The following is a 72,089-nucleotide window of genomic DNA, read 5'->3' as shown; positions in this document are numbered from 1 at the left end:
TGCAGATAAGACTTTTAACCAGAGGACAGAAAGAGAAAGAACTAGTCACAGAAAGGAGAAAGAGCCTTCCTGTCAGAGGAAATTACAGGAGCAAAGAGGCCCAGAAGCTGAAAGGAAACATGGGTGGCTCGAGTGGTGAGGGAGGGAAGGGATGGTGGAAGGGACCCTTCTGAAGAGGTAGGCAGGTACCGGATTCAAGAGACTTTAAGGTTTGTGATGAGATGATTGGGTTGCACTCTGAAAGCAATGGATAGCCTGGATGGATATTACATAAGAGAATAACGTGATTTGTTTGGAACTTTAAAAGATTTCTCAGGCTGCAGGTTGGCAATCGTAGTTGGAAAGGTAGAAGCTAAATTAGGACGCTATGCCTGTCGTCCAGGTGAGGGTTGATGGAGGCTTGGCCAATAGAATGGCAGAGGATTTGGGAAGCTCGGTTACAGGGAAGCATGTTGGAGCAAAGGGTTTCTATACCATTAGTGTCTCCATCAGCAAGAGTGTGGGTCTAAGACTAGTAAGAATGTTCAACTTGTATTGTTCCTGCTGCTTGAAAGAAACACCTAGAGAACTAGAGCCAGTCAGATTCTGAGTCTCCTTGAAGTTTATTATCCAAAGATGAGCCATATAGTTTGATGATTTGTCTTGATGGGAATATTATTGTAATCATCTCAGAGCCTAAAATATAGAGGGCTGGAGAGGCATGGTGACACATCGTGGTTCAGTCCTGTCTTACCTTGGGGTCCCCAAGAAAGCAGAGTCTGAGAAAGGGCTTATGGACCCCACAAACAGGAGCTAAATGAGAAGACCAGGCAAGGTCTTTACGGACTATGAAGCATTTGTATACACCCTCTCCCATTTGGCCTTCATAGAGACCTGTGAGGTTTTAATTTAATTCTTTAGCGAGACTTAACATTCCCATTTTGTAGATGAGCAAACTGAGCCTCAGAGTTACCATGGAAACATTGGCAGAGGTGGGAGTAGAATCCACATCTCATCTCCCAGCTAGTGCTCTTTTCTCTACATCTGCTACTTCCCCTAAATAACTGAAGAAAAAGCCAGTGCAACAGAGAAACAATTCTTATGAGTATGAATGTGACGTAAGGAAGAGGATGTCTGATTTTGCCAGGAGGTGAGCAATGGAGGAGGCCTCTTGAGGAAGCCATCTTGTTCGAATGAACCAGTGTTTGGTAAACAAGCCCTTAATCACACATTTCAGTATTGTCTACACTTAGAATAATGTGATCTTTCAACTTCCCATTTCCAGCCTGAGTAACCCCAGGATCTTGGGTCTCTGCATATAATAACATCAGTTTCTCTTTCCCTTTCTATTCCCCAGTTTTGTTATAGCTTTCATGGGGAAGAATGCAGACACCACACAATGGGCTGAAAATGCTAATTACAATTTATTATTCAAGAAAAACAGTATCAATACAGTGTGTAAAGAAGCTCCCCAAGGCAGCAGTTGCCCCTAATTCTGGGCCCTGTCCCTTATCAGGTAGTTGATTTGCCTTGTGTGCTTAAGTCTACAAGTAGAGCCAAGGTCGAAATGGTAGTGATCGCAGAACCATCACCTATGTTCCCATATCTCATGAGAAATCAACTTTGGATTTTCTTACTCTCCTTGGCCATGACTCACCTGGTAAGGTGACCTGGAGGCACGGTGAGGGATCACACCTGAAGACTACAGTGACATGGCCACCTGGTCTTCCCAGGCAAGAAAACAAAATTTGCCCCAAAGAGTAAAAATAGCTTTATTATAAAAAGCAGCCTAGATTCCATACTAGTTTACATAAAATGAAAGCAAATCACTAGAAAACTTCATCCCTGAACTGTCATTTATAGTTAGTCACGAGAGACCTCACTCTAGATCCTGACTCCTGTTTCTGAAACCAACCTCCTCTACGGTTATTGCACATTTAAACCAGACATTAGTTCTTAGGATACTCATTTAAACGCTCTGACTAGCAATATTAACCTTGCCCCACAGGAAGACAGCACTGTATATTGTGAAGAACATGGTTTCTAAGCGATTGTAAACTCTACTGCATGTGTGTGCCTCACACTGGATAAAGCTCTTACACCTTTGAGCCTCGATTTCCTTCTCCGTAGAATAGAAATACAAAAGAAGTAGGTGAAGAGGGTCAAGCACATAGTAGGTGTTCAATAAATTTCCACTTAATATTATTAATAATAGCAGTAGCATTAGAATCAAAAAGAAAACTTGCCTGTCCAGTGACCCACAAAATTTCCCCAAATAAACATTCTGGAATCCAGACTACTCTGTGTCAACCAGGAGTTTACTGAACAAACACTGTCCCCTGAGATCGAATATAAACCAGCTTCACTCTTCTCCCAGCAAACCTTCTAATTATCTCCACTGTTTACAGCATCCAGCCCCTCTGCTACCGAATTCTCCATTATTCTGACAGCCAACAAACTAGACCCAATAGAACCCAGCACAACTTTTGCCTAAGGCAGGAACTTTGTGAGACCACAAATCGTCTTGGTATTAAAAGTCGGTGCATAAGAACTGCCCTCAGCTTTTACTCTAAATTGCTAGTTTGAAGACATTCATTGCAGTATATTGTATTTCCACTATATTTTGCTTTAATAGACTTCATGGTGAAGTGTCCAAGAAGAGTTTTAAAGCCCGAGGTAGCACACAGCCGACTTTTTTTTCTTTTATGTATTTTTTCCATCTTTTGTTTGTCACCTTATATTGTTTTGTTGCCTCACATATATAAAATAACCTGGCAATCACAGAACAATCCCCAGCAGTTAGTTGGAGGCACATATTGACTTTACTATTAAAAGTTGAAACAATCAAGCTAAAGAATCTGTGGTGTATTTTTCTGCTACTTGCATGAGACTTTAATTTTAAAATGAATGGAAAATATCTCCTCTGAAAGTAATAGCACTTTCATCGACCTTGGTTTATTTCTATGCTTTTGCATTGCCTGCCTAGGACAACTCCGTAGTTAAAGGGAGCAGTGGAAGAAAATATTTGCCTAGCATTTTCATCTGAAAGTGCCAAGGTGATTTATGGCCATGATTCTTTGATTTCAGGTCAATTGATGGGCTGAGTGATGCCAACTCACCTTTCCTAGCCTTGATTTAGGGAGACTATATCATCCCTTTGTTCACCTTCATGATGCCATGGCAACAAGCCAGGTATCCTGTATCCATCACCCTATAGCACTAAGGATAGAGGTTAGTGAAGCCTATGTGCTCTGTCTTCATGGAGCATATGGTCTCATCTTCATGAACCATAGTCTCCTCTTTAAGTAGCAACAAGTCTCATGAGAGAGAAGTGGATTTAATAAATAACCATGCAAACTCATCTATAAATATAGATACCTTTCTCATCAGAGTTATGAAGGAAACATATTATCAAAGGATCAATAATGTGAGGGTCATAGAAGGTCATGCAAAAATTGACTGAGATGAGGAGATGGGGGGTTGAAGAAGAGTCATGAAGGAAACACATCAAGAGAGGAAATCACACATGAAAAGGCCCCAGGGCAGAAAGGATCTGTAACCATTGAGAAACCAAGGTAAGAACTGCACTGGGGAGCAGAGGACCTCACCCTCAGCAAAGGAAGTGGGAGGTGAGGCTGGAATGGTAGACAGGGCTAGAGCAAGGGGACCCTGGAAGTAATGATAGAGATGGGGGATTTTATTCCAAGGACAGTGGGAGGGCATTGAAAGGGTTTCAGCAGGGAAGTTACATGATCCACTTTTGGAAGAATTTGTCTTCCTCTGTCTTTTGTATGGAGAATGAATTGAAGGAAAGTTGGAGTAGAAGTTGAGAAAACCATCTTGAGAGAAATGGGCCCAGGTGAGAGAGAATAGTCACTAAATGAAGGGTTTGGAGAAAAGATACTTGGAAAAACAAAAGATTTCAAAGTGACTTCAGGACAGACTAGATATGATGCTGAAGAAGGAGAAGTTTCTAGAAAGATGCCAAGATGTCCGGCTGAGTGATTAGCAGGTGGAAGTGCAACTCTTGAGACAGGAAGCACTAGAAGGAGCAGATTTGAAAGAATATCAAGTGCTCAGTTTTAGACATTTTAAGAGTTTATTCCGAATGCGAGTAATCAGAATCCAACTCCAACTAAAGAGAGATCTACTGGGAGAGTACTGAGATCTCTCAAAGAATTCAAGGGAGGAAAAGGGGAACCAGGGCAGCCCCAAAGATTCAGGAAGCAGGAATTCATTGACCTTCTAAGCTCTGACATTGATATAACTCAGTTCAGCAACTCCTAGTCCCTGTGTCTCTCAGTTGCAAGTGCCAAATATGGGAAGAAAGGATCTAATTGATCCAGGTTAGGACAGGGGCCCATTCTTCTCCAGTCAACAAGGATCAAGCAATAGGACCATATATCACAAATATGGCCACTCCACTCACACCAGTCAGAATAGCCATCCTTAAAAAGTCTACAAATAACAAATGCTGGAGAGGGTGTGGAGAAAAGGGAACCCTCCTACACTGTTGGTGGGAATGTAAGATGGTGCAGCCTCTATGGAAAACAGTATAGATGTTTCTCAAAAAACTAAAAATAGAATTACCATATGATCCAGCGATCCCATTCCTGGGCATATATTTGGACAAAACTATAATTCAAAAAGATACATGCACCCCTATGTTCATTGCAGCACGATACACAATAGCCAAGACATGGAAACAACCTAAATGTCCATCAACAAGTGAATGGATAAAGATGTGGTACATATATACAATGGACTACCACTTAGCCATAAAAATGACTGAAATAATGCCATTTGCAGCAACATGGATGCAGCTAGAGATTATCATGCTAAGTGAAATAAGTCAAGAAGAGAAAGACAAATACCATATGATATCACTTATATGTGGAATCTAAAATATGACACAAATGAACCTATTTACAAAAGAGAGACTGACTCACAGAACCTGTTTATGAAACAAAGATAGACAAACAGACATAGAGAGCAGACTTGTTTTTGCCAAAGGGAGAATGGGGAAGGATGGACTGGGAATTTGGGGTTCGTAGATGCAAACTTTTACATACAGAATGGATAAACAACAAGGTCCTACTGTATAACACAGGGAACTATATTCAATATCCTTAGATAAACCATAATGGAAAATAATATAAAAAGAATGTATATATATTTATAACTGTCACTTAGCTATATAGCAGAAATTAACACAACATTGGAAATCAACTATACTTCAATTTTAAAAAATTAAAACAAAAAAACAAATATGGCCACTCCAGCTTCACCCATGTAGTTTGGCCACACTTCTCAGAAAAGGCTGTGAGTTGTAAAATGGGAAGACACTGTACATGTCTCTTCTGTGCATATGTGTATATACAAATCTATACCTATATCTGTATATATATTATATCTATACAATCTTATTTAACCTTTGCAAGAACTCTCTGAGGTGGATCCTTTCATAACCATATTATGGAGAAGGTCACTACACCCAGAGAAGTTAATCAGCCTCCAAGGGCACACACTTAGTAAATGGTAGAGCCGTGAGTTAAACCCACATTTGTCCACAGCGTCTTCAAATTCAGATGGATTCAGTCTACACTCACAGCTATGCAAGATGTACTTTCCCAGCCATGGCCTTCTTATGCAGGATGCTGAGCACCACAAAAGAGAAAAAAAGAGAGTTGGTTAAGTTTAACTATGTTCTCTAGTTGATTCATCAGACTTTTGGAGTCTGAAATGTATGCCTTTCCACTGATGGGTAACATGATCATTAGAAGGACAAAAGTGCATTTGCCGAGAGTTAAACATAAAGTTTGTAAAATAGCATGACTGCTTCTATTTCCAAGCCTGGCCCAATAAGTCATCCACACTGTTACTTTAGGAGACCAAAAGAAAGAGTGGATAATCCTTCTGAAGCTGTCATACAAATTGTTCACTGGTCTTTCCTTGCATCCGGTGATAGATGGATGAGATTCATCTTGACTGAAGTGGAAAGAATGGATATACCTCCATCAACATCCACGGGAAAAGAATGATTACACCTAATAAAATACTCTCCATCACACATCACACTCCTCTTTGTATTAAATGGAGTTGTGAATGGTAGTGGAAAATATATTAGTTATATCACAAAGAATTCCCAGACATGTGTAGTATGTTGACCAAACCTTTCTCTACTAAAATATAAACTTTACTAGAGCAGGAACTGTCTTGTTCATTGTAGTATTCAGGGTCAAGACCAGTGTCTGGCACTACCCAAATGTCTAGTACATGTTTATGGAAGGAGGGAACAACTAAAATTGTCCAAAGAGATGTCAATCTAGATGTCATTCTGTGAAATTCTTTTTTTCAGAGTTTTCTGAGTTTATGACACCACAGTAAAGGCAACCTCCACTTTTATAAAATCCAGTTGAAAAGCAGTAAATAGAAAGGCAATGAAGTTGAATATAGTAATAGACAATTTATCCAAAGAAAATATTACAATTGTTTGCCTCCAAAATTTTCTTAGTTCACTTTACCAGCTTTTATCCAACCCATCTACTATCCTAATAGCATTTATATATGGATGGGAGTTGGGAGAGGGTGGATAAATTCAAGCAAGAAAAAATAAACAAAAAACAGATGAATATAGCCGCTCCTAGAGCATTGACACGTAAATGTTGATGGTCTCAAATCTCTTTCTCTCTCCTGAGATGCTAACCTATATTTCCAGTCAACCTGGATGTTCCATGGGTACTTCAATCGAAAACAAAATTCATCATCTTGTGCCACACAATTTTGTATTCTAGTTTTTAATTAACCATATGCCCTCCTCTCCCCAAGGAACCTGAACTTGAAGCTCAGGTCATCATTGAGTGCCCCCTCCACCCCCATCTCTGATTAGAGGCTGAGTCTTCGAACACCTACTTCAGCCATCTCTCCACTCTTCACAACCCACTTGGTTGTCTTTGAAAAGCCCTCACTCTGGTCTAGAGCATCTCTTTTCTAGGTCCATTGCATTAGCCTCATATGGAATCCTCAGCCTTTGATCTCTATACTCTATCTACCTACTACATCTTCACCAAAGTGAAATTTCACAACACAAATTAGAGTGTTCCCTTCACTAAACTAATTTCATGGTGCCACAATGCTTTTAGGTACACACTATTTATCCTGGCCTTTAAATTCTTCTATAATCTCCTGTAACCTAGCACCAAACTAAATCTTTCCAGCCTGTCCTCTAACCTGCTTGCCCTCCATTTATTCATTTATGGGCCAACTAGAGAGCGTCACTTACTGAGTTAAGGGTGAAGACTCAGTCCCTGCCCTTGAGAAGAAGTTCAAAGTCTTGCGGAGAAACCCTTGAGTAAATTGTCATGGCACCATGTAGTAAGGATGAAAATGGAACATCCAGATCCTTTTCAAACCGATTGCTATTTCTCAAGTTTTTGCTATTAAGGTTTTGTTTTGACTGCACACCTCACTTCTCTGACTGCAAGTTCTCCTTATCTACCTACCACACCCAGAAGACTGTTCCTGGTCCTTCAATAGCCAATCTAGTCTCCGATAGCTGAATTGATTTGAGCAACTTTTCCTTCTTTTTCAGTCTGAAATCAGATATTTAGGCTTCTGGGGAAGTTCAACTACTGGTTACCTACCTCAGCAAGCAACCTGCAAATACGTAAGTTGATACTGCAGAAAAAATAAATTTCCTAGAAATTGTTTCACTTGGAGCACTCATTTAAAAAAAGGAAAATAAATTAAATGAAATAAAAATATTGATTCCCAGGTTTTATCCCAGACCTACTAAATCACAATTTCCTGGAGAAAGCCCTGATAAAGGTTATATTTAACAAGTTCACTAGGGGAAGTTTGAGAAATGTTATTTAAAGTCAGTGGTTCTCAAAGTGAGGCTCCCTGGCCAGCTAATGATGACCAGGTGATACTGATGCTTATCTACCAGGAACCACACTCAGAGAAACACTCTTTTAGGCCAAAATTCTCTTTGGCAGACACTCCCTGGCAGTGTCAATGAGACAGTACTGTCACAACAACTTCACGGAAGAGTCAGTACAGTGAATATGAAAGCAAGGCTGAGTGAGGCTACTTGATTTACAGACATGGACACAACTGCATCACAGTTGGTAAGACAGAGGTATTGACATAACTGCTACTCTTCCTGTACATCCATAAAACAGCATGTGTGAAGTACCCCTAACGGTGCAGGAAACAGGAAACCTTCCACAAATGCCTTATGACAGATCAAGAAGACGGCCGTCTATAAACCAGGAAGAGAGCTCTCACCAAAACCCAACCAAGTGACATGCTGATCGTGGACTTCCGGCCTCCAGAACTGAAGTGGACATGATTTCTGTCTCCATCACCCAAAGGACACATGATCTTGACCACCCTCCACTTTTTCCTGCAGAATTCACAGCCCACCACCTCTGAGGAATAAAACAGGGGAGGTGGAGCCGACCAGCATGCTACACTGAGTTGAAAGAGCTTTTTATATGCACTCCTACTCCAGGCTAGGTACAGACACTCCTCTGGAAGGGAAGATGGTGAACAAGGAACCAGCAAAGAACAGATTCCTCTCCTTCCTATCCCTGTCTCTGTCCCTATCATCACCTGGGAAAGTGTTAAAAAATGTACATTCTCAGGCTTCACTCGATTTGCTGAATCAGAAACTCCTGGAGGTGGAGGGGTTGAGGCCCAGCCACCCATGTTTAACTGGCCTTCCCAGAGATGCTGCCACATACTCAGGTATGAAATCCACTCCTCCAAATGAGCCCCTGGAGTAGAAAATTAAACATTAGCCTGATAAATTAAACGATATCTGTGTTGCCTAAAAGCATAAATACATCCTCATAAGGACCTCCTTTTTTGCCACAGTGTGGCCAAGGCTAAACTGATCAACAGAAACAGAAGTTTCAGAAAGGCCATATAGTCATTTGGGCCTAAAATCAGAATTTTCTATTACATTACATCTGGATATTTCAGAGTGTAGCTAAAAACAAATTTTGAAAGTAATTGATCCAGGGAATCTTTGCTACTACAGCCTGAAATACCCATATAATTGAAGGCTTTTGTTTGTTGTTTTTGTTTATTTTCTTTCAGTTTCTTGGTATTGTTTCCTTTTTCAGTTCATTGTATGTATTCGGTCACAAGATGAAAATCTCTTTATATCTTCAATGGTTCAAAATATACAATAAGTTTGACCCCAATTTATAAAATAGAAAAGAGATTCTGATGTAGCCCTGCCCATGGCCTTCTTCAATGACCCCGAGGCCCCTACAGGCATCTCTATGAAACCCCACGACTATGGAAAAAGCAAGTGACACTCCAGTCCTAGAGAGTATTGCCTTCTTAATTCTCATAGTCACAGACAACTGATGAGAGAAAACAGGAACTGAAGCACTGAAACACTCAGGACCAGCCAAACAGAGATTGTTTTAGTTTTGGCTCAGTTGAGGCCACTAGATGGTGTTTGAAAAGATCAACATATTTAATAGGTTCATAAAGATTTGGAACTTAACAAAAAAAGAAAGGGGTGGAGGGAGAAAGGAAGAAAGCAAAAAGGAAGAAAGTAAGCAACTCTGAACCACTCCACAGTCTCAGTGGTTTTACTTTTCATCTTGAGATGACTGGAAGCACTGACTTTTGTTGTCACTCTGGGCCCAGGGCGAGCCTTCTTTTCCCACGCTGACCTCTGCCATTTCTGGAGGTGGTTTACATAGCAGAGCACAGGGTTACAGCTCTTCTGCAAACTTCTTCACAGCAGAAAGGGCAAACAAGTTTTCACATCACTTCCTGTTTCCCAACAGATCTGTGGGTCTTCCCCCTCCCCCATGTTTTTGTTTTTCTGCTTATTCTCAAGGAGAAAAAAATAAACTGGATATAGTTCAAAAAGAAAAATAACTTAATTAGAAGCAGGTAATAATCAGAAACTTACATGGGGTGAAATATGTACTTTATCCTTTTTTTCTCTCTGCCATGTACTTGAGAAGTTTGCATATATTCTGTCCGTTTTTGTAAGTAGTGAGTGAAAAAGTCACATATGTATTGCCTTTTTTTTTTTTGTATTGCCTTTTATTCGTGTGTTTTAAGTTCATTTTTTTTTTTAGAAGTCATATGCCCTGGAGAGGTTTAACTCTGGGGTTATTGTGTGGAGAAGGGTATTTGGGATTAAGACTTTTCAGATGAGGCTAAGGCCTTTTGGCTGACCTCTGACATGGCCTTTAGCTGCAAGCACCTCCAGAGAAGGATATTAGGCTTATTCATCTTCATGGCCCCTGCACCCATCATCACAATGCTGGGTACAAAGTTGACACTCAGAAAGGTTAGTGAGTCAATGTGGGTTGGATGTCATAACCAGAAATGTTCATTTGCCATCTGTAAAGATAATAACAATAATACAGAAAATCGTGTCATTCGTAATTTCTTAAAGCCCTTCAAAATTAATTCCAGAAAGATTGTCAATGGCTCCTTGAAAGAATAAGAGGCAAGATGTAGAGTTTTAAACTCTGACCTTTTCAACACAAACTTTCTCCTCCTTTACATATGTATATATTCCCAACAAATGTAAAATGTTATGTTTCAGACAAGAAGGCATTATGCCAAAACAACCAGCCAATGATATAAAATGAAAACAGACTCCTGGAAACAACCAGGTGGCTGACTATATTATTTTAATTTGCCAACAAGTGACGAGAAAATTCTATGTAAGTCTAGAATATGCCCTCCCTCTCAGATAATAACCTAGAAATCAAAATGTCTCCTGATGCAGTCTCTGTAATCTTTAATATGGGCATGAATGCATTCTTAATATGGAACTATTTAGATCCTCAAAGTTGGAAGAATTTTATATGAAGAGGCTTTTTATCCTTAAGAACAAACAGGTAGGTAGAATCCCCTACCACCCCTGTCCTCAGAGATTAAAATCCAAGGCAACTATGAATTCCTTTCCATATCCCAACATCGCATTCGTTGACAATCTCTTTTCTCCCAGGACAGACGAGTGTGTTCAAAATTCCACTGAGATAGTTTGCCAATATTCACCCTTGGTGAAGCAGTTTGTGAATAATGCAAATCATTCACATGTAATTAACAAGAGTGTGATTGTTTCTTTACGCAACTGAGAGGGGAGATGGACCCTCACTTTAGGAAACATGACCTTAACTAAGCTGCTCATTTAAGTATTGTTGGAATGAATGATGGGCTCACAGCAGAAGATTTTTGCTCACACTTCCCTGGATACTGATTGGAATTCCATCTAAACTTCTTTAGAAGATAAAATTGGACCAGAACTGTATTGGAATCAGAGTTCTCAGATTAACTCCTGATATTTTGCCCTTGTCAACCAAGGAATATAAAAAGAGATCTTCTTAGATTCACTCCATCTGCAAGTAGAATCTGGAAGTGGGGGAAGGAGATATTTAGGGGGATGAGAGTCAAATTTGGGTTTAAAAGAACATGAAAAAATTTGATTTTATTTTTGTGAATCTGGGATTTCTGCAGCATGGATCGGACACCCTCTTACTGGCTGCATTAAACAGTCTGCAGAAGACAGAAGCTGCAGCAAAACCTGAGGCAAAACCTCCGATGGGATGTGGGAGAGTAAGAGTCAGAGAAAAGGGAAAGGCGAGCAGTAGAGGGTCAGAGAGACAGAAAGGAGGGTGGCCCTGGGAGAAGACATGAAAAATTAGAACAGGAGCTCAGAGCACTCAGGAGAGCCAGGGAAATGACAGCTGAAATTAGAACAGGAGCTGAGAGGAGCGGGCAGAAGGGGACGGCAGGAACCAAGAAATTTAAGGAGGGGAGAAAAAAACTGAGAGAAGTGGACAGAAAAAAGAAAGCTCAGCTGCACTAAGAGGACCCGGGACGCGTGTGTGTCCAGTAGACAAGCCCAGTACAGGTCAAAACAAATTATTTGTTATTCTGAAATGACTCTGAAAGGGGGAATGGAACATGCCCCAACAATCAATATTAAATTTTATGCCTGCTGCACCTTTCAAAAGCCTCAAGAAGACATTGATTCAAGTAAGTGTCACATTTTTAAATGACCTTTGATTATTCACTTTAACAGTTCTGGAGCAGAAGTTTGCACCCTGAGTTGGGGACCAGTGAACACGGAGGGGTGGTTTCTAAGTTGTGGTTGTGTGGCTGTGAAGATGGGGGAAAGGGATGCTCCAGTAGGAGGAAGTGCTCTTTCCCATCTAACTGAAGCACACATATAGAAGCTGGTGGCGGGGGTGTGTGTCTTATGTTTTTCATTATATAGATTATATAGCAGGCATTCTTAGAAAGTCAAGAGGCATTGTGCTTTCTGGCTGGATTGGCAAAGTGGTTTGGGGTACTTTATAAGTTGTATTTTGTGGCTAGTTTTACAAGAGGAAAATATCTGATTCCAATGGAATGTTTTGGGAAATCTGATGGTGGGTTTCCCAGATGAGGCGTTTGCAGAATTGGCCAATCAGTACTCTGGCATTGCAGAGTTTTTTACTGACGTAAACGTCTCTCTTGCAGTCAGACATTCATACCAGGTCAAATTGGTTATATCAGGCAAAGCTTTGTGTCTGTGACTGAATGAATAAGATTGCAAGCTGGGACACATGATATAGTCATGCTCTGTATTTCTCTATACCTAAATGCCAAAATTAGAGCATAGATTTTAGGCTTAGAATCTATTCTCCAATATATCGGAAATCTCCATGTACTGCTGATTGGTTTTTTTCAAGGTAGTCTACCACCCTGTCTGCTCCATGCTTGAATTAAATGCTACCTTCCCAGGAATCTGGTGCCAGCCATGGTTCTTCTTTGGTCTGATTCTGAGCCTTTGGTTCTGGTGACCCGTTTTTATCTTCTAACTCTGATCGATTTGCTGGCTTTAGCTTCTTGATATCCCCTGATTTGGGAATCACTCTCATCAGCTAATCCTGAGGAACCCAATCCCCATGTCCCATCCCACCCAGGGAGAGTACCCCAGTCAATATCCCACCATGTTATTGGTAATACATAATATCTGGAGTTGAGGGTAAAAGTCCAGGCTGGAGATATGATTTTGGAGTCATCAGTACTTAGGTGATATTTAAAACCAAAGTCAGGATGGAATCACTTAGGAAGTTAAAATTAGATAGAGATGAGAAGTCAAAAAACCGGTTCCTGGGACATTCTAATGTTTCAAAGCCAGAAGGATGAGGAGGTATCAGCAACAAGATAGACGTGGTGTCCAGTGATGTGGGGAGAGAGAACCAAGAGAAGGTGGTGTTCTGGAAGCCAAAAGAAGCAAGATTTTTTGAGAAGAGGGAATGATCTAATGTGTAGACTGAGAACTGAAATGACTCAGAAATTTAGCCACGTGGAAGGCATTGTTGACCTCGATAAGAGCTGTTTCAGTGAAGAGGTAAAGTGTGAGAAACTGATTTGACTGAATTCCAGAAAGAGGAGGACTAGATGAGTTGGAGGTAGCAAGTACAGGCAGAGAGATGGAGCAGGACCTGAAGAAAGATGTGGAGTCACAGGAGGGCGAGAAATTAGAGCATTCAAGTACAAACAAGGTGAAATGGGGTGGTAGGAAAGAGGAGGAAATTGCCAGAATGATGTTCTTGAGCAAGCAGGAAGGGATGGGACGATGCACACCGGAGATTGGCTTGACGGAGGAGTTTAGACCAATCATTCATAGGAACAAAGGAAAAATAGACTACAATCAATACAGACACAGAGTAAAATGTATGGAAGTTCTCCTCTGATTGCTCTATTTCTTTCTCATTAATTTAGTAAGTTCATAAGCAGAGATTGAGGATGGTGGAGGAGATGTTAACAGTTTAGGTAAAATGACATGAACCAAGATTGTGAAGAAGGGAAAAAAAGGGAAACTGTAGAAATTGCACTGGCTATTACTCCCTCCTGTTCACAGCTAGGATTCTCCAGTGGGCATCTCCTGGTACTCACACTGGCTTCATCAGGCCCCTCATCCTAGATCTTAGCATTTACAGCTGAGTCTTCTGTCACTTCATCATGATCTCTGCACACTTTTCCCATTGTTCTCAACATACCTACAGCAAACCATTTCACACCATGGACCACTCCAGACTTCTTAAAATGCTCCCATTATCTTTGTGACCATGTAACAACTGGGATGTCTTCCCACCACTCTTTTCCATATCCTTCACTAAGGTTTCATCTTCCTCCTCTCCACTCCAAGAGTCTGCCTGTCCTCTCCAACCTCCTTCAAGGAGAAACCCTGTTCATTCCCAGAGTTAGCCACACCCCTATAATCAATGCTCCCAAGCCAGTATCTCCAGTCAGACCTTTACTGCCTTCTCACACTCCACTTCAAACTACCTGGTAAACATTTCTGATAAACCACTCTGCCAAATTATGCTGTTGCTGGCTCAAACCAAGATATTTTGAGCCATATTTCTCACCTTCTTCCCCAAATCATTTTCTCATCCTGATTTGTCTGTTGTTATTAATAGCATCGTGAGTTCTTCAGATCTGTAGGTTGTAAATTAGACGTTATTTTGATCTTTCCTCTTCCTCTCATCTTCACATCCCATTAGCTCCCCAATGGGCAGAGCCATTGTCTTCACAGCCTACACCTCTCAAGGAGTCTCACACAGGGTCTTTCAATATAAGAGTTTCTTGGTTAATATGTTAAGTAGATACTCATGTAATATTTATATAACCTGACGGTTGCCTGTACTGTGCTGTCATACTTTCTCTTCTTTCACTGCTACCAGTGCATTATCTCCTGCACAGTTCTCTTTGAATCTACCAGTATTGGCACAGCACATTGGCTGACCTAAAAGAGAGGCCATCCCAATTTGTCACAGATCTGAAGAGGTGCAGGAAATAGAGTGACTAAATCTTATAGAACTTAGTGTCTATTCAGAAAACATCTTCATGGCTTTGCAAATAGGCAAAAATGTCAAGTCAGCTCTCCTCTGAAGCCATTTGGAGACATTTGCAACAATGAATGCATGATTAAGTTTATTGTTTAGTAAACAGTTTGCAGACATTAGCCAGAAAAGAGTTATGGTGGCAGTTTACAAATAATAGCAATTGAATTAGGCAGACTGCAATGCAAAAGCAGTGCAAATAACTCGCCAATTCCATAAAATGTTTTGCAAACAGATTCTGGGAGAAAATAGAATGAGAAAAGCAGAAAATCCAGAAAGGGATGTTTTCTGAGTCTGCTCTGCAGATAGTGAGAGAGGATGCCCTCATATTTTACCACGAGACTGAAGTGCTAGTGAAAGGTGTTTATTTCTGCTTTGCCTCAGAGACAGAACTTGGCACAGACTTCAGAGGAGGAAAAAGGGGCATGACTCAGTGATTTGGCAGTTAACAAATTCAATCGAACAAAAGTGGAAGAATAATTTTAAAATAGAGTTTATGTGTTTGGACTGAGGGGGATTGTGGTGAGGAATCCTGACTTGTGGAAATGAATTAGTCATGGCAAGTGCAATCCATGTCCAAGAGACACCTTTGCCCAAGGTCAAGCAGCCATTATATATCTGGAATATGCTTAACCAAAGATGTTTATTTTATCAAATATGTATAATATATATATTCATTTTATTAAATATGTATTAAATATTTTATTAAACACATTATATAACATATGTATTTAATTAACTGATATATATATATAGCACATGCACATATATAGTTATGTATATATAGTATACATATAATACAGCATATGTAAATATAGTATATGAATATGCATATGCATGTTACATATCATATGCATTTAATAATATGCATACATAATAAATACACTTAATAATATATAATGATAAATAAATACAATATTTAATGATATATATCATGTCAATATCAAGGTATCCTCTCCTATGCCAATGGGGCAAAAAGCATTATATTTGTTAGCCATGTTGTATTTGCCTCCACCAAGCTGTTTTATTCATTTCTTGCCACTGACTCATGAATTGAAGATACAAATGCAACTATAAACACATTGGAATGAACCTAGAAATCAAATGAACAAAAACTTACACAATGCTTAAACTATACAGTTACTCACTGGAACTGCTTAGATAAGTATTCTTCAGCCACTTTTGCTTTTATGTTTTTAAAAAACCACAGAACATTCATAAATAGTGTGAACATGATTTAGTGAGAGATTTTCTGGGTAAGAAGTACCCAGGGGGCTCTCGTGGTTAAAGGTTGGACTTTTGTTTCAAAATGCATCCTGGACATGTGGTTTTCCTCTGCTAACCACACCCTTTATCATATGCTATTGATTTTGTAACTATCCAACAAGATTCTCAGATCCATGCATTTTGGGAAGAATAGATATCTAAAATAAACTCATGAGTCCAATCCTACATACATAGTGATGGGACAATTGGTTGATGTAATGACTCCTATTCCATCTGAAAGAAACCAGGATCAATCACACATCAATAAGAATTTGAAGCGGTCAGAAGTATGGATTAAAAACATGCACTTCCAACACTTCTCCACAACATTTTGAAGTGTAACAACAGATGCACAATTTGTAGATTTACCACAAACATGTTTTAAGCCTACAGATCTGCATAGTAGCTGAGGCTGGGGAAATGGGGTCAAGTATATCATAACTGGACACTTCTTAGCACTGAAACTAGATGCAAAAATCCACCCATCATTTCCAAAGACAAATTATGTTTATGCAGTGCCTAGCCTCATTTTGCCCATTCAAAAGTTTTACTGTCTGCCAAAACGACTTAGGGTGAGACAGATCATGCCCACAAATGGAACTTTGGAGCTGAAGCATTTGCAGCATTTTAGTTGCAAAACAATTCTGTAGCTTAGAAGTTGGCATAATAGGAAGCTTCTGAGTTGGAAACTAAATTAAAGAGAACATTAGATGACAAGGGGTCCAGACGCCATCTTTCCCTTTTACTCTTTGCTTTTGTGTCCCTGAAAAGAGCCAGCATTTTCTCTTTGCAACAGAGGGGAGAGAAGGATGTCTAGTTTCAGCACTTGTTGATCCCATTAACATGGAAGATTGACAAGAGGCAGACAATTATATCTGACATGAATATGGATATGGAGGGGATTGTTGAAATGGAGACTCTTGCTAATGGAAGAAAGATGACCCCAACCTTTTGACAGATGTCAAGTAGATTGGAGTCCAGTGAAGTTACAACCATTTAATCTGCATCACAAGAGAAGACAAACTGTATGACTGATAACCTCTTTATTTTTTATTGTATAATTTTTTACTCTACAGTCTAGAAAGAGATAGCATTCTCAGCTTGCTAATGTGGGTCAGTATTATTCATCCAGAATTTCAATGGCACTGGGGCTTTTGTTAGTTGGTAGCCTGTTCTCTGGGTCAAGGAAGTAAAGAAATAAATGAAAAAGAAGTGACTAAAGAAATGATATAAATCAATACAAGAATCAAAACTATTCAATGAGATTTTGACCTCAGTTACAGGAATGCAATTTCTGACTCTTTCTGAGAGGCATTAGTGATTACTTAGTGCATTATATGAAAGTAAGGTAAGTATGAAAATTGTACTTGAATTCCTCTTGGTTCTAAAATATAATGGAAACAGAAATGGGTTTATTTTTTTCATTTCAAAATAATCTTTTACCCTTTTGAGATGGATGTGTGTATATGTGTATTTCTGAGTAAAAATTGTTTAAAAAACGAGTTTGGCCATGGGGTCTTCTGTAAGCACTCACGTGTGGAAAGTATGTCTTCTCTGTGAGCTTTGAAAGATCTCAACTCCCTCCTTGCCTTCCTTACTTTGGTTTGTTTCAAATTTTCTTGAATTACACCTTATTTATTCTCCTCCCCTTAACCATTCCATTGAACTTGTTTTGAGTGCTTTCGTTAAACCAGGATGCTCTAAGGTTTTACATATATTATCTCATTTAATCCTTACGATAATCCCTTGACATAAGTAATATCATTCACCTCAGTTTACGGATGTGGAAACTGAGGCACAACTGGGTTAAGTAAATTGCCTGAAGATACAGCTGATGAGTTGGGGAGGCTGGCTTCTATCTCCAGACAATCTGATTCTAAGGCCACTACACTAAAGCTATTTTGATGGATCTTATCTCCTTAACTAGATTTTAAACCTCATAATTTGTTATTTGCAGTTCACACAATGCCTACTCTCCTGACACTGTAGTTGGTCATAGACTATTTATTGAATAAGTGGGTGAATGAACAAATAAATGAATGCATGAACTCTACTTAGAAAGCTGGTGGAAAAAGTGACCTACAGAAGACTGAGCAGGAGAGTGACTGACAAAAAGGATAAAATGGTATTTAAGGATGATAAGAAAAGCAATAGAGTGTGGACTTTTCAATAGGGCTTAACAGTAGCCAAAACACTGGCATAACGATGTGGGCCAGCATGGATGCTATGGGAATGAAACATGGTGTCTGGATACTTGAATCATTTTAAAGGGAAAATTTGGTGACTGCATGTAGAGACATGTAAGGATATTATTACAATGAAAAAAATCTAATTTTCTTAATGGATAATATATGAGCATTTATTTAAAAGGACTAAATCACTCATTATCTTACTGTCTGACAGTAAACAAAATGAACATTTTAAAAAAATTTTCAACATTAATCATTGCGTGAAGGTCAATTTTAAAAATTAGACAAAAAAATTTGCCCTCAAAACTCCAGCCCCAAAATACTACACTATATTATCCACTTTGAACTGCCAAATGGCTGATCCATTTGATGGTATGAAAACTGATCACTGATGTAAATACCCCAGTAAATAATCCAGTAAATAACCCAATAAATAACTGAGTTGACTCATGTTGAGTCCAATTCCATCATCACAGGCATCAATTATGTGCTAAACTTTGAGGTTTCAAAAGTTGGGCACTCCCAAGCCTGATCTTCCAAACAATGAGGCATTCCAGTGAAACATCATCTAATTTGACTCTATTGATCAACAACTCTCTCAACTCATTCATTCTACACAGATAAACATTACTTATGCAGCTCTTTATATGTCCCTTCTGCCTAGTTTCATAAGAAACATCAACATTTTCACATGTTCATTAATGTTGCAAGCATCACCTATATTCTATAATGGTAACTTTCTAAAAAACATAAATTGATTGAAAAGTTGCTTTGCAGATGCCAATTAAGTAGAGCATTTGTTTCTCAGCATAGTAATTTCAAATGCAGCCCACTACAAATTCATATATAATCATCTGGAATTATAAAACCAACACAGAGAGAGGAGAGTTCGAGTTACTGCTTTACATCACATTTCCCCTGGAATTACTTCAAGAGATAAGCCTCCCCAGTTTCAGTAAAAAGAAATGTATTGATATTTGTTCACATTTACTTTTATATTTATTACGTCTCTCCTCTGTGCCAGGAACTGTGCTTGGGGATGACTTTTAAATAGTTTTTTTTTTTTTCCAGAAATGCATCTGGCCATACATATGGCCAATGCACATATGTGTGGTTCTTCTATCAGGATAATTTATGAGACAATTGCTGTTGTATGAGTCAATCAGCTGGACAAAGACTGTCATCAGGGAAGTATTTATTCAGTAGATATTTGCCATATCTTCAGTGTGTTTTCCCACCTGTCTCCACCAGCAGATTTTATCTTGTAGAATTTCAGGAGACATTTCTAGAACTTAAATTAGACTGTTTCTATAGTGTGAAAAGATACAACCTGAGTTGTGTTTTAGGTGTCAAGTTATTCCCAAATTTTATTAAATACCTAACATACACTCAAAACAGCCATTAGATATTAGGGGTCTGCAGTAGGAAAAGATTTTCCCCAGAAACTTAGACACTAAATTTGTAATTTACACTCACTTGTGATTCCAGTGTTTGTAAATAGAAGACAAAGTCTATCAAAGATTACTTGAAAGTATTTTTTGATTATTCAGAGAATCAAAAAGGAATTGTGAAAAGTTGAAAATTGCACAATTTCCTGGTTGACTCAGAATACCCAGGTTTGGACCATGGTCTTTGGAGATCCATGACCTAGTTGATCATATAACTTCTTTAAATCCCTGAAACTTCCATTGCAAAATGAAACTTTATCATGAAAAGCTGTTATGATAATGAGATAATGGATATGAAATGCTTTAGAATTTATTCTGAAGTGACAATAGTTATTAGTATTATACTATCTTAATGATAGTCTAATATAAAGAGATAAATTATGGGACTTCCCTGGTGGTCCAGTGGTTAAGACTCCACACTCCCACTGCAGGGGTTGCGGGTCCGATCCCTGGTCGGGGAACTAAGATCCCACAAGCCATGTGGTGCAGCCAAAAATAAATATATAAAAAATAAAAATGAAAATAAAATACTTAGGCTAAAGCAGGAAATAATTTAAAAAACATAAAGAGATAAATTGTAACTAATCTTAAACTGTCATCATCTTTACAAAATTCATAACCCAAATCATTTGCGCATGATAAGGACAATTGCAAAAATTCTTATAGATGGGTTGTATCCTGGAACCTCCTATATTTAAAGTAGAATCATATCCTTTATTCTCAATATACCAACATCTTGCTGATCCATTACTAAGGAATGATGAGTATGTGCTGAAGACAATATAACAGGGTCTGGTTTTGTCTTCTTTCCAAGGTCTGGGGTTAAGAGAATGCTTGATGAGGAAGGAACAGAGTGAAACTTACTAGCCCACCTAACACTAAACCATAGCCTCTCTAGCTAGCACCCTGCTTTCCCCCGAACTTGTCTGTTTCTGAGGAACATTCCAATTGCAGCAATTTGAAGCAACTTCCCCAAAGTTAACTGTCTGTGGTGCTTACCTGCGGGCAGGTAGATGCAGCTCCCAGGGCCCCTGAGGATAGGCTGCCTCGGATAGCCCAGAAATGTCTGAATTTTTGATGCAGCAGACACTTCCCTGGGAAAGCAAAACTCACTCCAGAGTCCCCACATACAAATTAGAGTCACCATTTAAACCATCATCACAGTATTTGAGGTTAGTAAAACATATTGCTTGAGCTATAAAACATTCTAAACTAGCATTCCAAATGTCTCGCCTCAAGCAAGCACTTAAATTAAAGTTTCAGACAGCTGGCACTGGAATCATAATAACAGTTTTGCACAACGGGATTGGCTAAACATGATTACTGTTTTGATAATTTATTGTCAACAGGCATTATTGTGCCCTGATCCCAATGCTTGGCTTCCTTTCTTCTCTATTATCAACAGGTGACAACGAGAGTTGGTTCAAGTTATAGAGAAGAAACATTCAGTGTCCTGGTCCTAAGTAAATCACACACACACACGCACACACACAGGAAGCACTGTATATTGTTATTAATTTCCATAATCCAATCATTTTTACTGTCTCCTTCCTATGAATTGCTTTGTTTGTAAAGGGGGAAAATATAAGGGTACTCTTCTTAGCACCCTTATTACAAGAGAAAAAAGAAAAAAAAAGAAAAGAGAAAAGGTTGGCTTCTTAAATACAATCTATATTCCTTTGGAATATCTACGGAATATCTAATTTCCCATGCCTCCCTTTGTGAAGTAGATAAAAGCAGCGAATGCCACAGACTTTCTTTTGTACTTTGAAGCATGTACACAACACTGGCAGCCTTGTGTCCATTTAGGCGGATGGGTGCTGGTTCACCCAAGAGACAGACAGTACTGACAACAGCTATTTGCCCTTTAGCCAATTCGAAAACACAATATTTTGCAGCCTTATTAACATATTTTCAAGTATAGGAGATTTTCTGTTCATTCCAGCTTGACTATTTTGAGCGATTTTATTTCTACCACAGGGAAATATGTGTGACTGACATTGTCATTTTATTTTACTCAAACTGGACCCATTCACAGATTCCCTAACAGGATTAGAAATATAATATTATATTTTTATCATTAAAATCAAGCCCAACAAATTGTCCAGGCAAATTTGGCGCTCAGTCTTTGTGAATTGTTGGAAGCAGCATGGTCATGTGCTTTACTGTTTTAATGAGAAAGCAGACATTACTTGTCTTTGGGGAGTGAGATGGTTCTATAATGCAACAGGTTTTGTTGGTTTGTGTCTTTCTGTTACACAAAACGCTAAAGAAATTGGAGAGAGTCAGAAACAGTATGCTTGGATCAGTCAAGAGGGAATGAAAAGGACACTTCTGAGCACATTTGCATTTTTAAAATTCTGAACATGACTTTTCCATTGACTTTAATTAAGGTTTCATTAACCCTGAGTTTGGAAAGCTTTTAATTGAGAGAGAATTTGCTTACTGTGCATTTTTTTTTTTTTTCGGCTGCAAAGAGAATCACTGTAACAAATGCCCCTTCCAACTTGATAGTAAAATTCAACTTTGTTCTACCTTTGCAGAAATTGGTTATAGATCCACTCTTAAGAAATGAGCCACACCACATTGATGATTTTTATCTCATCATAAAGTGGCACAAATTTGGCTCCAGTACAATTCATAAGTATATTGCCTGCTGACAAATTAATCCAATTAGCAAAGGTGAAGGTTTATAATTGGGGTTAACTAGAATATAACTGGTCATTGCTAATCAAATCCCCCCCTCACCTCCCCTAGAGTGTGGTCCCCAAAGTTATTCGAATAGTCCCATTTAGTCTTCTGATCAAACCAGAAGTCCGACTTCAAAAATCCCTTTTCAAGAAAATAGGATAGAGCCACCCTTCCAAAGCCATGACAACAATGGAAGTTAGTGGCATGGTATTTTCCTGCTGTTTGGGAGAGTGAATATCCACCGCCCCCCTTCTCTCCCCACTCCCCTACTACTGAGAGTATTTTTATATAGTTCAAGTCCCTATTGGTCTGCAGTTTGCAGTGCGGTTTAAAAAGTAATACATCTTTTCTTAGATGTACCCCAGTTTCTGCTTTTTAATAGACATGATAATGAGCTTCTGGGTCTTCATTTCCCAGTGTGCAGAGAGCTCGAATAAATCTTCGATTGTTCACAACCCAGGAGAAGTTTCCAGAGCACTGGTATCCATTGAGGTCTCTCTAAACAACGATTGTTTTAAGCGGTTTTTTTTTTTTTTTTTTTGATCTTGGACTTTTCTGGTGCCATTGAATTTTTTTTCCCAATATATTCTGTAGCATCTGCTTATAACGAGATGAGACAGAGCGAAATACGTTTCGCAGTGAATCTGAATGAATGAAAGTTCCCAACTGTTTTGGAGCAGCATAATATGCTATCTGTACTATTGGCTGTAGAAAAGATTTCCTGGTAGGTAAAAGGAAAAGAAAGCTTTATTCGAGATTTTCACAAAAATATGTCTGCTTGGGCAGTCTGGGTTTTGTTTCCTAGATTTCAAAATTTTGGAAGATGTTTTACTTTTGTGCAAGACCAAAGGATGCCAGTGTGAAAATATGTTTGACCCCATTGGGAACTATTTGCTGTTCTTGAAAACTAACTTATTTACATCTAGCATGATATAATTCCTTATTAACAAAGTGCTTTCCAAAAAAAAGCTAATTCAAAGGACTATCTAAAAACCTTAGACATATGCAATTATACATGTCTCTCAATTTTTCAGAAAATTAAAACATCCTCTGGGCAATTCCTGTTTTCAGTTTTTTTGACAAGTCTGAAAATAGAAATCGTGAGAATGCAAAGACCTAGCATTGCCAGGTATTTTTTATAAATTTAATGGAAAATATATATACTTCCTCTCTCCCTTTTTTTTATTTGGGGAGGTGGCACAATGGCATCAGGTATATATTTTTATATGACCTCAGATTATGCTTAAAGGAACTTATATGACATTAAGTAGAATTTTTTATTATAGTAGCTGAGGTGATTGATGATGCTTCTACTAATTCTAAAACAATCCAATGGACATTATCTTCATGTTACTAAAGATATAACCCCATCTATTTCCCTAGCCAGCTCTATCCGGTGGAGGTAGAAAAATAGTTTAGTTTAATTTTTTTATTTGTGTCCTTATAAAAATAAGAAGGAAAAAATGGTGACTTGAGCCCATCCCCAAAGCTTTAACCAGCTGACTATGATTGAATACTTTTTCTTATTACTGCTCACTGGGATCTTCTTATGAAATGCACATTTCATTTTTATCCAGGACCTGGGGATATGGGGCAACAGAAGAATATTATTTGAAATTCAGCACACCACAGTCTATAGAAAACTGCACAGCACAATTGTGGAAGAGTTATAATTTTAATTCTTTTTACAATGACAAGATTATTCTGAATTTAAATTATCTTTCTCTGTTAAACCAAACAGCACTGTGGCAGTTTTAATAGGACAAGGTGGCTTATTCTAATTGGTAGGATCTGTAGATTCCTATGCTGAACTTTAGAGCTAAGCATTTCCAAGTTAATAGGGTGATTGGAGGGGAGGTAAATTTGCAATCTGTTTGGGCTGAAATGGATACTTGGTGCCGCGAATCCTCAGGCGTCAAGCCATCGTTACCATTATTACTGCCTCCGTGATAGCTAGGTAGAAGCACCTGCTCTTTCTCTGGCTTTTCCAGGTAATCCCCAACAAGCAATTAATACCTGAAAAACAGTAACGACCAAAGATGTGGGCTTTTATAACATCAAAGGAGGATGCCTTTGACATCAGTCAGTGGAAGCACCGTGCTTGCAGAATCCCAAAGTTTTAAGAGCACGAATGCTTAGCTGAAATGAAACAAATCCGTTCTGTAACATCCTGGTACACAACAGAATCTGCTACAACTCTGTTTTTTGGTATGAGCTTCAACCGTGATAGTCTCTGTTTATAGAATCTGTGTCAACAGTAGGGTTTGATTATATGACTCATTCGAAGATTCCGGGCTGGCGATTTTGTTAGCAATATTTTTCTGGTTTTGCATAAAAAGAAAACAGAGGAAGTTGTTTTTCCACAGATGATATAATAGCGGTATTAAAAATATATAAATAAGTAAGCATCAAGCATATATATATTCAGGACTGAAAAAAAGCACAAAAATTCAGAACCGTAGTAGAATCAAAAGTACAAACTTACTTTGTGTACACTACTTAGCAGCTAATATTTCCAGTATGTAATATGTCTTCTTCCTGAAGGAAATTCGTGATGAAACAAATCGAACAACTTGGCAAATCTTTCAAAGTAGAAAACTGGGAATTTTGTTCATGTTTCTCACAACAGCAACAGAGATTTTTTTCACAATCGCTTTATACTGTCAGACCAAAAATAAATAAATACATTTAGATAAAGCCAAATTAATCAAATTAGAGCTCTCACCAAGGAGGATTGGAACATGCTCTCTGTTCTTTTTTTATAATTCATCTATAGGAAAGGGTCTGATATTTGAATTAGTGGCCAACATTTAACAATTGAGAGAGTTCAAAGAAAAAATACAGATTTTTAAGTTTTTCTTGAAAATTCAAATCTGGCAACGCAGGGCCTTCATTTCTACCTGTAAACAAAAGGCTTGGTTTGAGCGACTGCCTAGTTAAACCAAGCATACTCTCTCTCACCATTTTCTACAATCCTCACCCAGCCCACTCACCCACTTAAGTTACCAGAGTGATCATCTTGACCTTCCAGTTGACAGCCAATCTGTGGCTCAAAATAGGAACAGCCACACCCTCTGACTCTCTCACCTCTCTAGTCTTTGCTGGATCCTTCTCTCTCGGCCACGTCAACCACTCTACCATCTCCCATCTTTATTTGCTGCTTTCTACCTCTAGAGTTTTACCAGGTCATCCCCTACTCAGGAAAGGTCACCTTGCTCCAATGCAGTCTTTTCCTTTGCCTGAGACAAAAACTCCCTTCCATGTAGCACTTCCCATCACTCTCAGCTCTGTCCTGGCCCTGATTCTATTTCACATCGCCTTCACGTTTTGATACATGATCCATTCAACAAAAGCCTATGGTATCAAAAATTGAATTAATATTGACAAGTAAATGTATTTTCAATTACATAGTTCTCCTCATCAATTTCTTATAATGACATTGCAGGAGACATGCTACAGGCACTCATAACTCCCCCTTGAGCTAGAATTTGGCCCCTGCCATCAGATATATATACTAATTGGTTATGTTTCCCTTTCAGTGTTTCTACATTTCAGTCTTATTTCTATACCTAGTCTCGCTAAATAAGACAATTTCTGAAGTCAAGGACAAAGATCTTCCAGTTCTTGGTGCCCTTTAAGAACAAGGGATACAATACTATGAGCCAAGTACTAGAACCCCTATCTCTTGCCTCAGGATCCTCGTCACATTTTGCACCACTTGCAATGCACTTATCACATTTTATTTCATCTTAAATAGTAATAGTGTATTCTCTTTTCAAGGGCAGGCATTGTACCTTATTCAACTTTGTATTCTACTTAAAGGTACACCTTTAAGGAAAATACACCTTTCTATGTGTTTGAATTAATAAAAGTAACCAGTCTTCAAAGAATATTGACAAATTCAATGGACATGAGAATATAAATTTCTGGTGCTTGAGATTAACATTTAAAATCACCAATAATTCATCCAAGACTCACACTCACAGCGTGAAATGTCTGCAGATTCCCCAGGACAAGGAATCACAGAAAGGAGGAACCTTGATGGCCATGAGCAAATGGGCAGGCAGCTTATTCACAGGACAATACTTCTATTTCCTTCAAGATCATACCCCCTATCACCACATCCCTTAATTGCTGGAAATATTAAATTGTAATATGAAGGCAGATAAATGGAGACTAGTGCTTTACACCATTAGTCCTTCCTTTGATTTTAGACCTTAAATCTTCCCGATCAAATAGACACATCTGAAAGAGTTATTTTCTGATGGGACTAGAATGGAAATCAGTTTGTCACTGTACCTAGCCTAGAATAGTCCTTCAAGGAAAGGGGACAAAAGATGGTTACATTTTGATTTATGAGTTGGGAATGTGAATAAAGTGAGAAGAGTTCTGGAAGGGAGAATCTTGATGGGGTAACTGTTATATTAGGGCCAGAAAGGTATGGAGAGGTAATGTCTATTTTTATAAAGGGTTTTTATGTGATCTTGAGCATAATTGCATGTGATTGCTCCCCGAAATTGTGCCAAAGCTATTTGATTCAAGGTGCGTTGGGGTATCTCAAACACTCCCCACAATATTTATTGTATTTTTTCCTAGAATAAAAGAAAAATAATTGCAAAATCCTACGTCAATGTTTTTTTCTAGTGTATGTTTCATGTATGACTTGAAAATAAGAATGTAAATGAAAGGAACCTCACTGGTCATTTATGCAAAATTCTTGGGGGGGATGGCAAATCTTCAAGGATGGATAAATTATTCATCCAGAGGGAAAAGAAAGACAGAGAGGAAGAATGATTGGGAGGGAGGCAGAAAGGGAAGACAGAAGATGAAAAGTTTAAGATGTTGCTTTCAGCTTTCCCTGTTTCTAATTGTTAACACCAAATTCCACCCATTCCAACGCAAGCACTTTTCTCTCAGGCTCTCCTTCTACTATACCATCCTGTTTCTTGGTGTCTCTATACCCAATACACATGTATAACCCAGACACACACACAGACACACACGCCACAGAATTTAGTTTCCTTATTCTGTTTATTTCCAACAGCAGAAACATGAAGCAGTGACAAGATGGTCAGAATTTATATCAGACTACGAACTCTTGTATGAATAGCCTCAAAATCAGGTGGACCCAGTTGTTTACTGGAAGACACTGGTGTTTATGTCTATGACGTTAGTATCCACCTTCAAGATTTCACATTTTGTATTTCGAAACAGGATCCATTTGAATTTTGGGTGGCGGGGGGAAGGACAATCTCAAAAAACACTGCCACTTATTTGGGGGACCTTGAACATGTTTCTTAGACATCATTTTTCCCATTTTATTGACAAAGAAAAATGAGACTGCCTGGCAGGATTATTGCAAAGGTTGATAAAAGGTGAAATCACCAAATAGGGTGACAGACACATAGTGGAGACAATAAATGGCTGTTTCCTCCCTCTTCTCCAGCATTCCTTTACTTGAATATATATGTGTTCCAAGAGTCCCTTGCAGAAATAATAATAAACTTTGTATCTTTAACCAAGTCAATATGAGTTTTCACTTTTGTTACATCAGGCATATGAAAGTCTTGTAAAAGCAGAAGCACAATGAGAATGATGCATGGATTATCACAGCAACCTTCTTGAAGAGGGCTTCTGGACAGTAGAAGGAGCAGGTTCCATGGTTAGGCAACTCTATCATTCAGAAGAAAAAGGACAAAGGAAGTCTCCAGAAATTTTTCTTGGGTAGAGACACTCTCTTCATAGTGTCAATATTTCTTGGATTCTTCCTCCTAGATTCTTAAAAGATCATAGAAGAAATGAAAAACCATATAAGTATTCTTTTCCAAATATATTTCAATGTCCCTGTCAATATTCACTTGGGATCCACCATTGATTTGGAGATTGTCAGAGGACATGTGGTCCAGATTAATAGCCTAAATTAATTAATTAGCTTCATTGTCTCATTGCCTTCACTTCTCTTCCTCTGTCTTCCTTTCCCTCATCCCTCCCAATTGCTTTTCCTCTGTGGCTTTCCTTTCCCTTCTGGAGGAATAATTTAACCATCCTTGAAGATTTGTCATTCCCCCAAGAATTTTGCATATATGAGCTGTGAGGTTCTGCTAATTTACATTCCTATTTTGAAGTCATACATGAAATATACAGCTAGAGAAAAAAATTGATATGGGATTTTCCAATTATGTTCCTTTTATTCTGGGGAAAAATGTAAAAAAATGATGGGGAGTGTTTGAGATAACAACGAGAAACCCCTATGCACCCTGAATCAATTAGCCTTGACGCAATTTTTGGAGCGATCACATGGGTCGGTCAAGGAATTTACTGTTCCAAGTGGGAGAAGACTCACCACACACTAAGAAGGGGGGGAAGAGTCAGTGGGTCAACATTTATGATTTCTCCAGGATTACCATTTTGAGTTTTCCTCACATCTATTGATATTTCTACTGCAGTGAGAGAGAGAGACAAGAAATAATTTACCAGCTGAACCCATGAATTAATTACAGAGACTGAGTCTTCTGAAGTTCCAGAAAGGCATTAGCTTTGTTTATGTTTCAAGTAAGCCATCCTATATAGGTAAAGATCCTCTTTACCAGGCTCTAAGTTTTAATAAAAAGTAACTACATCAGTCTTGCAGTTTTAAAATAGAGAATAAAATAATGAGGATGGAGAGGTGATTTAATACATGGAAATTGAAAAATATAGCTAAAAGCCTTTCTTTCCTCCTTTTTCCCTGCATCCTTTCTCCATCAACTATTTATGTCTCCTCCCTCCTGCTCCTGATGGGAAGGCCGCTGAGCAGAAGACAATCACCATGAAAGCAGCTAATCATGGGGGTTTTGCCAGTTAATCAGTATCTCTGTGGCTGACCATTGTTTACAGACGGAAGGGGTCCCAAGATTCTTGATCTCAGATACTGGAGGGCTGCAAGTCAGGGCCTTCAGCTCTCCAGCAAGCCGCTGCAGCCTCGATTTAATTAACTGCCTATCCCTGCCCTGGTGTGACTTGCATGGCCAGGAAGGTGTTTCCCAAGGAAATCAGAATGGGGAGCAGAGCGGGAAAGAAGGGGGAAAAAAGGTGAGTTCAGGAGGGCAATGAGGCGGGGGTTAACAACGCTGCTTAAGATCAAGGGCTGGAGTGCTGAGATGCTGCCAGACTTGAAAACTTTAATTTACTGTCACTGTTAGCCCCCTTTGAGGTTTATGGTGGTATTTATATACACAGCATCAATCACATGAAACAAGGAGGGGATTTATAGTTTGTTTTAAAGACTGCAAATGCAATGTAATGCAAATAGCTTGCCTCATGGGCATTCACGTTTAATGGGAAAATTACAGATGCAAAAGATTGGTAGAACAAATTTTAAATTGACTTTATTACATCTAGTGCTTTTCAGAGAATACTATTAAAAAAAAAAAAGAAAGATATGGTAATGGAGTTCTACACTGTAGCCTGACAACTTAAATTCTACTTGACTTTTTTTTTTTTTCTTATATCTTCCTGCTTACATTACTCTTACAATAACTTTGGCTGAAAATTCCCCAGGACCATAAACTGATTAGAAATTTGATTTGTCTTTATTTCATTTCAGATTACTTTTTTTCTAGACCCAGCCAAATAACAGATCCATATCATGTACATTCATATGATATCATGGTGGCATATGCATTTGTAGCCTATGCCCTGACTCCTTTGTATATTAATATGTGAATGCCTTTAATCAAGATTTAAAGTTTTAGGATAGATTAGTTCTCTTGTCCTCATTTTCTTAAAACATATTTGTATGTGTGTCTGTGTGTGCACATGTATGCATGCACACATCTCAAGGGATAAATTGTTCTTTGACTTTGAACATTTTTGGTAAAGATCTTTTCCTGAGCTGTGAACACCAAAGGTTAGCACATTATGGTCATTAAGTTGTTTGCATGGGATGAACAGGTGGTCTCAGCTTGTATTTTGGCCAATGCCTGGTGCCCCCTGCACAGAGCTGACATCTAAATTGGTATTACCACTTGATCAGAGGAAAGACAAGGGTTAAACAGGCAGGAGCCGGAGCTTTGCTCGTACTATTGGCTGCAGAAGCTCCATCCTCACCTGTGCAAAAGCACAGTCTTCTTATCAGTTAATGAAAAACATTTCCATGGATAATCTGGCCATCACCAATTAGAAGCTGCATCTATACTATATTCTAAAAGGTTTTTTTTATGTTGATTTGTTCTTTATTCCTGCCGTCTTTCACAAAGGACTCGAGGTAGCTTCCAAAGATGCACATGATTGTAAATACAAGAATTTTGCAGATATATTCTATTTTTAACTCTGTAACTTTGTCTCATAAACATCTATTTTTATATATCTTGCTCATATATATTCTAGTATTCATAGAAACCCCTTTCAGTAAAAATACTGTTACGAAAGCACACATGACTTGCAGAATTTTCCTGTTTTTGTAACCATTTGTTTATATTCTAAATAATGAGCAACTAAGCTTAGAAAGGAATATACCTTTTCAAGAAACTTATGGTTTCTTGAAGGTGACAAGGAAGTTCCTCTAATGCTATGTTCATATTTGACCTCCAGATCCTTCTGTAATAAGACTAATAAGTTAAGGCTGGGTTTCATTGTGCTTAGCAGTGAAATTCGAAATAACAATGATAAATGTAAGAAATTGATCTCTCCTGTTTCAGGCAAATCAAGGCAGCTGTGGTGTCCCTCTTCCACAAAGTTCAGAGGAACTCATATCCTTTCTACTTTTTTGCTTTTTCATAGGTGACTTCCATTCTGAAAGTTACTTCCTGTTCAAGATGGTGGCTCCATTTTTATCCTTGATGTCTTTATTTTAACCAGAGGGTAGAGAAAGGCTCAGTCCCTGCATTAAAGACACTTCTCAGCGATTGAATACCCTTCTACTTTCACCTCATTCGCCAGAATTTTGTCACATAGCCACACTTAGCTTCATGGGAAGGAAAAACTGTACTCTTATTTTTTCCTGACAGCTGTAAGTTCAATTAAAATTCTGGGATTCTGTGCTAATGTAAAATTTGGAAGATGAATATTAAGCAAAAAGCAACAGTATATAACAGCAGTCTATACCAGAGTCCACAAGGTTACTTTTACCGATATTTTAACTCATACTGATCCTTCCTCTCAAGAGTTAGGTTATAATCTGTGTCTACTGATAAGATGACCAGAAGAGGCAATTTAGCTGTGTGAGGCTCCAATCATCAACTATATAGACTTAACTCCATTCACGAGACAAATATTTCTGTTTTTAGCATTAATGATATGCTGTGGTCTGAATTTTTTTTTTTTTTTGTATTTATTTTATTTTGGCTGCGTTGGGTCATTGTTGCTGCACTCGGGCTTTCTCTAGTTGCGGCGAGCAGGGGCTACTCTTTGTGGCAGTGCTCAGGCTTCTCACTGTGGTGGCTTCTCTTGTTGCGGAGCATGGGCTCTAGGCACGTGGGCTTTAGAAGTTGCAGCACGTGGGCTCAGTAGTTGTGGCGCACGGGCTTAGTTGCTCTGCGGCATGTGGGATCTTCCCAGACCAGGGCTCGAACCCGTGTCCCCCACATTGGCAGGCAGATTCCTAACCACGGTGCCACCAGGGAAGCCCCATATGGTCCGAATTCTTAAAATTGGACAGGTACAGGCATGATTTCAAGATTTGCCTCGTTAGCCTCTTAGTTTATATCTGAGTGCAGTTGCTCAAAGTTGCTTCAAAGCAAAACAACATGCATGAATTTTTCCTAATTCAGAAAACCGTTGTGGGGCGGGCATATTTGACCTGATATAACAACAACAAAACTGTCCGACTAGCTTCCAGTCTTCTACTCCTTCATGCAGAGTCATTGAGTATTTACGAAGACCCCAGCATTTGCAAGACATTGGGCTTAATCAATTAATTCATTTAATCCCCAGGGTGAGGGAGTAGGTAGTGGCAGGAAGGTACGATTCGCTGCCTCTATTCACAGATGAGACTCTGAGGTTCAGAGCAGTTAACGAAATGCTAGTTACTATCAAGACCAACATTACTGGATTGGAAAACCAGGCTGACTGAGAGCAAATGAGGGACACCTCAAAACGTGTATTTGAACAGAAATCAAAGAAAAAAAGCCATGAAATTTATATTAACAGCAGTAATGTAACTACCTTCAAATGATTAAGCAGCCTTTAAAATGCAAAGGCAAGTGACCAATTAAGACTTGAACCTTTGATCTGTGACTTTGCTAGTAGCCTTGAATTATTAAATTAAAAGCTAAGAGACACAAATAACTTCATTAAGTTGATGTCTCAATAGATAGCAATAGATCTATTAAAGATAAATTGTAAGAGGGTAAAACGCCTTCCTACAAAATTGCTTCCTGTTTTTGTTTTGCTTTCCTTCATAAAATTAAAGGAAATTCTTCAAAAAAGAGTGTACAATTTAGAGTGAAAGATGTAGTTTTCCCCCTTCAAATTTATTTTACCTATAGGAGGCATTAGACCTGCATAAAATTTTCCACAGTTTAGGGGACAAGTACGGGGAATGAAGAAAATACGCAAAATTTGTAAGATACACAAATATCTTACAGTTTTGCAATGTTTACAAAAGTCTATGATCACATGAACACATTTTTCAGGCTTCTCCCAGATCCTGGAAGGGGCCAGGCAGGTGAGGGCCCCGGATCATTCATTGGATGGCGAGGATGCCTCTCATCTTGTCTCCAGATAATGAGGCCACGCTCACTAGAGCATCACTATTGCATCAGCACCCTACTGCCAGCACCCTCCTGCCAGCACCCTGTTTTCCAATGAATACAAACTGATCCACCAGAGTCAGATTTCATTTTCTACAGTTTGACAGATACTTCTAAATGTTACAACTTTTCAAGAGAAACAAGAACAAAGTAGCCTGGACAGATGCTCAAGCATGAATTTGCATCAAGAGAGGGGATAGGAGAGAACCTCATTCTATTATTCTAAATACTGCTGGAGTATTCTAATTTTTTCAATAATCATGTCTCATTTGTTCTAATTTTAAAATAGTTATAGGGCAAGTCTTCATCCTAAGAAAAATGACTATGATGCATTTCTAAAATTTATTTTATTGAAGTATAGTTTATTTACAATGTTGTGTTAATTTCTGTTCTACAGCAAAGTAACTCAGTTATACATATATATATTCTTTTTCATATTCTTTTCCTTTATGGTTTATCACAGGATATTGAATATAGTTCTCTGTGCTATACAGTAGGACCTTGTTGTTTATCCATTCTATATCTAATAGTTTGCATCTGCTAATCCCAAACTCCCAATCCCTTCCTCCCCATATGATGCATTTTTTATAGACTAAATATCTACTGAGTTGCCCTCTTTTTCCTCATGTAATTAGCTGTGGAAGTAGTTTGGCTTCTAAAGCAGGCACTCTCAAAATATTGGCAGGATAGAGGGTGAGGCAGAGTGTAATTGCTAACTACCCTCTACTTTAAGCTTTCTGCCAACTATCAGAATCACCCAGGCCTTTGGGAAAATTTCTTTAGAAAAGCGAACTGCTACCACCCAAATGCCATCACGATTTCTTAGGGAGAGATTCTAAAAGTAACGCCACGGAGAATCATAAGCTTCACAGGGGAAGCTGTTAGGAATGCATGTTCTCGGGCCCACCCCATACCAACTGAATCAGAAACTCTAGGAGGGAAGACCAGTAATCTATGTGATGCTGATGTACACTCAAGTTTGAGAACTATTTCCTAAGAGAAAATCTAGGGTGAAAGCTGTAATTTGATACGTATAGTTCACCCCTATTATTCAACAATGGCTCTAATTCATGGCTTGTTTTCTATGATTAAGTTCTCCAGACTTTTCATTTTGAAAATTTTATGTAAAATTAGGGAGAACTACAGGTTTACAAAATATAGGTCTGTGGATATGTTTATGCTTCCTTTGCTTTTTTTATTTTTCATTTTTAAGCACAGAAAGGGAAACTGAAATTAATTCCCATATGTCACAATTCATTACAGAAGAAGCCTGGGAAGGATATACAGAAAGTCATTTAACTGATGACAGAAAGTAGGCCCATGACCATGGTACCCAGATGTTGGGGTTTCAGGAGAAGCAACATTTTTTTCTTTTTAACATCTTATTGGAGTATAACTGCTTTACGATGGTGTGTTAGTTTCTGCTTTATAACAAAGTGGATCAGCTATACATATACATATATCCCCATATCTCTTCCCTCTTGCGTCTCCCTCCCACCCTTCCTATCCCACCCCTCTAGGACAACATTTTTTTTGTTGTTAAGTATTTTCTTTTACTTCTTTTGTTTTTCTTTCTTTTTTTGTTTTTTGTTTCCGAGTAAGGACATTCCATTTTTATAATAGTCTATTCAATAGTATCAACATTATTTTCTAAAATATTTTAGTACCAAACAAAAGTATATATTTTCAGTAAAACAGAATGGTTCTTCCCAAGGTAATATTGTTGGCAAACTTACATGAACATTTTGACCACAGATTATAAAACTTTAGTTAGTGCAGGGTTTTTGCTTGAAAAGAGGACCTTGACAATTAAAAAGAATATGTCTCAAGACTTTCACAAATACCTATGTTTGCCTACTAGCATTCCTTGGTTGTTTGAGTTTCTGGCTCCCCATTGAAACATGAGGCCCTCCAAAGCCCTTCATTCAACAAATATTTGAGTGCCTACTGTGAGTCACACAATGTCCTCCATGCCGAAATGCTACCATGGCCCTGGTAGCCAAGGCAGCCCTGCCCCCAGGGAGCTTATGTTCTAGTGAAACAAATGGACAATTAAGCCAACACATTGTACACTTTCAGGTGGTGGTACCTGTGTGAGGAAGAACAAAGCAAAGGTGAAGAGAGAGTGTTATGGACTGAACTGTGTCCCCCTCAAATTCATATGTTGAAGTCCTAACCCCCCATAGCTCAGAACATGACTATATTTGGAAATAGGGTCGTTAAAGATGTGATTAAGTTAAAAATGAGTTCCTTAGGGTGGGCCCTCATCCAATCTGACTTGTGACCTTATGAAAGAGGAGACCAGGATGGAGACACACAGAAGAAAGACCTGTGAAAACACAAGGAGAAAACAACCATCTGCAAGCCAATGTGAGAGACCTCGGAAGAAACCAGTATGGCAGGCTCCTTGATCTTGGATTTCTAGCTTCCAGAAAGATGAGAACATGCATTGCCGTTGTTTAAGTCACTCATTCTGGGTACTATGTTATGGTAGCCCCAGCAAACTAATACAAAGGGTCTTAAAGTTGGTAAGAGTTGGTCTCTCACAGGAGCATTTGTGTACTGACATTCAGTGCAGGAGTGAAGCATGCATAAATTGGGGTCTTGTGCACTGCGGGCCAAAGGACCAGCACAAGTTTCTTACGTACATAGCCTTAAACCACAGGCTAGCCTCCTTTTCAATTACTCCTACAATTTCTTTATCCCTGGATGGCCATTTTTCATAAAGGAGTCAAGTCGAGAGGTAGACGCTTGTTTATCCACTAGACAACTCAACTACAGAAACGACTTGTTCCCATAGATTTTCCTAGTAATACTGGATTAAAACTTGTGTCTCAGTAAAAATTCTAATGGGTGCATGCCACCATCCTTCTGATTTGCTCAGAAATGATTGTAATCTTAAAAGTCACATCCAATTACACCAGTCTCTACTTTTATGGTAGAGTGGGTACATTAGTGCTCTATTTTATTTGACTGCAAAATGCTATTACTTATTTAAATTTTGTATAGAAAAACTATTTTGATTGCAGGTTATAAAGTACCTATTTATTATTTTTATGATTTTTAGTTTCATATATACTTGGCTTGTTAAAAACCCTGGTGTCTCACTATTAGGCTAGCATCTGACGCCAGTTTATTCTGGTTTCTTTTTTGGGGGGTTTAATTTATATTAATAATCATATCCTTTAGTGGTAGGAAGCTTCTTTAACAGACTGCTATTTATGTATGCTTCTTGCAATCTGGCATCAGAAGTTGTCAGTCTGCATTGCAGCACTATTTTGAAACTAATTCAAAGAGGCATTATTCCTCGCTTCTTCTCCACAGGCTGAAGGCCTGCTCTCATCTGGGAACTGCCCAGCAAGAGCTGCAGGCCAAATCTGGCTTGAATTTATCCAAAGAGTGGCCTTAGTGTTCACATTTCAACACTGAAAGGGCTATTGAATTCCACTACCACCCCCAACCAACCTCTTTCCTTCTTGAAGGTTGACTGTCTCCCACAAAGGAACTTGTAGGGGTTTTTTTATTAACTTGTTAAAATCTTTGTAAGGGACTGTGATTAGGCATTTTATCTTATGCATCTAGTGATACAGCATTGAATAGAGCTAAAGACACAAGCGACTGGTCCATTCCGGAAGAAAGAATGAAATAAACGATTTTGGTATAATTTTTGGATGGCCAGTCTAATTTTGAGACATAAATATGATCCAGCTTATTCATCCATAAGTTGACCCAATTTTGAGTCCAGTTTGGGATAGACCAAGATGTTTTTGACATTGCTCAGATGTATCAAGACCTGTTTCTTCTGCAGTTTTCTTGAGATATATCGACCCCCATGGACATCTCCCTTTCATTATGGACATGGAAATTATAGCTGTGATTGAGTATTTAGTATTCAATGCTCTCTAATTGCTTCTTACACATACATTCTGCCTTCACCAGTTGGCAGAGAGCTGTTTGAGTTCAGAGAAATATGTGATAAACTCCTTCTGGACGATCCTGGCCTCTAGGAGTTTGCTGCTTAGGCGTAAGGAAGTGGTTGGAAATTGCTAGTTGGTAAATTAATGAATCATTTTCTTTCCTGAGAGCTTTTGCAAACATGTCACTGTTATTTTTTTTTTTTTTTGCCTTGATGTCAGGTCCCACTATTATTATGTCCCATGGAGTCTGGTGTATACACTTTATTTTTTTAATAACATATAAAAACTTTGAGGAAAGATTGTCTATAAGACAGGCATTTAGAGCAATACTTCATTCTCCTAGCAACTTTAGGAAATGAGATGGTATTAGAAGATAAGCTCCATAAGGACAGGGATACACTTGCTTTTGAATTCTTAAGGCTGACCATAGTGCCTGGAAGACAGTAGATGCTTAAAAAAATATTTACTGAATAAATGCATATGGAGAGGATTTTTATAGGATTTCAAATAACAATACTTACAACTGTTTCTTATGTTTGCAGAATAATATCACATACTTCTTCCTGGCATGAACCTCCCGCCACCACCCCATTTCTTCATATTTAAAGCAAAATATTTTGTTGAAATGCTTTGAGCTAAAAGGTTGAATCTTTCAAAAGGCATATTAGGAAAGAGGCAGAGGGCAGACAATTGGCAAAACTGATTTTCATGAGAGAAAAATCAAGAATATTTAGGATTGGATACAGCACACAAAATGTGAAAGAGCCTGTAAAGGAAGAAACATTCAAGCAACAGGACTGCAGGGTGAGAGCCTGTAGGGTCTACAGGCCAGGGCTGGGCCAGAGCAGTGTAGGAGAGGGGACTTTAATGACAAACACATTTTATATTTTAAGTTGTTTTCTCTGCCATAGTGTGAAGTTATTTCTCACATCACCCTGATTACCTCAAACCCTCAATAAAGTCCATGCAGTCCTAAAAGCCTACTGCTAATGCTGCTTGTGAAAAGAGCAAGGAAAAGAGACTGGGGGCCAATGTGTACAAAAATGAAGCAATAGCCACTGTGGCTGAGATCTGGTGTTCTGCAGGCATAGAAAATAGGATCAAAAGAAACTACTCCCCTGGGAATTGACAGAAATCTCAAAAGGGCCAATTTATGAAATTTGTATGCATAATTCTATGAAACGGTGTTCAGATCAGTTTTCCTAAACTTTCCAACCAGAGGATTACCTTAGTTGATATTCAGGCTGCAAATGAATTAATGCTTTATTTTATAGTAAGAAATATAATTTCTAAATAATGAATATATTTAAAGTATACTTTTTCTTGTTATAGTAATCAAGTTCAAGGTAAAAAACTTATAAAACTAATATTAGCAAGTAGGAGAAAGTGAAAAATACCCATAATCCCTTCCTCTAAATACAACTACCATTCGTAGTTTGTTAGTTACTTTTCCAGGGCTTTTGCCCAAATCCTTAAATTCTGGCTGCCCTTGTGACTTAAATGCACTGAAAATGACAAGGTTGCAATTCCAAACCTGGTCTTCAAGAAGCCTTAGACACTTCCACTCTTTCTCTTAAAGCTTGTCTTTGCCAAGTAGGCAAGCTCAAGGCTTGTCACCATGAAGAGGAATGCTAGTTGTCCTAAACAAAGCTGTCCTACCAGCATGCAGCTTGTCAACTCACACACATGAGAGAGCCCAGCCTAAATAAGCAGAACTGTCTTCCCAGACCACAACCACCTATAGGTACATGAATAATTCCAGTCTTATCCAGAATAACTACCTAGCTGACCTTCAGACTCATGAGAAATACTAAATGTTAATTGTTTCAAGCCAATGAGTTTTTGAGGAATTTTGTCACACAGAAATAGCTAACTGCTACATCTCATTTTATAGAGAACAAAATAAACTTCACTAAAGATTAAATTACTTGCTCATGTAACATACCATATAAAGACAGAATCAGAAATTCAATCCAATGTCTTCCATGTCCCAACACAGTTAGTGATTTTTTTTCCTGATACTTTCTAAAATAGTTTTCATACATTCCTTTTTTTTAACTTAAGATACTGTATCTAATTTAAATTTCCCTTTATACTTCTTCTGATAGCTTCAATATAGGATATAATTTTTCTTTTATATTAAATGTATAAACTGCTTCTCTCTCAAATTTTTGCATTTTTTTCTCTTTGGTAAGTTCAGATATTTTATTAGATTCTAGATGTTCTCTGAATAGTTCTGTGTTAACTTGAATTCAAAATCTGTAAAATATTTATTCCCTACTTCAACTTATTTTCCTTTACATACACACAACACTGTTCCTTGAATTCTGTCTTGTTCAGGGATATCCCCAACCCATGACCAAAATATTGAAGCCATCTTTAACTTATTCCTCTCCATCATAAACCATTAACATAGCATGGATTTCTCCTTCAAGATGTCTCAGGTTATCTTTCTTTCCATTCAGGTCCATGGACACACCCCTAATACAAGTTGTTTCTACCTATACATGATGCTTGCAAATTCCATGCCATCATCCTTCTAGTGGGAGAGAGGGGAAAGCTAAAAGCTCTAACCTCCAGACTTTTATTCAGTTATGGATGTGGATTAGTTCTGTCACTTGGATGCACTTATATAGGATTTGGAAGGCAGAAGGGAAGACATTTGTCAGATCCCTGACTCCTTTTTGGCTGTTTCTATCTGAAAACGAGACTGTGGAAACTGAGGTTTGGTAGAGGCAGCGTTGTAGTTTCCATTCTCTACAAATTCCTGAGTTTTGAGAGACAGTTGAAGCTGAAGCACTGGCCTCAGAAATAGTAGATTTGCTGCCAGTTCCATTCTTTGGTATTCTGGGAGCTTCCCTGGTTTGCCAACCTAGGTCCCACTCCTTCAATGTTTCCAATGATTTTGTAAACACCTAATTTCTTGTATTAGATCCTAATTTCTTTAAAATATCTAGAGTCATTTCTAAGAATTTGAAAAATATAATGAAAACTGATCCTGCAATACAGATCTTTGTCCCCCCAAAATGGAGAATATAGATTTTATCCAAATGTCACTCCATCATTTATAGTTGTATTTCTCTGAAAACTGTTATACCAGGATCAATTAAGTATTGGTGGAAAATGAAAACCTTCACCCCTAATAAATCACAATCTTTAGAAAGGGCCTAGACATATGCATTTCAGGAAGCACCTCAGGGATTCTTATGCACCCTGAAATATGAGAATCACTGATTTATAATAATTATGCAAGTGTTAAACTTCAAAGAAAATCTCAGTAAATAGAAACTGTGTGTGTTCCATTTATTAACCCACACAATTAAGCTAGATATTAATAACAAAGCACTATATCATAAAAAAAAACACGTAATTGAGAAGCTTATGTATCCTACCCACTAAATTCTCTCAAAGAGGAAAGGAAAATAAAATTACAAACTTGTTAGGCAATAATATATATTACATCATTACATAGCATTGGGCAATGAATGTAGCCAAAGATGTGTTAAGAAGGAAATTTGCAGATGCAAACACTTAAGTTATTAAACAGAAAAAAAAAATAATAAAGTCAAATAAAGAAGTTAGAAAGAGAATAGCAAAACAGAAACCAAAAAAAGCAGGAGAAAAAGAAAATAAAACTAAAGCAATATAAATAAAATTGAATAAGGAAACAAAGTGGAACTGAAAAATAAATATAAGAATTGATATTTGAGGAAAATATGCTAAAAACTGTCAAATCTATTCACAAACAAAATAAATACAAAAGTTTTTTAATGAAAACAAAATAATACAGAAAACTTTTTGATATTTTGAAAACTTAAAAATTTTAGAAACTTTTATGAGGATGTATAAATCATCAAGATCAATTCTAAAAGGGTTTGTATATGTGTGCATGCAAACAGACAAAAGATAAAGGAAAAATGACAAAATTTTGATGATTATCCTCCAAGTAACATGCCTACATGATTTTATAGGTGTATTTCTATTTTATTTTTCCCATACTATAAGCTGTAAAAAGATAGAAAACTTCTCAATTCATTTTTAAAGGCAATAAATCCCTGTACCTTAAAAACTAACAAAGATAACACTAAAAGGAAAATTCCAAATGCATTTCAATAATTAATATTATTAAAAATATTATTATATAAAATCATTAAATCAAGTATATTATTACAGTAAAAGAAAAGATAATCAAGAATGATTTAGTCTATGAATATAAGGATGGTTTAACATAAAACAATATGCTGGTATTCATAACACCAATAGATCAAGGAAGAAAAAGTATGTGATTATTGCAATAGACTTGGAAAAGTCACTTGAAAAATTCAACACTTTTTTTTTAATACAAGTTATTTTTCTCATGTTTTGAAGCTTCTTTCCATTTTCAGTGTTCTATGTCAAAGATAGCAGAGTTCACATTTATTTACACAACATTTGAGGTGTGCCTTTTAAGTTCAAGTAAGAAATTAGAATGTCCCCATATCACTAGTATTAATCTATATCACTTAAAAGGTTTTCACCAGTATTACATGATTTTAAAAGGAGGCAATAGAATTATTTAAAGATAATGTGAAAAACTACCAAGAACCTGCAGAAAAGCAAATGATTCTTATACCTAATAAGAGATTTACATCAACAAAATAAATAAAGAGGATATACCAGTGTTCACAAATATCCCATTTTCCTCTACTTCTGAGTACCTCCCATCTCCCTTAAGGGTAGTCATGGTCATATGGCTACTTATTGGCCAATGCAATGTGAGCAGAAGTGACCCATGTCCATTTTAGGCTAAAGCATTTGCTCATTGATGCTTAATTCTTGTACTCCCCTTTCCCTGGCTAAGGCAAGTGCAATTGTGAAAGTATTTTTTGACATAAGGGTGGCCCAAGATAAATTCAATATGGTCATCGAGTCAGCATATGAAGGGTAACTTCTCTGGAGAATTGCCCAGACCCGCAGAGGGCTTTGCATGGTGAAGAAATAGATGTTTATTGTGTTGAACTAAGATTTGTGGGTGGTTACTGAAAGATAGTCTGTCCCAGATAATGCAGTAAATATTTAAAAATAACAACTTTCTTACATAATAGTTAGACAATACAGTGTAAATACAGTTAGACAATAAAAATTGGGGGAGAAAAAAGCTGTTACATTATAATAAATATTACAATAAATAGGCATTAACAAAAATATTCATGACTCTATTAAAAAACATAAAACTTTACTTAAAATATAAGAGTTTAATAAATGGAAAATCATACCATATGACAGGAAGAGAAAACCATATTATAAACCTGTCTAGCTTCTCTCAACTTCATTGGTAAATTTAACAAGTTAAATTAAAATTTCAAAGTGATGCTTTTTTCTAAATGTAGCAAAATCATTGCAGACTACACCTGAAAGAATAAACAGCGAAAAATAATTGAGAAACTTTTGAAAGTAATGATGACGATTTGTGCTATCAAATACTTGGAGAAAATAGTTGCTGTGTATATAAATATATAATAAAGAACATGTAACCAAAATTTATATTAGAAAAAACCTCTTATGACTTAATAATGAAGAGGCAACTCAATTGAAAAATGGACAGTGATTTGAACCAATACCTCACAAAAGCACATGGACAATAAACATGAAAAAATGTTCAATTGCAATAGTCATTTGGTAAATGCAAAATAAAACCACAATGATATACCACTATTCACATACTAGGATAGTTAAAACTTTAAAAGATGGACAATAGCAAGTGTTTGCAAGGATGCAGAACAACAAGAAGGGGTATATAAAATGGTAAAAGCACTTTGGAAAAAAGATGGCAATTTCTTGTAAGGTTAAACATACACTTACCATATGACTCTGCAATTTCACTCTTAGATATTTACCCACGAGGAATGACAACATATTGCACACAAAGACTTGTACAGGAATGTTCATGGCAACTCTATGCATGATAGCTAAAAATAACCCAAATGTCCATCAACAGGAGAATATCCAGATAAACAAATTGTGCTGTAACCATATGAGCAAATACCACCCAGCAATAAGAAGAAATGAACTACTGACAAATGCAACAATGTTCTGCTGAGTCAAAGATGGCAGAAACAAATGAACACATACTTTAGGATACCACTAACAGAAACTTCCAGGAAGGTACATAGGGAAATTTTGGGGGAAGATTGAAATGTTATGTATCTTGATCATTTACATTGATAGCAATACATTGATAGGACACAAAATAAATGCATTTTTACATGTAAATTATACCTATTTAAAGTATTTTTTAACGAAATCATCTACTGAGATGATCTCAGCTTTCTTGACCCTAATATTCTATTACATGGGTTCAATAATTTATGATAAACTAAGTTTTAAAAATGTTACCTGTCCCAGAAGGATCCCTCTAATGCCTCCAGTTTTAGAAGGAACAAAGTCTTGAGTCAAACGAACACATCTCCAATCGTGGAACATTTGAGAAAAGGAAAGCAGAATGATAACATCCTATCACACAGGGAAGCACTCACTGCCCCAGGAAAGGCAAAGAACAACTCCTGCTCTTCAGTTTACTCTGTGATTTCCAGACAGAACTTCCTATTGTTGAATTAAAGGGACAGGAGAACCATTCTCACTTTGTAGTGTTAGCAGAGAAACACATTCTGCTTTCTGTGTCCAAATGTTTTCAGGTTTAAATTAATACTTAAAAACATCTAACTGAAATAAAAGTCAATGTATATGACAGATAAAGAACAATCAGAATCAGATACCAAGAGAAAGAAAGGAGAAAGGAGGAAAGGGAGGGAGGGAGGGAGGGAGGGAGGGGAGTTGGGAGGGAGGGAAGGAGGAAGAAAGAAGAGAGGAAGGAAGGAAGGGAGGGAGGAAGAAGGAAGAGAGGATGAAGGAAAGACAGATGAGATGGACAAGAGCATCATTTGATAAGTCAGAAAAAGATAAGGCAGATGAAACAGGAGAGCCTTTGTCTAGAAAAATTCTGTTTGACTAGCTTAAGGCTACCCTTTGTTATCATCGTTTATCTGGGAACTTTTTTGATGATGTCAGTCAGAGACCAGGGAGAAAAACCAATTCTCCTTTGGAGATGCAAAATTGACAACAATTTTCTTTAAAGTTTAATATTTAAAAAGACAACATTAGAGAAGAGGAAGCCCAAAAACTGAAGCCAGATTATTTCAAACTTTTTTTAACCCTTTCCCACTGGCATTTTTATATCTTCACACAATTTGATAGGACACCATTTATAGGAAGATCTCTTTTAATAAAAAAAAAATTAAATGTTTTATATATTATTTATTAGCCAGAGTCAAGGCCAATGGTACCTACCAGTCATGCCTGGTCTCTGCTCTTGCTCTTTGGAACTACTGGGAACTCTTTTCCTAGACTTGAGAAATTTTCTACTAATACCACTAGAAAGCCCAAAGAGGCCATAAGGAACAAGTTAAAGGGGGGGCGGGATTTGAGGTGAATGCTCTTGATAGACAGGTCAGAATTAAGTTTCTTGTAATAGCTAAGTACCACTTCTGACTGCAAGGCTAGATTCCTGTGTCCATCACACCTCAGCTCAGGCTGAGGCCTGCAGCATCATACAGCAAATCCATGGCTATGTCTTGAGGCAATTAGAAGATCAAACACATGGGAGAGGTGAGGGGCTTTGGCTGGGACTGCAATTGAAACATAGGCCATAAAGTTCTGGAAATGAGGTTTCTCGGCTATCAAGCCAATGATTGCCACATGCCAAAACATAAACCAGATTGCATAATGAGTAGGTTTTTCATAATTTCCTCAAATTAGGTTTTTATTAATGCCTGTCAACAGCAAATGATAGGCATGTGTTGCATTAGCAGCTGCCATGGGCCATGCCAGCTCCGATATCACAGCTAATCTAAGGCTTACAGTAAGCCAAGGACCTATAGGCTCTATGTGCTCAAAAGCACATAAAAGCCTATGCACCTATAGGCTCAAATAGTTTGTAGTAAAGAAAAAAGTAGTTGAGTGAACATTTCATCATTAATGGCAAATAATTGTTGTTGAATGTGTTTTTAAATAAATTAAATTGATTTTCATCCCCAACTGAATGTCCTCACTTTTCTCCATTGTTTGCAGACAACCTGATTTAGTTCAGGGCCTCTGGCATCATTTTGGGATATGTCAAGTGTTCTGGTCTATTTAAGTTCCACCCTCCTTTAGCTTCTCACACATAATCATGAAAGACTCATTGCCTCCAAAGGGGATACTGATGATGTGGTTGATTTCAGAAAGGCAATGTCATGGTGAGCTTCCAGACAGAAGAGCTGGAATGCTACCATTCTTAAACAAGGTATCAGTCAGACAAAAAATGAGCTTAGCTGATTACTTTCACTGAAAACAGTAAAACAGAGACAAACAGTATTTTACCAAAAGCAAAAACATTTTTTATTAATATTATAAATATTAATATAAATAGTCCATGATTGGAAACATTTTCATTAAAGAAAATAGTTCCATGCAAAGGATTCACCTTAGTAAAACCTAGACTTCTGTACTGAGATGAACACTGTGAGGTGGCCAATTCTCCAGGAGAAGGAATCCTGCCCGCAGTTGTGGGATCAGAAGACCAGATAATGAAAGAAGAATTTGCTTGGATTTCAGAGTAAGGAAGGTGGATTTTTATGCAATGTACCCCAAAGGCAAACTCCTAAATACCTATTGTATCATGGTGGTAACAATTTTTAGCTAATTATTTGAAAGAATGATGTCTTTGGTTGGGTTATTATAACAAAATATGATGGATTGGGTGGCTTTAACAACAAAAGTATTTATTTCTCACAGTTCTGGAGGCTGACAAGTCCAAGATCAAGGTGACATCCCATTCAGTTTCTGGTGAGAGCTCTCCTCCTGCCTTGTGGGTGGCTGCCTTCTCACATGGTGGAGAGAGGAGACTCTGGTGTCTCTTCCTCTTCTTATAAGGGCACTAATTCCTTCATGGGACTCCATCCTCATGACCTAATCTAAACCTAATTAGCTCCCAAAGGCCCCACTTCCTAATACTATCACATTGGGGATTAGGGCTCCAACATATGAGTTTTGGAGGTACACAAAACATTCAGTCCATAACCAATGACTTAAATGGAAGAGAAGATGGAAATAGGAAAATAAAGCTGGAAAGTAAATGTAATAATGAGGAGGAGAAGTGAAAAAATCATGGATTAGAGTCAGGGTATGGAAATGGGTAAAAAAACATAAATCTATGTGACATTTTAAAAGAATTACGGAATGTAGTGATCAAAAACAAGGAATTATGAATTGAGATGGGTTACACATAACTGAGACAAACCTGAGAACTGAGGCAATTGTGCAGTTTTCTTACTGGTTTTGTTTTTCTTTTTGTAGCAATGGGAAAGACAGATAGGATTGCCTAGTTGAGGGTACATGAATGGGAAATTCCACTCTTGGTAGAATATTTTTAGCCAAGAACATAGATGAGAGGGTCAACTTTGTAACACACACATTAGGATGCATGGTGACTCAGGAATCCCTTCTACTACAAGGAAGGTCTCTTCCTCCACAGATGTATTTGTGATATACATGATACCATTCCACTGGCCACAGTCAAGTGAGTCATCTAAGGGTTCAGATTTGGGATCCAGAAATTCAAGTTAATCTCTGTTGAGTGCCTTGAACTGAGGAAGGGTAAACACAGAAGTTTGAAAAGACACTTAGAAACAGCGAAAGCTTGTCAGCAGAAAAAAAGGATACCCAGAGATATGAAAATGAAATATGGTCATCCCTAGGTATCCTTAGGGAACTGGTTTGAGGACCCCTAGGGATACCAAAAATCCACAGATGCTCAAGTCCCTTAGATAAATGGCATAGTACAGTCGGCCCTCTGTATTCGAGGTATTTCAATCTAAGTTTGGATGAATCCACAGATGCCGAACCGAGGGATGCAGAGGACCAACTGTAGATCCTCAGTGGTGAGAAGTTACATGTGCCAGAGAGAGAGAAACTGAGAAAAAGGCCACCTTGGGTCCTGTCCTCCTTCCTAGCCCTTGGGTCCATCCCTTTCCCCAAGATCTACCATCCCTCTCCACCTTTCTCCCCTTCTCTTATCTTCTTTTCTGTTGAGACAGCTTCAGTTTGTTCCTATTCATGACAAGGAGGGAATCTTGACTGGCACAAGGCTGTAGATTAGCCCTGGCTTGAGAATTCACCAGCTTATGCATCGTTGGTAAGGAGGTGAACACACATGAGAACAAATAAATATCCCAGGTTAGCAAAGGCGATAGAGAAAATGACATAAACCAAGAAGCAAGAGACCCAGCAGAAGCTGTGTTTTAGGAAGCCAAGAAAGTGGCAATTATAGCAAAGAGTCTAGGGCAGATTCCAATGGGAAAATTTTGCATTTACAATAAACTTGAGTTTTATCAAATATTTCTTTTGTCTTTTTGGTGCTGATGGAACACATATATAGGACTTGAAGTGTAGATACACTACCCAAGTAGTGCAGAATTCCAAATGCTGATGCAAGCCCTTCTTCTCTATCAGAACAGAATTCTAAAAAGACTTTGCTGGCTTAGCAGCCAGATTCCATCTTGTTCTCAGCCAGTGTCTTTATGTCCAATAATTATTCAGGGAATAATTTCTGGTAGGTCCTTATTTCCCCAGGTCCCCGATTGCCTTACAAACTGCTGGTCACGGTTACAACTTTACTAGCAACTCTTCAGGCAGATAAAGGTTGAAACTGGAAATCAATCGGTCAGATCCTTCAAAACTTTTGGCAAAAAAGTATGTTGAAATCATTGGCTAAAAAAGTATTTATTCACTCTTATCCCTGCTTTCCATTAATACAGAAAATCATGAATTGACTTTAATAAGTATGACAGCACCATTTAAAATATATAGAAAATTATATTTGTATCCATTAAATAACTTAAATTCAATGTCAAATTTAATTTTTCCACACTGAATGAAGTTGGCATATTTTCAACCATCAGCTGTTCATGTAAACACATTTTTACATCACTGGAAAGCAGAAAAAAAACTGCAAAGCTCTCCGAAGGCAGGATTGGGTTATCTTAATAGATCCACCATATTGATCATTTGAGGGCTCAATAAGTCGTTGCTAAATTGAAAGGGAAGTAATTACATCCCTCACTTCACAAAACTACTGCGACTCTAGATATTCTCACAAAATTTCAAGTATTTTAAACTGCTAACATTGCCAAAGGCAGCTGACTCAAGGTTAGATTGAAAGCCTTATAAGCAAAAGTCAACAAGTATCATCCAAATTAATTCCTCCCTATGTTTGAAAACTTTTGCAGGAAACCTTGCAAATTTGGCAATGTTAAGCAAGTGTGTATAACAATGGTTAGCTTTGGACCCATGACCACAGCTCTGTTAATTGATGAAAATAATCCAATTTGCTAACAGGTAAGCAAACTTAGGAAGAAGAAAGAGGAGAGATAGGTAATAAGTTTTTAAGTGCCTAGAATAAAATAGTTTCTTTTTAAATAGAGTTTCTTTTTTAAATGAATGAAGCATGTATGGCATTTGCATGTAATAACAAATTAGAATTGAAATGCAGGTAATTTAGAATGCTTAGGGGAATAAGTGAGTTGACAGAGTACAGGACTTCTTTTCTCTCTGTACTGGAAAATCAGAAGTTGAAAAGACTTTAAAAGTGCTGAAATAATCGTCTCAGCTTTGAGTAGTGGTAGGGAAATACATTTCCAGGAATCCTCAAACCTTTCAAAATGCCCTTGCATTTTTTTTTTTTCCAAAGGAAAGTTCAAGAGTGAGTTCATGATCTTAGCTTCCTTACTCTTCTATGGCATGTTCACTTCTCGGCCTCCAGGCCAGGACAGGAATGGCCGCAGGAAGCTTAATTAGATAACCAATATGACGGATTTTGATCTGTTGGAAAGTGGACTCCAGGTAACGTTTTAGTAATTATAAAGATGCCAAGATTTTGAAATTTCTCTCTCTCTTTTGCACACACATGCACACAAACACAAGAACAGAGGCAAGTTTCTTCCTATAGAATCTTCATTCTGTCCAATTTGCACAGGGACATGTTTTCTTGGATGGGGTATAAGTGTAGCACCATAGCCAGCTGCCAGAAACTACCTTTCCTAAGAAATCATGGGAAAATGTAATTCACTTGTGTGCTACTGCTAAAAAGAAGCTTCGTGAGAGAGAATTCAACCCCAGAATTTTCCTCTGGGGAACTTTGTACTGTAACTTGACTCCATTGAGCCCCAAGCAAAGACCAGACTATCCTTGGATGGAGTGCAGCTGGGTCCTAGAACAATAGTCACTGTTATCTACAAACAAGCATTTATTAAGTGAATTTTATATACAGGGCTTTCAGTCTGGAATAATATATGGGTTTTTTTTTTTGACACAGGACAATATGGATGAATAGCTAGTCACAACAAGCCTCGGATCAAGTTAAATTTTAAAAGTCTAACTCTTTCTTGTATCTGGCTCCAAGCTAGAAATGGTGCCTACTTTTTATCAACCACTCATTTCAACCTTGAAAGAGGGTGGCATTGCCTGGATGACAGGAAATTGAGGTTGAGATAAATTAACTAAACTAATGTCACTCAGTCAGCAAATAGCCAAATTGGGATTGGGGCTCCATCTGTGAGAAAAGCCGATGGTATTTTCACTACCTCATGCCACTTTCCAAACAAGACCTGGAATGCATCCATCTCTGAGAATCATAGGATTTTAGAGATAATAAAGATTTTAGGGATTATCTCATGATCCTCTTTGATGAATCAAATGCCCCTCAAATTCTTGTGTCCTGAAACAAATTCATGATCATCTTCCACAAATCTGGTCTTTTTCTAGGGTTCCCAGTCTATAAATAACATCACCATACATTGGGTCATTCCATCCAGAAACCAAGGGCCCATTCTTGAGGAAAGGATCTCTTTCAATTTTAAAACCAACTCATCACCAAGTGCTGTCAAAAGTGTCTCTTAAATATCTCTTCATTCCGTCTATCTAGTACAGGCACCATCATCTCTTGACTGGTCTACTACAATAGCTTGAACTGTTTCCACTCTTGGTCTTCTACTCCAAGTTCTCCACCAATCTTTTTCCAACTCATATCTGACCGTGCCCCATCCTCTCACCATACACCTACCTCTGCAACCTTATCTCACTGCCCTTGCTCCCTTGACCCCTTGCTGTTCATCCTCCAATCCCATGCACTTGCCTTGCTTCATCCCCTGCACATTCCGTTTGCTCTACATTAGTTCATCACATCTCACCTCAAGACTTGCTTCCTCCCTGAATGGCTCAAATCCCTTCCACACACTCAGACTGCCATTTATTTCTGGCTCTTGCAATTTTACTGCATCAGAGTCATTTGATGAATGCCTTTCTTTCTCAATTGACTCAAAGCTCTGTGAATGAAATGTGTCACCTCTCTTTGCTCACTTTTGAATCCTCAGAATCTACCAGAGTTCAAGCTATATGGTAGCTCCATTTTATAGATCATAAAATTGGGTCCCTTTGAGGGTTAGTAAATCTCTCAAGGCACACAGCTGGTTAGTGGCAGAACTGGAACTGAAACACACCATGTCCCCACTCCAGGTTCAGTGTCCTGCCCCCTTTGTGCCCCATCCCCTCCTGTCAACACACCCACTTCTGCTCTACCCTTATTCCTCTTCTTGTGTCCCATCACCTGATGACACATGTGTACACTAGCTGTATTTAGAAGGCACAGCACAACCATTTTTTCACAGGACAAAGATGGCGAAGACCGAAGGGATCTGTCCTCAAAGTCACAGTTACAATAAACAACTCCAGCTTCAAAAATGAATCCTCAATAACTCCTTCTATCCAGGCCTTTCTTCATCTTGTCAGGAGGAGGATTTTACCAACCTGTCACTATCCAATCAATTATTGGCTTCAGCAGGGAGGGAGATGATAAGTGTGTCCTTCTAGCACACAGTGGAAATTGAAATAAATCAAATTAGTTTGAAGGAGCACTTCAGTGCCATCGTGATATGCACTAGAGGCAGAGATGAAAGATGGAAAGATGGATGAACAATGACGGTTATTTTCAGTCTAGTTTTAGGTTGGAGGTAATTTTCTGAGATTTGTTTTATCTTTAAAATTCCATACACTGATGAGACCCAACTGCTTTACTCCTTGAATACTTCCAGGCACAAACACACACACACACACACACACACACACACACACACACACACACCTCCATAACAGGTAGATAAAAGGTTACAAAGGTTGCAAACAAATTGATCCTCGCTTCTTTATTTCTACTTCAGTTTTGGTGACTCTGTAAGGTAGGATCTTTCATTCAATGTAAAATATGTCACCAGAATGACCAAGATCAATTTGGGTGACTTGTGGTGAATGGCGGCTTGTGATGAATACTTGGAGTTGCACAAATACAATTTCTGTCCACAGGCTATCCCTCTCAATGAATTATCCAATGCTCCAACACCTAGACCTGCCTTATGGATCTCCCCTGCATGTATTAGGAAGATCATAAGCATTTGGCCTCTGTTTCTAATTAATATGGCACTTCCAAATATTTCAGAAGAAAGCTGTCGGGACATTATTAAAAAATAGCGACTGTGTTTCCAACAACTGAAGTGAAACTAGAGAGAGAATACGTCAGCATCTGTTTAATAATAGTTTGTATAATAAAATATTCATATCATCATATATTTTCCATCATAGAGGATGGATCATAATGTCATTTTAATATTTTTCCGACTAAAGTAAAATTTTAATTAAGGCGAAAGATATATCGCCTAAGGAAAGCTAAACTGTTTAAAATTATTAACTGCTTGAATACTTGTTGCTATACTACAAGCTGCCATAAAAGAAAAGAAATTAAGTACTCGAGGGATTAAGGCAATTTTGAAAGCTGCACCCACTCCTCCCTTCTCCTTTTAGCTACGCCTAACTGAGCCATAACTATTTTTCTCCACTCAGCCAGACTCCAGCTTTGTGGCTTTTTTAATAACCTGGCTTTCCAAGGCCCTGCTCCTGAGAGCCTTTTCATTTCGGCCGCACTACCTGCAAGCAAATTTCTTCCAGTTGTTCAACAGCCGAATGCCTCCCTTTCTGGGTTGCTGAAGCATTTCATTGCAGTGTCATTGACAGGGTGGTGTCCTGTTACAGTGGAATCAATAGCCCAGTGCTTTCCATCACATCCATTAGCTTGTCCATCAGGGCCCGGGGGAGGTAGTGTAAATCCCAGAATACCAGGGGCCAGGACTTTGCACACAGAGGAATGCAAGCAGCCCCCGTGGTTGTCCACCACCTGTTGCTCCACGACATGTGTGAAGTGAATTAACTTTTTTGCTGAAACATGCCCGAAAGGTCAACTGCCGTGGAAGCCTGAAGCTTTTGGAATATTTTAACTCATGACCCCTAAAAATCCCCCTCTCCTGATCTGGTCCTGGTTCTGGGACCCAAAAGGAATGGATTCTTTGAGAAGCTAAGTTGGACAAACAGGTTGGCCCTGGAGAGTGGGGAGCAGTCAGGAAGGTCATGGGCATGGGCGGGGGAGATGAGTTTCTTCTTTTATTTTTCAAAGTGAATGGTCTGCTTGCTTCTTGATTACACATTAATAGAAAGTTTCTATAGCTAATGTGAGCATGCTACGGGTTTCCGTGCGTGTGTGTGTGTATGTGTGTATTTTTTGCAGACTCCTAAGAGGACTGTGATAACCGAGGAGTCAAAAGGTTGTATTTTCCTTATCCAAAAGTTGGACACATGAGATAGTGAAATATATTTCAAGAAAGAAATACAAAATGATGATGCTTACCAGCTTGGTCCACACACCAAAAAGGAGTGTGAGTATTTAGAGCTAATAGGGGATTAGATAATTACTGTCTATCAGGACAGGATCACAAAGAGATGTTCCTTTTATGTAAAAAAAAAAAGCTTCCAATTCCACTCTGGAAAGCTGTGCAATCAACCACTTCAAGTGTCAGTGATGCCTTCCAGTCAACCTCAGGAAATCTTTTTACAGATATTTATTAACCAAAACCATGTCACCCCAGACCACAAAAGGAAATTCTGTGCTTTGTACATAAAGGCTCCACGGTCTGAGAAAGGTTTGCTTTCAGCACTTGGGAGTTTTCTCTCAAAACCTCCATAAACTCACCACAAACCACAATGTAAACCAGCACACTTCAGATATGACTGTTAACCTAATTCCACCAAATTAATTCACTGATTTTAAAAGGGATTTCTAACTAATGATGCAAACAAAAGCTCCAAAGCCATGAGAACACTCTGAATTCAAAGGTTGGCAGGGAAAATATTAATCATTTGAAAAAAAAAACACATGAGGAAAATACTGAATCCTACTGTGCCACATGTAATTTCTTTAGAGTTTAACTTAATTTGATTGGAGGAATACGTTCGTTTCAGAATAGAGAATGTATGTAGCACCCCAAGTCCATTTCCCTGAAGGGGAAAAAAATAGTGTGTATTCTATTTTAAATTGCTTGGTGGCAAGTCTTTCTTCTAGTCCATTTGTATACTTGCTAGAAGTTTAATTCTTATAGATTTTTTAAAATGCGAATATTTCATTTGTCCTCTCCCCACTAAGTTTGGACAGTTTGTTTCATTCCATGTGCATTTCCTGCCAACCAACAACATACCCACCACTGTAGCTGGCAGTGTGGTGTATAGGGATACAGATAAAACCCAAAGAAGATCAAGTACCTGGTCTGTGGACTCCAACCTTGTAAAGTCAGCAACACACCAAGCCATGTATAGTTTGGGAACGGAAACTCATTCCCAGTGGGTAATGAACACAGCAACACCACTAGGCAAAACTGTGTGTTGAACTTTTCAAAAGTATATTACCCTCCTTCTTTGCTACAAGCAAAATTTTCTAACCTTGCACACGTTTTCAGAAAAAGATTTGGTGACATGAAATCAAACACAGCTTCACACTTTGACAAAATGGCAAGCACTGGGGAGCTGGTCATCATTGTTCCCTCAAGGGGTCAACTGTCGTTAATACCTGTTTTTTCCCAAACCCCACAGCTACCTTTAGAAAATGAATTCAGGAGCTGTTACTCGTAACAACTTAAAACTTAACGGCATTGGGGCTTCCCTGGTGGCGCGGTGGTTGCGCGTCCGCCTGCCGATGCAGGGGACACGGGTTCGTGCCCCGGTCCGGGAGGATCCCGCATGCCGCGGAGCGGCTGGGCCCGTGAGCCATGGCCGCTGGGCCTGCGCGTCCGGAGCCTGTGCTCCGCAACGGGAGAGGCCACAGCAGTGAGAGGCCAGCGTACCACCAAAAATAAATAAATAAATAAATAAAAGCCAATGTACTAAAAAAAAAAAAAAAAAAAACAACTTACGGCATTAAAAAAAAATTAGAAATACACAAAAAAGAATGATTCACTTTTACATTGATTTCTTCTCCGAGAATTTTCACTAGCCCCTCCCAGATCCACCCACACTACTCTCTGGTTCCAAAGTGGACAAGTGATGTACATGAGGTAGACAGATACATTCATGGACTTGAGAGCTGAAAACCATGTTTAGAAGCAACCCAGAACAATATTCGAAATTTCCTTATCAACATTCTGTTTAAATTTCTGTTTTCCATTCAAAGTATCTAGCTGCGTAAATTACAGTCTGCTTAGTACTTTAGAGTCACCACTGCTCTGTGTGAGTATAAATTTGTTTTGTTTCACAAGTATGTGTAAATAGTTGTTCTTGACATCTCCTAACGGGACTATAGTGAATTCTTACAGAGGAAGAATCCTCTGAAGTCTTAGCATAAATGGTGAGGCTTCACTGCAACTTTTCAAGTAATGTGTTTTTTTTTCAGCAGTTTTTTTTCTTCGTGTTCTTTTATTTTAACTTTTTTTTTTATATTGGAGTATAGTTGATTAACAATGTTGTGTTAGTTTCAGGAGTACAGCAAAGTGGTTCATATACATATACAAAGTTATACATATACATGACACATATACATATACGTGTATCTATTCTTTTCCAAATTATTTTCCCATTTGAGTTGTTATGTAATACTGAGCAGAGTTCCCTGTGCTATACAGTAGTTCCTTGTTGGTTATTCATTTTAAATATAGCAGTGTACAGAGTGAAGTCAGAAAGAGAAAAACGAGTACCGTATGCTAACGCATATATATGGAACCTAAAAAAAATAAATAGTACTGACAAATCTAGTTTCAGGGTAGGAATAAAGATGTAGACATAGAGAATGGACTTGAGGACATGGGGTGGGAAGGCGAAGCTGGGGAGAAGTGAGAGTAGCATCGACATGTATACAATACCGAAGTAAAATAGTTAGCTAGTGGGAAGCAGCTGCATAGCACAGGGAGATCAGCTCAGTGCTTTGTGACCACCTAGAGGGGTGGGATAGGGAGGGGGGGAGGGAGACACAAGAGGGAGGGGATATGGGGACATATGTATGCATATGGCTGATTCACTTTGGTGTACCACAGAAACTAACACAGTATTGTGAAGAAATTATACTCCAATAAAGATCTATTAAATAAATAAATAAAGCAGTGTGCACATGTCAATCCCTTCCCCCATCCTTCCCCCCTGGTAACCATAAGTTCATTCTCTAAGTCTGTGAGTCTTTTTCTGTTTTGTAAATGAGTTCTACCACATGATCCTGCGATCCCACTCCTAGGCATATATCCTGAGAAAAACAAGGTCTGAAAGGACACACGCACCCCAATAGTCATTGCAGCACTCTTTACAATAGCCAAGACATGGAAATAACCTAAATGTCCATAGGGAATGGATTAAGAAGATGTGGTACACATATACAATGGACTATTACTCAGCCGTTAAGAAGAATGAAATAATGCCATTTGCAGCAACATGGCTGGACCTAGAGATTGTCATACTGAGTGAAGTAAGTCAGACAGAGAAAGAGAAATATCATATGATATCACTTAAATGCAGAATCTGAAAAGAAACAATACAAATCAAGCAATGTTTTAACTACTCCCTGCTGCCTAGTGCCTGCTTACCGTGCACCTTAGCCAAAGGTTGCTCCAATCACTGCCTGTGTCCATGATAGCCCTTTTTGCAGCAGCCCACACCCAAAAATATACTCCTTTGCAAACGGACAAACTTCTCTTGTGTATGTCCATCTGGACCCTCCAAGATCGAATAAACTCACAACAAGCTCTGAAAGAAAAGTTCTAATGATGCTGTTCTCACCTAAACTTCTGACGTTGCTTGAAAAGGCAAGACAAGGACACATCAGATGGTTACACAGGGGGGGAATTTTCTTCCCAGATCCTGGCAAACATGATTAAATTGTCTCTTTTGCTTAGTTCAAAGAACATTACATTTGAAATATATTATTATTACCTATCTTTCACAGTAAATTAAAGTTGCATAAATTTTGGAAAAAGCTCAAATGTTCCTCTGCACTTGGGCCCAGTTAGCCATTTTAAATAGGAGTAGCTACCAGTAGATGCTTCGAGAACATATATACATTCTCCAATATTTACTTATTTGCATGACTATACCACTGCATCAGAAATTCAAGAAATGAGGTGATTCGACTCAAGCATCCTTTCTGAGTGGGATTAAAATCTCATCCAGCTTTTTAACTACCATGGGAAACCTGACACTGCAGGAACATCCAGAGCTCAAGTACCCTGTTCAGAACCTGTCTATTACAGTGTCTATTACACAGTGCCTATTACAGTATATTTTGTTTTACTCTGTTTTAGTCTCAAAAGGAGTTAACATGAACTATAGTTACAAAATGAGACAACATAACAGGTACAGTAAACAGGCAAAGAGAGCAAGTGAAAAAGTCAAGAGGGAAGTTAGCTAGGCAAATGCACTTGAACCTGAAGTCCAAGTCCAAGTGACTACAAAATTTTCTCAATTGCTACCCACAAAGGTCTGAGGGTGACATTGTCTCTGCCTTTGGACAAAGATTAAAGAAACAATTCTTTGGGAAGTTGTAGCAGATACCTGAGTTGAAAATTTATTTTGCCATCCCAGACCCATACGGAAAGAAAGGGGGCAGTACATTTCTTTCTTCTTTGGAAATTGTTATATAAAAACATGCTAATTAGACCTGCTTAAATATAGATTATGTTTATCTAATTATCTGAATGACTTTAGGCTGAATTTATTTTAATTTCATATTATAATTGGCTTTACATTAAGCATTGAAATGTAATTGTGAATTGCAAATGTGAATTTCTTATCCTGTGCACCGTTCTTCTTGTCATTAACAAATTTTCAGGATATTTGCTTTATATTATAGTTTTTCAGGAACCAGGTATAAATGTACATAAAATCATAGTTCTACAAGTTCTGTTCAGTCAGGTATCGACCTTAATTCTCGGAGAACCTTCTCCAAATCCCTCCAACAGACAACACATACCCAATTTCTACCTCCATATGGAAAGTAGAACTTTCTTCTCATTTGATTATTTTGTTTAGTCATTTGTTAGAAAGAAGAGGGAGCAAGAGTGACAGAAAAAGAGAATGGAAAGGATGAAAAGAGGAATGAAGTTTGTCAGGAGAGTACAAGACACTATGTTAACAGTAGTCATTGGTCCCAGCACCTTCAGAATTTTCTGTTTAAATATCAAACATTCCAGGCAGCACCTACAGCAACTCACTCTAATATCGTGAGTATGGTAACAAGGAAGGAGCAAAAAAATCTGGGATCAGGTGGACCTGGTGTTAAAATCTATCCTTGTTACATATGAACCTGCCTTGAGACCTTGGGTCAGTTACTTAACCTCTCTGAACCTCAGTTTAGCCTCAGCTGTAAAAAAGAGATAATTATATCAATTTTCATGGGCATTATTAGGATGAGAAATAACATACCTCAGCACCTAGTACAGTACCCAGCACAGGTTAGGCACTCAATAAAAAGTAGGTGATGTTATTAAATTTCCTGCTCAAAAATAAATATGATATTATATTCCCAGAAATGAATTGCAGCATAACAAATTAAAAATTAATCAGCTAAGTCACATGATTTTTTGTAATTGTATATTGAGTCCCAATGTCTCTAAAGATGATTCTAACAACAGTATCTTAAACATGTTAGCGACCTATTATCCAGGCCTCAACGAGGCACCCAGGTAGGATCACCAGGTTGTCAGTTCAAGGAAACCAGCATGCAGAGAGAGAGATGTGATATTTGTAAAGTAGTTCTTACTGAGCCTTTAAACATTAGGCTTAGTCATTTATTTACAATACCCTTTTTAACACAGAAAATCTGTAAGGCAAGTATTATGGACATACCCACTCAAAAGTCAAGAAAACTGAGGCACAGGACCCCCAGGTTGTAAATGGAGTTGATGAGATTCTAGCTGGACTCTGGAGCTGGGAGTTAGCCTCTACACCGGGATGAATATAAGGAACAAAGTTACAGGTCACTTGTGTGATGGAAGAGGCATAACATTAAAGTGTTGCACAGAGAGAAGAATAAATGAATTCAAGGTGGCAAGACCACCACTCTAAAATCCAGACTTGAACATGCTGGCCTCTTTCAGTCCTAATCTCTTCTTTCCTTTCTTTCTCATGACAATTTCCTACAACTAATTATGAGGATCCACGTGCTTTCCGTCTCCACCTGGAGGGGGAGTGTGGGATAAGTCCTTTCTTCATTCTGAGTAGATTTTCTCAAGAGCTAAACTAACGTTGAGGCTGGGATTTCTTGCCCACTGTCTGTGTGTGGAGCAGCGAACAGGCTCTCAACATGTTGGTAAGAAGCCTTAAACCCAGATTATCGCACCTCTTTCTCCAGAGTGCTCTTTTTGGGTCGGGGTGAAAGGTCATCCTCTCAGACTGGCTAGTTGTACTCAACCAATTACAAGACCCCGGTGCTTCTACAAAAGAGATCTTTAAAATTCCATCAGAAGATTTTTTTGCAACTGATTTACAAAAAGCACAATGAAGCAGATGAGAACATCATTCAAGACTATTTGGTGGAAGAGGTAGCATATTTTAAGTCCTAATATAATTATTAGCAGCAAAAATATACATTTAAAAATTGTAAGTGAAGTGCTCATTATCTGTCCAATTTTAATGGACTACATAATATCTCCATTTATTTCATCAAGCCTCAAGTAGAAAAACAGGTGAACATCGTACCATTGAAATGCTAGAACTCAAGAAATCTGAGCGGATACACAACGAAGCAATGCTCAGCAGAAAAGCTCTGGACGACCTTGGACTCCCAATTACACATCTTTATTTTTCCTGTTTAACTTGAGGAATTAAAACTGCTCAAAGGAAAAGGAGCTTAGATTTTCTTTTTTTCTTTCTCTGGGCATCATTCAACCAAGGACAGTGACTTGCTAAGATTTTCCCCATTCCTGAAGGGCAACTTCCAAATGTGAATCTTCAGCCTAAGAAGGTGTTGAGTCAGTGTGTTTGGGGGTCAAAAATTGCAGGGCCTATCATGGGTCTAAAATGCCCTCCTTGGGCCTTAATATAATCAGAGGGAATTCAGGTCAACACTTGTGTCATGATGAATAAGTTTATCCACAGCTAATACTTGGCTTCCTTGAGTTTCTTAAGGGCATGACATGTCATTTTTGAAGAACTCTACTCTTCTTTTTACACAGAAAAATACATCTTCTTGAGAGGGAAACCATTTTGACAAAGAGAATTTCAAAATCGGAAATATATGGTTCATTTTAGGCAATACATTTACTCTATCATCTTTGTTATTTCATCCTACAATAAAAAAATCAGGGGCTTCCCTGGTGGCGCAGTGGTTGCGCGTCCGCCTGCCGATGCAGGGGAACCGGGTTCGCGCCCCGGTCTGGGAGGATCCCACGTGCCGCGGAGTGGCTGGGCCTGTGAGCCATGGCCGCTGAGCCTGCGCGTCCGGAGCCTGTGCCCCGCAACGGGAGAGGCCACAACAGAGGGAGGCCCGCATACCACAAAAAAAAAAAAAAAAAAAAAAAAAAAAATCACACTCATCAAAAACGCGCCCCAGCAACTTTTAAGAAATTCTGGATCATAATAAAGCAATGCATTACCATTCTTTAGCTTGAAGTCTGGAAGTTAGCCAGTTCACACTACTATGCTGTGAAATTGGGACACCAATAATCATTCACTTGGTTTACAAATATTGACTGAGAACTTGCTTTGAGGGCTTGGTGACCTCATGGCAAAGCAGAGTGATGAGGAATCAGCCTACAAGAAACCTGAGAGTACAATTATGATGTACAGAGTACAGAGCATTCCAACAGACCAGGACCAATATAAAAAGAGGGAAAAAAGTCAAGAGATTTCAGTTCATCACATATTTTTAAATTAAACATCCAAAAAAGGTCAGGTTTTATACATATATATAATCTATAATCTGATCTTTTTTTTTTTTTTTTTTGTGCGGTACGCGGCCTCTCACTGTTGTGGCCTCTCCCGTTGCGGAGTACAGGCTCCGGACGCGCAGGCTCAGCGGCCATTGTTCACGTGCCCAGCCGCTCCGCGGCATGTGGGATCCTCCCGGACCGGGGCACGAACCCGTGTCCCCTGCATCGGCAGGCGGACTCTCAACCACTGCGCCACCAGCGAAGCCCAGATCTTTTAATATATATACACATATATACACATATATGTATGTATATAACATGTACATACATATATGTGTGTATATGCGTGTGTGTATATATAGATATATAAAACATTTTCATGGGAAATTTCCAGGGTAGAGACCATGCATCTGATGTCATCCCAGGTCCAGAAAGGCAAATAAATGAAGTTGGGGCAGGGACTGTAATGTTCTCATGATCCTTGTAAGCTCAGCTCCTGAACAAATTGCAGTAAAGTACCACTTCAGATGATAGAGATGTGATGTCTCTATTATTTACATTTTTATTGAGATATAATTGACACAGAACATTATATTAGTTTTAGGCATATGACATAATGATTCAATATTTGCATATATTGTAAAATGATCACATTAGCATCCATCACCACACATAGTTCCAAATATATTTTTTCTTGTGATGAAACCTTTTAAGATCTACTTTCTTAGCAACTTGCAAAAATACTATACAGTATTATTAACTATAGTCACCATGCTGTACATTGTGTCCCCAGGACTTAATATTCAATTTTTTTTTAATGAGGACCTATACTGATTTATTCCAAAGAAGCAGCAAAAAAGCAAAGTCCTTGATCCCATTCCGATCATTGAATGTTTGCTCCGATAAACCTTGAGCTGGTTTACTCAATTCCTCGCCTAATTCTTCAGGAAAATAGGCATTGTGAGTGGAAGAATACAAGAGACCCATCAATGGCCATAAAGTATGAGCAAATCTTTCACAAACCACATGGAAACATAAGCATCACAATAATTGTGATTATTCACCCAAGTGTTTGTTGAGTGAGTGCCCAGTTTGTGGGAGGTACAATTCTTGGCCCTGGACATACAGCAGGAAATAAAAGACACAAACCTTGTCTTCCCAGAGTTTAGATTCTGGTAGAGAAGGACAGACCAGATCAATTAAGCAAATAATGCTTTGTTGTGTCAGGCAGCAATATGAAACGGTGAGTAGGAGAAAGTTAAATCAGGGACTAGTCAGGTGGGGGGCACTGATATTTTGTGGAGAGTGAAAATGGAACATTTTTCCAAAAACTTAACTCTTGGGTAGAGACCTGAGTGAAATGTGTCTGGGCCATGGAAACACCCAGGAAAGAACATTTTGGACCAAGGGAACAATAGAGGTAAAAAATTCCCACCATGCACCACTCATCCCAGCAGGAGCGTTCGAAGCATATATGAATAACAGAAAAGTAGTATGAATGAAGCAGGATGAGCAAGGCCATAGGGTTGGGGACAGGGGATATGGAGGCAGGGGTGAAGTGAGCAGCAATTGAAATGAAACTGAGTCAGAGATGAAGAGGTAAAAGATTATGAAGTCATCGAAAAGATTTGTTTTGGAAAGATCTGTTGGTCTAATGAGATGAGCAGTCATAGGTGGGTTTTCAGAAGAGAGACAGGATTCCAGAGCAAATCTTAGGAGAGGATTGCAGGAGACCAAACATGCGATGGTGGTGGTGATGGAGATTTGAACCAGAATTACAAGGAAACACCTCCAGAAAAGCCTGAAGTTTCCTCCTTCTCCACGAAATAGTCTTTACAAGAACAGAAAGAGTTGCATAGAACTAATTAGAAACTGTGGTAGATATTTGGGAAGTCAGTGCCATCTGTACAAAATCCCAGCCAAATGGGTTTCCCACTGACCCACCCCAGTTCAATGACCCCACACAAGACTGGGAAAGTGGGCAAACAGTTTGGTTCCAAATTCCTTGTGTAGGAAGATTAATATTACATGAGTCAATGAATCTTCACTTCTCAAATTTGCCACAAATGAAAGAACTTCCTCTGCCCCCTCAAAACATCTGGATGCTGCCTGGTGGGCCTCAAATCCAAGTGGAAACATCTGGGTACCAGCCAAGAGGGAGAACTGTGTGGCATCTAAATATGATTTTGCAAAGTTGCTTGTAAAAGCATTTTTTAAAAAGGTTTAGCCTTCTATTACGTAAATCTACAGTCTATTTAGAGGTGCTCGTTTATTTTTTCTGACACCTTCACCCATGAGCACTGACCACATCATGGGAAAGAGACCTGGCTTCATGATAAAGAAATGTAGTTGTGTGACCAAGCAGGCCTTTCCCAGTTGATCTATTAACTATTGAACATGTAGCCTTTTTTGTTCTTTCCCCTTGAGTAGTTAGGTCTCCCTCTGCAACTCTGGAAATCTGGAATTCATGGATAATTTTGGTCCTGGCCAATCTGAACTCCCACTCTGCATGCTTTTTGTATGACTGGCTTTCACTCAGGAGGATGGAGAGAAAAATAGAAGCAGTGTGTATTAGTGGGAGAAATGTGTGCATTTGTCATTTTCTGCAGTGCATACTATGTTGTCATCACTGTCAAACATAATAAAAGCGCAGCAAAAACACTTAACCACGCATTGATCTGCTCCCCCATCTCCTGTAGGGAACTTGGAGTAACAGACCCACTCCTCATCTGCCCCCCCCACCCTCACTCTGAGCTTTAATGCAGAGGGGAGTGAGCTTCCTGTAACTGTTTATTTTGGAAACACTTGAGGAAGCATCTGACCTCAAACTTTCCCATTGTTCAGCTATTACCATAGAATCCTTTGGACAAACAGAAATATCTTATAATAAAGGCTAAGTTGAACTTGGGTGGAAATGTTAGTTGAATTTGGCTTGTGATTAATAGGATGATGATTATTATTATTAAGAAGAAGATATGACTTTTGATATGTGTTTTTTTCTTTTTCAAACCATATACTTTCAGCCTTACTACTAGTAATTGCAGTGAGAACCACCATATATTGAATGGCTCACTCCATTACAAAGAACTATACTAAGGGTAATATATATATATATCTGTTTAAATTCTTGTCACATACATCAAAGGTACATGGTATTATGTGTATTTTGCAGATAAAGAAGCTGAGATGAGAAAGAAAGAGAGGGAACAGGGCTTGCTTCCAGTCACTCAGAGTGTAACAGACAGGGCAGGGGTGTGAATCCATGGCTGACTCTTTCTGAAGCCCATGTATTCTACCACTGTTTGAGGTTGCAAGTTCATGTTTAGAATTGGGAAGACATTTTCCTGCTGAATAGATGTGTATGCTAGACAGCGGAGCTGGGGAATCTGAACATAACCCCCAAACCCAATGTAGAAACCAGGATTCAAATTCCCAGGCTCCCTTGCATCTCCCAAGATGCCAACTGAATGAGACACACTGGGATGAGAATTTGGTTCAGGCTCCTGGTGAAGCTTCCAGTTTTTTTGGAATGGGTGGCAACATAAGCCTCCAGCTCTGGGTTGCAAAGCTGAGTTCCCAGTGCAGACTTGGCATCCATCAGTGAGGCCAGCAGCTGTGGCTGCAGAAGAGTTCTGAGAGTCTTTTACTCATGAAGCAGCAATGACAACTGTCTCCTCATGCTGCAGCTTTGTGGCCGGATGTGGGATATGTTTCTGGAAACTTAGCCTCAAATCTGTTTCTCCAGTCCCCGCAATGATTCTGTGAGCTACTAATTTCCTTTATTAAATCCATTGTCTGCTTAAACTAGCTAGAGTGGATTCTGTTGTTTGCAACTTGTCACCCTGAACAACACAGACAGAGGAAAGACAGAGGGAATCCATATACAGCTGTTTCTCTGGTGAGCTGTCATTTTATGCCAAGACCACTCCCACCCCTACCCCCATAGGAACTGCCTTACTCCCTGCAGAGGGGACTGATTCTCTCCTGTGGGAAGTACATCCAGCATCACCCGGCATAGCATGAAGTCAGAAAGCAGAAGCTTGGAGCTGTGATGAGCTTCACTATTTGGGCAAAAAAAGAAAGAGAGCCTCAATTATCCCAATGGAAGCCCATCCATGATGAATCTGGATCTGTTCTGTTATCAGTAGATTTGAAAACATGGTTCTTTACAATAATGCCTAAATCCCTGGAAGTGAAAAATGGCAAAATTATACATAATGATTTTCCACTTCCCTAGAGTTGTGTTTATTTCTCTCTGCTGGTTCCACACTTCCAGATAAATTCAGGCTCCATTTCATTTCATTAAAGCAAAACCTATTCAGTGTTGTCCTTAGTTGAATAGAAAAACTTTCCACTCAAATGTTACTCTTGTCTAAGAGCAGCATATTAGGACCAGAGCTGAGGAGGTGAAGTGTATGGTGACCTTGACCAAGCCCAAGTAGAAAGCCAAGAGAACCCAAGCACAGCTGATGAGAAGAGATACAAGCAGATAGCATGGGCTATCAGGCTCAATGGGAACATCCAGCAGACTGTGGTCCAGGCAGATGGGTGGGGAACCAGGAAGGGCTTGAGTCCAATACAGGTAAGAAGGTAGGAGGGGGCAATCCAGGAACTCTAACAACAGGTGATAGGTCCTTTTTCTCCCTACCTTAAAGAAGTTATATTGAACACTGTCAAACATAACTTCAAAGTAGCAATGCAAATTTATTCGGGCATATAGCAACAGAAAGTTAAATGTCTTAGAAATCCATAATGTCTCTTTTTGGCCATCAGAGAGTATTACTTAATAGTGGATTACTCCAAAGTTTACAAATTCTGATGAAAGTTTTGTATAACAATCTTCTGTTCTTCCTATCCTGTGTTCTTGGAAAATACAAATGAGACTGGATACTTGACAAACTAGAATATCTAAACACTCTTAGGGTAATTCCAAATCACAGTGTCTATGTTAAGCTCCAACACTCCCACTATGATCGTTTTTATTTTTGTTAATATCCAAAAGGCAAAAATCCAACCCTAAAGACACATGATACAATAAAAGTCTCAGAATGAAATACAGACAACAATCCAGACTAATTTTCATTTTTTGGAAAACAGTATTTTTTATGTTTTATATTTCAATATAATTTTTATAGAAGTTAACAAGCATAGAAACAAAATCTGCAAACACTTCTACTTTCCAACCTTATCCTATCCCCTCCAAACTCACTCATGTTCATGAAACAGCAAAAAGGAATTTTTTTGATCTGATAACTTCACATCTAAGAAATCCATCTGAGGGAGGAAAAATCATATAGGCAGCCAAAATATATATGCAAGATTATTTATAATAGCAACAATTAGAAATAACCTACCTATCCAGGAATAAGGAAGTTATTAATCTGTATTATGTAAAACTGTAATAAGTACTTATAATGAATATTATGTAATCATTAAAAATAAAAATTTAAAGGATATTTGAAAGTGGAAAAATGTTTATGAAGTGAAAAAGTGACATACCAAACTGCATGACAGTGATCCTAATCATGTGTGTTTTTTTTCTTAAATGAATTCGTATGTGTTAGTTAAAAAAGACTGGAAGAAATAATGTCAAATTATTTGCAGCAATGAACTTTTCAATGAGGTTTTGTTTTCTCTTCATAGTTTTCCTAATTTTCTTTATTATTATGTAATATTATTTTTATATAATTGGAAAAATCAGTATATACAACTTATAATCACTGAAACAAAACCAAACACTGATCAGGCAACACCTCTTCATTTCCTAACCTGGTCTGAAGTTCAGAGATGTGTTTGGATCCTCTGACCCAAGGTGTATTTACTGGAGTGGTGAGAGGGTGGTACTTGTTAACGGTAGGACAAAGTGGAGGATGGGGGTCACAGTGGTGAATAGTCCAAGAAAAAAAATCTTTTATCGTGAAGTTATTTGTTTCATATTCTGAAATTAGCTTCCAGAAGGTAACAGAAATCTATTTTCCCTAAGGATGAGCTAGAAATTACCTCTTGCATTCCTGATAGCCCAGGTCTCTGCCATTATTTCCTTATGCAATTTCTGCTCTAATCTCTTTGCAAACCCCCCCCTTGTTTTGTAAAGATGTTCATTCGTCTATGGGCCTATCTTGTTTGCTGTGTGTTTACTATGACAGTCTCTGTGCCTTATGTGTCCAAACCAAAAGTCTGAGAATTTGGTGTTACCATGGAAAAGAATATTTGAAATTTTTAGTGTCTTAGAAGATCTTATACCTCTAAGTACTCTCTGGATTTAGTTTCAATACATTTATTTAATATGAGGAAGATAAAGTTGGTGATTCTCCTGATCATGTTGATGAAGACTGGTCCAGTTTCGTTATCTGTAAAATGAGGAAATGTCTATTTCACAGGGTTTGGGGAAAAAAGGTAATGAGATGATTGTATATAAAGCCCATAACAATGTCTGGCAATGAATAATTTTTAAAAGTTTATGTCCCATTGGGATAGCTAGTTCCTAGAAGATAGACTGCTTGAAAGGAAGAAAATATATAGTAATGTCAATACAATGTCATGGAATCATAGAGGGGCAGCATAAGAGTGCAGGCTCAAGACAGATTGCTTGGGTTTGAATTCCTTCCTTGTGAAACAAGGATCAAATTAATTTCTTCATACCTCAGTTTTCTCTACAAGTATAGTTCCTGCTTCATAGGCTTGTTATGAGGATTATGCCAAGCAGTTTGGAGAATGCCTGGCAAACAGTAATCACTATATATTTCTATTCTGACTTGTTTCACAACAACACAAAGAAATTGCCTAGAATGCAGCACTGCCTGCTCCTTGCAGTTCTCTGGATGCCCAGAGCTATGTGCCCTCTGCAATGTGTTCCCTTCACCCACAGTGGTTCTTTACGTGTACATTTGTTTCCTCCGTTCTTAATTAATCAAGTTCCCAGCAGTTCCTTATTCATTTTTGTGTCCCCCAAACCTAGCACCCTGTACATCACACTCAATGTTTAATATCATTAAAAACAGGCTATAACACTTACCGATTATGGACAATGGATTTTATTAATGTCGGGTTGTTTTATCCCCCTCCCCCTACACAGAAAGTGTACACTTTAGGGAGATTTGTTAGAAAGGACACGTTTTCACTTCATACATTGAAAGGTATGAATAAACCTGAATTTAGACTTAATTTTAATAAAAATCTTTATAAAATTGTTAGAATTTTAGCAATTAAAATTCCATCACTTACTAATTATAGAAACATTTCCATTATTGCAATCTGAGCCACTGAGAAACCTTAAGTGGAAGCTATTTGACCAGTTATTTCTATGCTGCTAAGAATATAAACCAATTTCCAACGTCTATAGCTCGTGCCATAAATTCCAGGTACAGGAAGCAGAATTCTGTGGGAACACAGCAATGACATTATGGGACTTCCAGGTCTAGAACCTTGGATTCTGGATCAGGGGACCCTGAGGAAGTCACAGCACGTCCCCAGGTCTGATTTTCTTCTTTGCACAGCAATAGGGCTGACAAAGGGATCAAGAATTCAAGGTAAGGTGAAACATCAAAGACTGAATAATTCTGCAGAATTCAGAAGGTGGCAAATAGCAAGGAGGAGGTGAGGAGATGCCTTTAATTCAATGAGTAACCAAAGTTTATTTTGTTTGAAATTGCTAGATGGATTTTCTAGATGCTTCCAAAACAGTGCTGGCTGTCTAAATATCCCTAAACAACCCCAAGCCATCCTTAAACTGTTGGCAGAATGGCCGTTCCAGGCAAAGTCGTTGCAAACCCGTTCAGCTCCGCACCACGGATCTCTGCCTTCTCATATCAAAGAGGGCTTCCTGCTGAGTTTGTTTACACCATTAAATTTCCTCAAATGTAAAGCCGGGAGAATTTTTCCAGGTGTTCAAATTCCTAGAGGGTGGGGAGAGTGCCAGGCCCTATATTAGATCAATACCACGCTAGAGTGAAAACACAAAGAACCTTTTTCACGGTGTTGCCCCCTCTGGAGATCTCTATTTTGGAGGCAGCCTTGGCAGGGTCCGCAAGGCCGTCTGTCACTCTCCTGTGACACCGACTGCCCAGCCGACCAGGTTGGTCCCTTGAGTTGTGCTGGCGGCGGCCGCGCAGCCCCCGGGCCGGTCCTGGATCCAACCTGCGCAACGGGCAAGAACCCAATTTTAAAAAGGAGGGATGGAGATTCCAACGAGAGCTCCGGGTTGAAATCAGAACGAGAGCCTGGGTTTCTCCAAGCCAGGTGAAAAGAGCAGGCAAGGTCACCCATTCAGTCACCAGGTGATGCATTTAATTTAAAAGGAGTGTTAACCTTGTTTATACAAAATAACACCAATATGCAGAGAAGCAGTAAATTCATTGTCGTTAAACAGCAGGGAGCCGCTGGCGCTGGCAGCCTGCCCACCAGCGACGTGAACTCCGCTGGCACAGAGACGGGAGCGCGCGGGCCGGGGCCGGGCCTGCGATGCGCCCGCCTCGCAAGAGAAGGCCGAAGCTGTGCCCTTTCCGTCCTACAGATGACTCCTTGCATTCTTGTCAAATATATTTAGAGCAAGAGGTGTCCACTTAAAGAGAAACATTTGTTAATCACTTAAATGCAGGCGCTTGGCAGCCCTCCAGTTTCACCTTTACAAATATGTAGGATCGGTTTCCAGTGAAGCAGAGAACTCCCGGGCAAGTTCTCTTTGCTTTCCGCGTCCCCTCGAATTGACCTAAGGTGAATGTCCCTAGCACCTTATTAATTTTCTAGCCCAGCGGGCTTTCCGGAGTCAATGCCAGCCTTCCATCTGCACATTGACGGAGATAAATAAATGATGCACGGTGGAGAGAGAAAGAGAGGGATGTTTCTTTAAGCAAGGGACAGATTCAAGTGAAATGCCTGTTGACTGGGCGCTGGTGTCGACATCCTCCTTGTTGACAACAGCAGCTGTCCCCGTTAATGACACTCTGATAACTTGCGAAGGCTGCCCTGCGGGAGGGGGTGAAGCAGATAAAGGGGCCTCTGTTTATATAGTCCAGTCCTCGACCCCGCTCCTTGTAACTTCCCTTCATCTAACAATCGGTGAAACTGTTCAGAAGAGGCAAAACCCGGGTGCAGAGATTTTTATTCTCCCACTTTGGGGGCTCACAACCTAAAAACCGAGGCTGTTCCGGCCAGCCCTCTACAGAGCTGATGAGTATTCCAGGAGTGGAGGCTGGGGGAGGGGAGAGCTGGGGAGGTGGCGGGGAGATGCAGCTGGTTGGCCAGGTGAGAAGGTCAGCGCTAGGTGTCCTGAAGAACTCTTCCCTTTGTTTGAAAAACACGACACTTCCCCAAGCCCCAAAGTCGTAGTAAACTAACAAGTCAGGGACAAGGTTGCGGAATTACTCTTTGTTGAGGACCGATTCAGCATTAGGGGTTAACCACGGAAAAATCACTTTTAATACTTGGAACAATCTCCCTTATAAGATTGTAACGTTGCAGGGGACATTGGCACCCTAACTAACATTCTGATCTTACAGCTGAGAAAGCAGATGCCGAGGAGGCTAAGGGGTTTGCCTAAAGTCACTCAGAAGTTTAATGGCAGGATGGGGGCTGGAACGCAGCTCCCAATCCACCATTCTTTTCAGACAGACAGATATATAAAATATTGTACTTACTTTATATCTACATAATATAGTTTTATAATATAATGTATATACATCAGGCTAAGAAGAGGAAATTTAAAGATATATGCATATTCTTTATATAAATATATATTTTTAAAAAAATTTCCTCGTTCTATCTGATGCAGTGGGCAGACAGTAGCTATGAAGTGTGTTCCACCCTGAGAGGGAGCCAAAGCCCTCACCTGGCTCAGGTCCCAGTCTGGTAGATTCTTGGGCTTCCCTCAAGACACACCTCCACCCTGCTTATTTCTTGAATAAAATCCATTTAAAGATCAACAAACCTGGAATCTCATAATCTCTTTCATGCTCTAACAGATCAAGCAGACATACCTCCAATAAAGCAAATGCAGAGCACAAATTTATTTCTGCTCTTAGAAAGTGAAAGTGTGAAACAAATGATCTTACTTCCATTCGTCTGTTTTGTCACCTATAGGGTCATCTGGTACCCAACTCGAGATTTTTGAGAAGGGAAAAAATAAACAAATACAAGGCAGGCAAAGTATTTTGAGATGTTCAGAAGAGAGATGTTAACGTTTTGATCTCTGTGAGTTCCTCAGGAAAGTTCCTTACAATATTTTTAAGGATAAACTACTGCCCTGCAATACAGTGGCCTACAATAACATGAGATTTATCGCATATTTCCAAACTGTATTGATTCCAATTTTCCCTTGACAGCAAGGTATTATAACATTGTTCTTTCTACAAAATTTAAATTCAGATTATAATCTCTTTACGGTATTTTCTTAATTATCAGTTGTGCCCCCCTAAAGGCACGTGTTAAAGTCCTAATGCCCAGTACCTCAGAACGGGAACTTATTTGGGGACAGGGTCATTATTTACAGAGGTAATCAAGGTAATGAGGTCATCAGGATGGGGCCTAATCCAATATGACTGCTGTCCTTATTCAAAGAGGAAATTTGGACACAGAGATCCATAGAGAGGGAAGAAGATGTGAAGAGACATAGGGAGAAGATGCATCCCTATGGCCAGGGAGAGAGGCCTGGAACAGAACCAAAGCTGCCAACACCTTGATTTTGAACTCCCAGTCTCCAGAACCCTGAGACAATAAATTTCTTCTGTTTAAGCCACTTAGCCTTTGATACTTTGTTACAGAGCCCTAGAAAACTAATATACCAACTAATTTTAACCATCTCAGTAACTTTAAATATCCCCTAGAATCAATACTTCAAAAACTACAAAACAAATTTAAATGGCTTAAAATTATTTTTAAACGGTTCTATGTAATGTGAATACAAACAGAACTAATACTTATTATACATCTACTATGTCCAGGATAGGATTTGCAGAACTTTGTATATATTTTTGTTCATTTTACATGTATAGCCATGCTTTCAAAATAAAATTTTATCTAATTCAATAGATGCACATTTTGTGCAGTAAGAACATTTATAGTAAACATGAGTAATTTAACTGAGTACCAATTAAGGGGATTGTACCTTGCTTAGCATATTTCATTAAATTATGTATCATAGGAGGTAGAATCATCTCTACATTATGAGCAATGGTACTTGTTGAATTCTTCTCCATCTTTTCACCCACATTTTTGATGTGCAACATAATTGATTGTTGAAAAGTTTATAGTAGGTTTTGTCAAGGACCCTGTTCTGAACAGAGATTATAAATAACCACACTAAGTCAAGCAGGTTTATCAAGTAAGTGCTCTGTATAAAGTCCTAGAAGGAGGAGAGGAAAATATAGAGGATCCACCTCCTATCTTTGGGTAACTAAGAGTCTAATTGGTGAAAAAGGCCAAAGGCAAGTCAAGAAAGTGAATTAAAATTATACTTACAAATAATATCTCATCATTCTAAAAGAAAACAAACTCAGGAAAAGGAACCATCGATCTTGTATGCCTGCAATGCTAGTCCCACTTTATACCTGCTGTCTAAGCTTAATTGTTAAAAGGGCTTTCTTTTTTTATTCTTTTAAAATTTATTTTATTGAAGTATAGTTGATTTACAATGCTGTATTAATTTCTGCTGTATAGCAAAGTGATTCAGTTATACATATATATATTCTTTTTCATAT

This window comes from Physeter macrocephalus, chromosome 11 (genome assembly GCF_002837175.3).
Source record: "Physeter macrocephalus isolate SW-GA chromosome 11, ASM283717v5, whole genome shotgun sequence".
Lineage (NCBI taxonomy): Eukaryota > Metazoa > Chordata > Mammalia > Artiodactyla > Physeteridae > Physeter > Physeter macrocephalus.
The sequence above is the reverse complement of the archived record's forward strand: the minus strand, read 5'-3'. Positions refer to the sequence as shown.